A 72089-nucleotide genomic window follows, 5' to 3' on the forward strand; every position below is an offset into this window, starting at 1 on the left:
ATTCTCACAGTTAGAGAAGACAGCTGAACATATTTAAAATGTATAGAGTTAAAAAAAAATCTTGGCATATATTTTAACAGTTAAAGCACACACATTTGATGAAAATCTGAATACTGATAATTAAAGCCTCAGAACGTTAAATTACATTGACCAGCATTTAAAAAACTCTGTAGTAAATTATTTCTATTATTTATTTTGGAGCAAAGCACATGAAGGCTTTCTGCCTGAACTATATCCCAGTAACTGAGGTGAAAGTACTTCTGTGTCTATCTGCTATACGTTTTGTATGCTATCAGAAGCAAAATTAAACTTTAAGGAATTTAGTGACTATGCTGTATTTACTGCTGACCAAACAGGCCTATATTTTACACCGTTACACATTAATAAGTTGGTACACTTTTACAACTCTCACATGGCATCTTTCATTTTGAAGAAAACAAGTTGCCAAGCATCCTCTTTCCTAGGCTCCATCCATTTTTCAAAAGCTGTAATTCTAATTTATTTATTGAGCAATCGAACTAATTTTGTCTAACCTTGACAACACTGTTCTCTTGAGACTTTTATTTTCTTTACTTCATAGGAAATCTCGGATTTCATAAAAGCGAATACATAATAGAACAATTTATTCCTCTCCTTAGGCAGATGGCCTTCATCAGCTTTGCCATATTCAACTAACATTAACAAGAAATTTCTGAAAACCTAAAAAGCAATGACATACTAATAGCCCAAATAAGTATGATACTCACATATTAACATGGTGGTCCATACCAAATTCTTACACAAAATGAGATGGTAACTGATATAAATGCTTTCAAAAGGATACTTTAAATGCAATCAAGCATAACTATTCTTTCCTTTACAAAATATTCAATGTAAGTACACATATACTATAAAAATATCTGAATATAAGAATTTAATAACAGTAACATTGTGACGCTAAAACACTTCTGTAAAAACAGTTAACTGTTAATGCAATGGATTTCCTTAAAAACTTTTACATGGAGCTATTAATATCTTGGAGTATGGCTAGTTAAAAATGCAATAATTTTCATAAAAACTGACCCCCCCAAAGAAAAATGAGTACCTTGCAGAAATATTCATTAAACCTCTTTGAATCATCATTAAATTATACACAACATAACTAGAGATTTAGAGTTATTCAACATTCCAATTTTTTATCATAATCTCAGTAGGCATAAAAAAAGCAATTAGACAACTCGTATATTTTAGTATCACATATTTAGTTTCATACCAGGCAGTGTTCTCTAAAATCACGTACCAAACTTAAAATATATTTCAGAATTTACAAAGAGTTTATAACTGTTAGGATGACTAAATTTCATATAAAAAAGTGACCACCTTGCAATAATTTCATATTTTAAATTTTATTAAAACAATCATGATTGGACAAACATCTGATATTGAACAAGGACACATGTACATATAAAATCACGAGATAGTTAAGTAATCGTCTAAACAAAACATCAGAAAGCAGTTTTCATAACAGGTACATCACATTCACTGAACACTTTCTGTTCATAACCAGACAATCTGAAATTATTTTCTTTTGACATTTATTTTCATAATAAGTTAGATAGCAAACAATGGACAGACTGATATGTTTAAAAACATATTTCAAACAAAATACACTGCAATAATGTATATAGTAAAAAAGTATCCCATTAGTTACACTACAAATGTATTGTCCCTAAAAACAAATCATTAAAAACAAGTTTGCCTGACGTTAGTTCTTTCAATACAGCATACATGCAAGTTTTATTAGATGTAAACAGACGATTTTTTATACACACAAATTATTTCACGTAATACTGAGAATTATTTTTTCACTTGCCTCAGCAAAAGCACTTTTACATATTAAATAAAAAAAAAATTAAACAGTATTTAAATACTACATAACATTCAAGTGTTCAAAATGTATAAGGAAAAGTTGAATTAATATGATCATCCTCTTTTTAGAAATTAAATTTAAAAAAATTGTTTTTTTTCCTTGGCAGATTTCAATACAGTTCCATTTTGCTTTTCAGTCAACATTTTAATATAATAAAAATATACAAACCTGATCACAATTAATTACCACTTAAGAATATGGTTAAGAATTGTTAAATATTGATTATAATGTGCTCATACATGTACATAAAAAATTTATCCGAAGGCCATCAGTTACTACATGGTGAAACCCACTTGTGAACGGCTAACAGATATTAAGCATTCAATAAACAATACAGTGACATGAAAAAGATCATATTATTAATACAGTAACTTATTTTAATCATTATTAAAAGTTATACATAGAAACATTAATGCAGCAAATAAGTTAGTGTGGTCATGAAAGTAATTTTCAGTACCATTAATGAATATGTTCTTAACACGCTGACAGCACGATTTATTAACATTCCATTACTCATACAAAATCTTACCGTTTTTTCTAATTTTAGGTAGGAAAAGACAGTAAAAAAATTAATATTTATGTGCTTCCCGTGTTTATTATTAAATATTTAAAGCCATAAATTATATTTTTAGTCCAAAGGGGCATTAGCGCCGAGACCTAGTCTTGAAAGGGCATAATGTGTCAGTTCATTATAAATGTCTGTTTCACTTCTCAAATTGTTGTCACAAAATATTATTATCTTATATTTAAAGATATTAAATAATGAAGAATCTACACAAATGTATGCAGGTTTCTCAAACTGTGAGGGAAAAAAAAAAAAAAAAAAAAACAGTACCTAGAGCCATCAAATTTTGAACAACATAGTCCTCCACCTAAATATGGGCACCTGGAAGCCCTAATTTGAAATTTGTTTCATATCTTTTAAGATTTTAATGAATTTTTCATTAGCAAATGCAACGATTTCAAAGCGAGAGTAACAGTACAACACAGGGGGGAAAATCATTTTCATCTCCCGACTGTCTATTGGAAATTATAAAGAATTTTTACTGTTTTTTAAATATTTTTAGCCCAAATGCTCTCGAAATGTATGTATGTGTAAATGATAAAACACCCCTGAACATTTCCAGACTTTTTTACTTTTCATTACAATATTAATTTCTTTCTCAAATTTTTTAGCATAATTACTTTTAAATCAGTAACACATGAAACACTAACTTTTACCTTCAACATTACCATTTGAAAAAAATTTTCAGTTATAAAAATACACATTTTGTTCTAGATTCATTATTCAAGAACGAGTTTTCAAAATGGAAATTCTTCATCAAATTTACTTCTGCCATCAAACTAATTTTAAAAACTATATTCTTACCCATCCTATAGAATTTATTTTTTAAATGAGAAGATAATTTGCTTTCTAAGAACAACACCAAATAAACCATAACAGGCAACAAAGATTATCTCTAACCAGATGATTAATTAAAACATCTCATTCAAAAATTTCCTTTCAGTGTTGCTACCCCAAGTAATGAAATCTTAAGTGCCCACACAGAATGAATAATTAATGCAGGGGGGGGGGCTGACTAAATCACAAACATTGTTTGACTTGGCACCTTTCTGAAAATTATGCATTCTTCTGCTGAATAAAACCAGCACCACAGTACTCTCAAACAGAAAATGGCATGAGATGTTAGAACACATGCAGAATCACACTCGATCAAAATACTTAGTTGCCAGATTGCAGTTAGTTAATAAATGCTAAAAATTCATATTTTTTTACAAGTAGAACTCCTAAAAACAAAAAATACTTAAAAACTTCATCAGATATCATTACTGGTTTACAATATTAATCCTAAAATTCAAAAATAATTCTCTATATTTTACAAATCATAAAAACCTCTCAAGTTTCATATTTTCAAAAACAAGACACTGACATATTGAACAATATCTCCAACCCAAGTAGAAAAAATAGTGCATAAAAGGAAAATAATGATACCCAAAACATGAACAGCTATTTACTTACATTATATTTAATCCTATCTTCCCTTTCTACTGGATAACAGAAACTAAATTTTCTGAATGATTAAATGGAAATAACCATGTATCATTTTTCTTATTAAATAAGGACCTTTTTTCCCCTCAACTTTATTTTGGCCTTTCTCATTCCTCCACTTATTTTCTTAACAGTCCAGATAGCCCATTGGTGGTTAAATAGGTAGCAAAAAATCTAACAGTTTTAATTTAGATACATATATATTTTTACAATTTGCCTCTTGCATATCATAAATATCACTTTGTTTCTCCCTCACTCATTCTCAAAGATGTCTTTACCCAGACAAATTATCACTATGGAGTAACAAACAATAACTTATCTATCCACTTTACTGCAGGAGTAGACATAATTCTTTCCACATTGGGCAAACAATATAAAAAAGTTCCTCTTGAACTCTTTACATGCACAGACTTAAAAAACCATACAAATGAACATACAAAATAAATTTCCATTTTGTTCTAAATTACATTTTATTCATGTCAAGGGAATTATTATTTTACTCTAAACCACATTAAATATTTTGCCGGAGAAAAGATATGATGTGGAAGGGATTTGGATATCACTGGCACGTGTTCAATTATCAGTTTACAGAATTAATTCCTACTGCTGGCCTATTTTGACAATACAGAAACATTTAAATAATGTGATTCAACATATAATTTTCCCAAAGTTTTATTTACCAAACTTATCTAAATATTTTCTCTATTTAACCAAATTTATGCACAATAAGCAAAGTTTTACATTACTTACAGCTAAAATTTTTTTTAAAGTATTAGTGTTTTACATTACTTACCGCTAATTTTTTTTTTTTTTTTTTTTAAGTATTGGTAAAAATAGTTTCAATAAAACTTCTTGATTCATTACTACTATTCAACTTGCACGGAACTTCAACAAAAAATACAATTGCGAATTATATAGCTGAAACAATTATGCACCGACAAATTAACTTTCAAGCCGAGTTTATTTCTACTTTATCAATGCAATTACAGTCAAACCTTAATATATCTAGTTAATAAAACACAAACCTTTTGACCCCATCCAACCTAATATGCATTTAGTGTCATTTTATACAGCTATAGCAAAGCTCTAAACATATGAAAACAAAATTTATTTTCAACTGAAACATGCATCTATATTTTTCCTAATGTTTTAGAGAATTTCTGCAAGTTTTACATGAGAAATTACTATCTACAGGCTATAAGAACAGTGAAAAATACCTCTATGGGACTACTGTTTTATCTTCAATTCCAGTGTGTATGCGAGGCAGATGTAATATCAAATTCCTGGAAAATTAACATACAAAATAAACGTATCTTTCCATCACCCAGTTGATTGAGCCAAAGTACTTGAATGGCTTTAGTTTCATCCATACATAACACAACTATCAGGTAGTTTCTCTTGGATGAAGGCATCCCTCCCCTTAGGCAGATAGACCTCAAGTGCATAGCCATATTCCAATAACCATAAATGGTTTCTTAAGATTCCACTAATCAGGAAAAGAGTAAATACAAATAGGGTTATAAAGGTGATTCACCTTTCAGGAGAAAGATTTTTTTTCCGGGGGGGGGGGGTTACCGGTTTGCTTTGTTGCAGTATTTAAAATGCTCTCCAAATTCCATCTTCTGAATAGGGATTTTGTATTTTTCAGACTTTTTGAAAGATTTAAGATATTCGTCATAACAGCTGCAGCACCTCTGCGTTGCAATCATATACATCTTGAGAAAAATTAATGCATTCTCAACAGACACTTGATAGGATAAGTTAGTAAAGAAATTATCTTCCCTTTTTCAACTTTTCCAGATGAGAGAATCCTTGCTAATATTTTTATCTCATTTGAGATCAAATAACTTTGAAAAATTCTCAATTTGATCTCATTTGATTCCGTCTGCATTCGCAAATCTTTTCTCAGTCATAAATTCAACTGTATGAAAAGCTGTAAAGATGAAGCTTCCTGCATTGAAGATAAAGTTAGCACTGTTAAAAAAAACACAGAATGGATGTTGATATTTGTCCAGAACACAATTTATCCATATCTGAAGCTGATACCATGAGGAAAAATAGCCTCCACAGTTTCTGCTCATAGACTAGCATAGTTTGCCACACATAGTCATGGGGAAAATTTGAATATGACAAAATGTTGAGCATGGCAAAGGCATTTGAGGAATAGCTGAAATTGGTATACCAATTCACAGATGCTGCACTCTGTCACTATTTGGAGAGAGAAAGGACAATGAACTTTATGAACACTTGAATTTTGGTTTGGTTTAATAGAATATGCCAAAGGACAATAAGGTTATCTGCCTAAGGGGAGGGGTGCCTAGTAGAAGGCTTTCTAAGGGAAACTGATTCGTATACACATTACACAGGGGGAAAACCATGAAAACGCCCTTGCAGGTACACCATTTGCCTGGAATCGAACACAGGTCAGAACTACTAATGTTCAGAGCTAGCTTACCACTTTGCCACTGTTAGGCCTGAATACTTCAGAAAAACTACCATTGCTCAAATGGCTAATTGGACATTCAAGAATAGGAGCATTTTTTTAAGAAAAAATTGTTAGAGAAACAAGGAATGTTTCAAAACGTGATGCTGTAAATTACACGAAAAAAAGGATGGGATGACTACAACTCCCATTTAAAAAACCCTAAACTTGTGTGGTATAAAAAAATCAAAAATTCCAAATAATTCAGAATATTCATATGAAACATATATGCCAAAGGGCACTAGGGTTATCTGCCTACGGGAAAGGGATGCTTTCTAAAGGAAACTGATTCGTATACACATAACACATAGGGAAAACAAAGAAAATGTGCCTGAAATCGAACCCATAAGAAGTGTGACCTTTCACTGAGCTTTATTCAATCCTTGAACTTTATACAGTCCAAAAATTTTAATTTTTAGAATGTCTGATTGTTTTAAAACTAAATCTGAAAAAGATTATGCATCTACATTTCATAAATCCAGAAATTCGGAGTTGAGAGAGTAAAAAATCCAAAATTCCGGCTACATCTGGACTACGTGCCCCAAACCTAGAAAAGCTAGGCATGCTGGTCTAATGTACTGAAGGGTACTAAAGATACCGAAAATGAGTCTTTGCCAATAAACAAAAGGTTAAAAAACTAAATGGCATATCAATATTTTCGGAATATGATATGGAACTTTTCCAAACACAGGATAATAATGTTGTTCACAGCAAAGTTTCGAGTGGTGAAAATGTCATTTCAGAAGTAAAAATGAAAATTTTTTTCCCCTGATATCAATGAAAATATTGAAGGAACACAACACATGGAAAGTTTTGGTATCCCTGCCACAGTGGATACGAAAACTATGATGTGTGTCATCAGAAAGTTCTTAATGACACATATTTCAGAACTGAAAACAATAGTCTAAAATTTTGGGCAAAAAAGTATAAATTTTTCTAGAAATCTGCTTCATGCGAGCTGAAAGATAAATTACTTTCATACTAAGAGTTACATCCCCCCCACTCATTTTTAGTGTTCTTATTTTTTACTGCTAAAATGATAACTGTAAAACGTGTCTTTTAAAGAGAGATGCATTTTTAGGGAAGGGCCTTGATTTTTATGAAAGTAACTTATCATATAAAACTGAAAAAGGGGAAAAGTATTTATAATTGCACATAACTACAATTAACCCCTGATGTGACTTTTTTAATTAGGGTTATTGCTCACCTATTTTGGTAACAGAACACTTTTTTTTTGGTATATTTTAAGTGAGATAATTATTTACCTCATTGGATTGGATTTACTGAATTGAACTTTTGATCATCTGGAATTCTGGGGTGTTTCGACTATCTTATAAAGCAAGTTCTCAAACAAACAAAATTTATAAAACTAAAGGAAATGAATACAGCAACTTCAAAATCTACTACTCTCTCTCAAAAAAATCATACTAAATTTTTTCCATTGACTAAAGGCTTGAATACCGGCATCTGATAAACAATTTAGTTATGCTTATATTTACTCAAGATAGTGCCAGTAGAAATAATTATCAACAGAGGATCCCCCCTGGATGTAATGATGATTCGTGGAAAGTAACCAACATGCCACAGGGCTCCAAGTTTAATTCCCAGATACAGCATGGATATTTGCAATGCAATGCCTTTGCAAAATGGTAAGCTATTCTTGAAATCCTTTCAAAATGTTGGTAGCAGAAAAAGATGTGCACAAGATTTCAAATTTCATCTTCCTCAACCGAAATTGGGATTGCACTCTAGTACACAGCCTTCGCATGCTTTATCAGAATTAAATAATACACAATTTCACCATTTTGCACTGCTTTATTAAAGCAGATATTCAGCATTTATTTGTGATCATTCACATGCAAAATATATTAGTGTAACAAAATGGGGATATTGCAAAAAAATTATAATATAGGTAAATTGCATAATGGTCCTTAATTGTAGTACATTGTTCGTATATAAATTATTAAAATTTAAGAGCTTAAAGATGACTTTTAATAAATCCTTTTTAACTCCCATGAACTAAAGTTGTACTAAAAGTTAGAAAATTACTTTGCATGCAAGATCTTATAACTAAATGTAAATGCCTATTATGTTCCAATCTCCCGCAGCTGAACGTAAAGATTATGCAGCACCACAAAATTACTAATTACTACATTACCACTTACATATTGCCATCAATGATACAAAACATATACATATATATTTACGATAAACATTTTAAACAAAAAATTTCAGTTGACAATTAAAAAAAAGTACTATTATGCAAAAGTAATTCTTATCCAATTTACACCAGAAGCATGCGAGTTTGAATTATTTGACTTTAATGTTAAGATGCACAAATGTTATCTTGATTTTTATTAAGATGCACAAAGGTTTATGTCATGATTGCTACACAGCAGCAATGCGACTGCTTATAAACATATTAAACACTATTGCTTTGCAATAACTTATGCATAAAAAAATCATTATATTCACATTCATTTAAGAATTTAGAATTATGTGCTGAAAAACATACAATACATATTAAACATTTTCAATTCCCCTCTGTTTCCGCACCATCAAAATAAGACACTTTTTTTTTTGTGATCTTCTGCATTACTTGAAACCTGTTGACCATACTGATGAAAAATAAACAGAATTGTGCAGATAGCAATTTATTGCAATAAAAATCCATTTACTCGATTAACAAATTGTTCAGGAAGAAATGATCAGAATTATACTGCATTTTAAACAAAGGCTCACACATATGTTACGAAATTGTTACAATAATACAGTATGAATTAAAGTTAATTTTACACTGGTTATGATTTATCTTTACTTATAGTTCAACCATTGACATTTGTGCCATGTGAAGTGTATATGTGTTTGCTTGCCTACAAACATTTACTTCTCATAACAGCACCGAGTTCATTTTGTTGTAGTAAATTATTAATTATTATTTACTTATTAAATTATTAAATTTGTAGTGCTCCAATTTAACTAAGAGATTTACTATCCCTAGGAGGATATTTTATCATGAAAATCTACAAAACAAATTAATTTGTACCAGGGCATTGAACAAAAACTATAGTTTAAATTCCTCTCTCCCCAAAGCTTGTTTTCAACACTTTTTACAAGTCCCTGAACTCCTGATAGAAATCATACACTTCAGCATTTGCTAAAAAAAGATGTACAAAATTAATTCTCAATGGCATTTTCTGGCAAGGCAGATTTTTGATTTTAAATAATAAATTTTGTTAATTCTTTTTTTTTTGGGGGGGGGGACAGGAGTTGAAAAGTTCATAAGAAAGTAAATGGCATAAATGCATAACTTTGTTTAAAAAATATTATTCCTTTAAAAACAGTTCGGTAATTTTTTTTACATCATAAAATAACAAAGGAAAGGAATGGCAATGGAACCCTTAGCCATTTGTTCATATTACATTAGTCTTCAGCATTTTAATTAACACTACAACATTAGATAGTTTTCTGACATCTCAGTTCATATTTTATTTACCTCTGAGAAATGTCATATTAATCATTTAAGGTTTCTTTTAATTATGCAAACTTTGGGTAAAATTGGTAAATCAACATTAGGAGTTTCCCTTATCAGTAATGAATACCTTAAAAATATGCATTTAAGAAAGCTATTTTTAAACAATATACATAATCACCAAGCACTAAATCAAATCAGAAAATCCAGATTCTTTGATTTTTTCCCTAAGTAACTTGCCAGAAAATTCTAATTCACTGTCAAGTATACAAATAAAAGAATTAAATCTTGATTCCAAGTACATTTCTTACCATATTACCTCATCATATCATTCAAATTAATACACTGCACTTCCACTAAAGCAACTTCGGGTAAGTTAACAATAAAAAATTAAATAAATATGACAGTACCTTCCCCTAAGAAATTAAATAACAGTACTTACATTTTTGTGTTAATAATAAATTTTTTATATAAAAATGAAAAATACATTAACAAAATTGTTGAATTAATCAAAAATACTTGACAGAATTTATTTGCTGAAAACAACTTTTAAATTCTGCTCTAATTCTTTCACAACAACAACAATCTGAAGGAATTAAAAAACAATTTCAGAAATATATTACCAACAAAATCAGGCGATTACAAAGCTTCAATAATTTTGGATTAAAATTTATACTTATTATAATTTTTTTTCACTCACTCAAAATATAGTAACTGAAAGAACTTCAAAATACAATGGTACCTGCCGCTTATTACATTCAAATTTCCAGAACCCAAACAAATGCATACTAATCAACAGAAAAACTGCTGTTTATTAAACTCATCTCTGCCACTTATAAAACTCAAGCTGACAAAAAACTGATTCTTGAGATGTGGAATAAAGTGCTCTGTAGCTGACAAAAGCTGTTGCTAATTCATTCATCTTTTCAGATATGCAGTGCTTAAATAAAACAGATTTAGTTAGGATCAAGATCCCTGGGAATGGTGGGTAGCCTTTCCTAGTCCATTTCAGACACCAAAACTCCTTGTCTGAATTAGAGCTCAGAGTGACAGCTGTAGTTCTTTGTGACTCTTTTATTAGATGCCTTAATCTTATGATCAGCAAAAGCAGTCCTCTAGAGGTACTGTAAATGTATTCTTTGATTTTAAAACAGTGAGTGTTTCACAGATTAAAGAAAAGTGAGCACTGGTTCCCTTTCTCAAACACCAGCTGTTAGGGGATGGAGGTGAAAATTAAGTCTGCAGGATGCACTCATGAAATGCTTCCTGGCGTTGTCTTACATTATCAGTCTTTGACTGGAACCGGCGAGTGGTCATTATAGACTGAAGAAAAAAGGGGAAAAAAACATTTATTAAAACCTGACACACAATCTTCCTGGTGGCTAGAAATAGGAATTTTAAATTTGAAAAAAATCACTGGAAGAAACATTTATTATTTGCTATATGCGTCACTAGTAACATGTTGAAAATGCCTTGAATGAAATTATTTAAGCCTGAAAGAAAAGGATAAATTGCTGAAGATTATGATTCATTTGACAAATGCAGCCACGCAGAAACAGCATTTAAAATAGGAATTGCCCAAATGGAATGGTGCAATTTACTCTAACAAAGAAATAAAATTATATGCAAATGTCTCAAGGAAGTGCAAAGGGATGGAAAATCAACTGATGCTGAAACGCTTTTCTAGAATGGTTTCATACTATGAGACCAAGAAATGTTCCAACTTCAAAAGTTCTTTTTGACTGCAAAAGCTGTAGAATTTGCTAAAATGGCATGAGAAAATTTTGGGGCAACTGATGGATGGCTTATAAGATGCAAAGAGAGGAAGTACATTTTGTATCTGAAACTACATGCAAGAGCAAATTGACATTCAGCTGAGAACTAGATGAAAGAAATTTTACCTGGGCTTCTAAGAGAATACAAGCCACACACAAAATTTGTAACATATAAAAATGATTTGTAAACTAATTTGTTTTATAGAGCATTACTGTATCAAACATTAATGTTTAAAAGTGAAACAAGTGGTTTTAAGAAATCAAAAGGACAAGTTACTATGCTATTATTATGCAATACAGATGCACCAATTAAGAAGCCTTGGTTACTGGGAAAAAGTAGAAAACCTGAATGCTTAAAAGGAGTGAAGAATTTACCTTTAACTTATCTTAATAAGAACCCATGGATGGCAAGCAGTATCTTTACTGATACCACTTTAAAATGGGACAGAAAGCTGAAAAACAAAACAAAACAACAACAACAACAACAACAAAAAAAAAAAAAAAAAAAAAAAAAAGAGCACTTTATTGCTGGATAACTGTCTGTGCTGCACACCTTTCTGATATTGTTCCAAAAAACACTAAATTAGTATTTCTTCCTGCAAATATGTCTTCTATCATTTAGCCTTTAGACTAAGGTATTATAAAAGCTTTCAAAAAGTCATTAGCAAAAGGTGCAATTCAAAAAGATAAAACAAAATTAAATCTTGTGAAAATACAAGCACTTCGAAGAAGATAAAGTCAATTTCTTTGCATATTATAGTCACAATGCAAGGGAAGCAGTCTCTCAAAACAGTCAGAGATTGCTTTAGATAATGTTATTCAGAAGAAGTCGCAGACAAATCGCATGATATTTCTAATATTTCCAACATCAGCGACAGAAATTATGAAGATTCATTTTTAGAATATGTTGCACTTGATGACATATTGAGACAGCATGTGAAAACACTGACTACGATATTATACAAAGCATTAAAAGGGCTGCAGAATCCCAAACTGACAGTGAAAGTGATACAGCAGAGTGTCCATCTGCCAACCTCAGCTGAATTCACAAAAGCACTGTTAACTCTTGAATTAAAAGGTGAAATCATGAAAGCTACAAACAGTCTCAGAAACTTGAAAATACAATTCAAAGACTGTTGAAAAATACAGACAGAGCAGTTCTCTGTAAAAGTTTAAAATTTCATCAGGCATGTAGTCATAAAATATTTAATAAAAAAATTTGAAACTTTAGAAATAATTTAAGCAAAAATTTCTAATTAATAATTTGGATATTATTAGATTAATTGTTTGTTACTATCTCATTAAATATGTTCTACGCTGATAAAAATTTGCAACATTGTAATCGCCATTTGTTAAACCCAGCCACTTAATAAACTCAAATACGTTTGGAACAGAAGTGATTTCAGAAACCGGTGAGTATTGTTTTACACTGAACTTTTAATTACAATATTTGGTACTTTGATTATCCACACCACAGTTTCAATATATGGTAAAACTGCCACATTTATGGCATATCTTCAAGTATATAAGTGTCAACAGCTAATTCTCGCATGCACATTTTGGGTGCACATGGATTTATACGTTTTGTATTTCTATCATTTTGCTGAACAGTATTTATTCACTGGCTATGATAATATAAATAATATCGGTCATCAAAATTTTGAAATTTCTAGAAAATGATTCTTTTCATTATTTATCAACAAAGTACCTGTACAGTGTAAAGACAAACAAGTATTTTTGGACATTTCATGGGGGTGCAAGTAATCAATCAAGCCATACTTACAATTCAGAGATACTGGCATCAGATTTAAGCAGTTAGTTTCAACAATGTAACTAATAAGAATACAGTGCATTATACTCTAAAATTATCCACTACTTCAAGAAATCTATTAGAACTCTTTAAATTTTCCATCAAAATAGAGAAATATTTTATTTCTGTGAATATAGTTTTGTCAAACCTTTTTTTAAACATTTGTTTCCACACAGCTGCCACGCAAATTCAAATAACACTTCCAAAAAGTCACATATAAAATAAGACATTTTCATGATACTGATCAATTACTAAAGCATATTTCAACAGCACCAACTTAATGTTGACTATAAGTAACTGTAACTGAAATTTTCTTGACCCTCAATAACACTCATTTTTATAAGAAAATTATTACTCACTGAAAATGCAAAACTGGCAGTTCTTTCTGATTTACCACACAGTGTATACATTACTCTCAACAGAAGCAAACAAATTTTGGTGGAAAGAATAAGGTATGCGTGAAGCTTAATCATTATGTATCTGAACAAATTAAGAGTACTAAAGGTAAAGAATTTTTATTGGGACATTTCAGTTTAAATAAAGAACTGAAATAAAAAATAGTTTCGGTAGACAGTCAAGACAAAAATAAAAACTAAAGAGGTATGGACGCAAATATGGCAATTTTCTCGAGGAAAATGTGTCAATCAGAACAGCCCTGTCAATAAGTCAAAACTACTATTGCATAAGATTTGGGGACATGCATACATGCGTCTTATTTTTTTTATAGGAAATTTCCAATTTGAATGTGATTTACGAACAAAAACTTTTTCTTAAATTGTCCCAATTCACAAATAATGGAATGTAATTAGCTATTTTTTCCCTTAAACACTATACAAAATTATGCTTGAATACAATTTTACTGCCTTTTATTCAACAAAACATAATTTATGCATGACCAGTTTCTGAATCTAGTAAATATAATTCTTTCTTCTTGAAAATTAACCATAAGCATTTTGGGAAAAATACAATGAAACATGACTTAAAATTCAGGTTCCACTCAAATTTAGCATATTCACAGAGAAATTTTTTATCAAGAAATCTATTTAAATTTTTTGAGAAAATTGTTCCACCTAAGCCATTCTAGCTTTACTGAACATATAAAAGTGAACTATTAACCAGTTTTGCACAAAAATTACTATATACAAGTAGACCTACAACTTTGCATTTTCTACAATCATATACATTAAAAACACTAAGCTTTCTATTCTAAATACAAAATGCAAAATAAAATTTATAGAAACAGGCCTCCATCTCAGTGCTCAAAGTAGAAAATCTGAAAAATGTTGTAATTATGGTCATATTAGTGTATGATGCATTGATGCACCCAAAAAAAAAAAAAAAAAAAAAAAAAGACAGGCTAAGGATTTCAGATTATATTTTATTTGCTTCACTCAGAGTCAATGAATGATCACCTTCTTTAAAAGGTCTATTGCATAAAAGCAACAACCTTAAAATACAAATTCTTTAAAAATGATTTTAAATGAAATTTCTCAGTAGCTAAAATGAAATATGAGGTTTGAATTAATTCCACCTTTAATGTTTAACAGCTCTAAGGTCTTCATGGCATTGTTACTGCTTAAATGATGCAGATTTAGAGATTTTAAAAATCCTTTGGTAACAAGTTCTCTTATGTAGTACAAACTCTCAAACAAGTATATAAAGAACCACAGCCAAAACTTAACAAATCTAGTTCCATGAGACCATATACAGAAGGACCTCTTAAGTTTGCACAGTTCTAGGAGCAGCAACAAAGAGGGAGAAATTAATATGGCCCCTAAGTAGCTAGCAAATCTCTGTCATCTCAGATAATCAGTAAAACAGCTGCAGTGGAAGACTTCTGCCAGTTGATTCTCAAGCATGTAAAAAAGTAATGACACATTAACAGGGACGTAAACAAATGAAATGGATGAAGGGAAGAAAATAGCTAACAGAACAAAAATAAAATGTTTGATCACATTTCAAAATATGCTTCAAAAAGAAGACTAAGAAAACATGACTTAAAATGTCTCTCATCAGATGCTGAGGTCCCCTGCTGCTCAGTCTTAAGATACTGTTTATTCAAAATAAAACACACTTGGTCTTCTTTTTTCTTTTAACCTATAAAGGGAGGAAATCATAAAATAGTTATATTTGACCAGAACTGACTGCATCAAATTACTTGACTACAATTTTAATATTTTAAGCGTATGAAAAGAATCATTTATTTATAGACCAACCACAATGCGGCAGCTAAATTTTATCAGAAAGTTCACCAATGACAATCAAAAATTCAATATTCAATATTTTTTGGGAATACCTACAGAATATTCCCAGCTAATTATTTTTTACTACAATGTATTGCTAGATAAGCAGATCAGTACACAAATACATTTGAGAAATGTTGACAGTTCTAAGTTGGAAAACCTTTGTAAATGGACATTCAAACTTCGCAACGTTTATTAAAATGTCACAATAAAGCATACTCATAGCATGATTCATTAATGGAAAAGGATTAAGCCAATCCACTAAGCTTTTTCAGTTATTTTGAATACAGCCTGTTTTATCTATTCTTTCACCAAATCTGATACGGGAACAAAGTATTGCTGATGGCCCATCATTACTTGATACACTAAATACAGATTTTCATTTACTTTTTGAATTTTCTAAAGCAAATAAAGAATGTTGGAATGCCATGAAACAACTGGAAAGTTCTAAGTGTTAACCTAGTTGTTGTGAATATGATTTACTATTTTATTCTACAAATAGTAAATGCAATATGCTGGTCTGAGAATAAATTTAATATGCAGAACAACAAGAAAATAGCTCAGGAAAGAATACATAACTGGAAACAACAGGAGAGAGCTTTCCAGCTTTTTATAGATCTTTTCACCACCAAGAAGCAAGATAATGCCTAGAGCTTTCCAGCTTTTTATAGATCTTTTCACCACCAAGAAGCAAGATAATGCCTTGGGAAAGCTTTATGAGCAACATTTGGCAGACTCCGCCAAGGATAGCATTGTATAGTGCAGATTGTATGTACTCTAGTCATCTCACCAGAAAAGGTCTTCACTCAACGAAGACTGTCAGAATTACTTTTGTCAGCTGCTACTAATAAGCAAATACTTGTACACTAGTTTCACGATGGACGTCACAAGTTCATAATCATTTACCTCTTTGGTTACTTAAACATATATGCTGCGTAAGGTTTCATCACTTACTATGGACAAAAATTCCATCTCCTGCTTATGATGATAACAGACATCGTACGGTTTACATGCTTATGTACTTGTTGCACTATGCACCACACAGAAGTTTGTTTTCTTTTAATCATCTGAGTAGCACAGCTTTTTGGAGCGTTTCATAGAGACTATTTAAGCCGATTCTATTTGATAAATTATTATTTAATATCTCTTTTCATCAACTTTACTTTGTTAAAGAAAGTAAGAAAGCAAAACATTTTAAATTGTAATCTAATACATGCCATGTCACAAAAAAATCACATGACCGGATAAATACGGTCGTGCCACTCACTCAGAGGGTATAAGTGCTTTGGTACCTTAAATGATGTATGATGGGAGGCATGGCTCTGATAATCACATTATCATTTCAACAACCTAGCTGATGATGAAATGGCGGTTTTCACAAACTAACTTCTTTAATGTTGTAACATTTTCCACTGTGATTATAACATGTATTTGACTCAGTCTTGGGCAATCCTCCATATGCTCCACTCAGTTATAAAGCTATTCAAGCTTTCTAAGCACATTTCTGAAACATTTCAGAAAGAGGGGTCCCTGCAAATTCATTACAAAAGTGAAAGTCTTCTACTGCTTTTATGCCTTCCTTATGCAGTAATTGAAATACACCTGTTGCACAAGCTTTTGATCTATGATGCAACGCTGCCAGAAAAGCAATCTTCTCTAAGACCAACACGTTGATCCTACCTGTTTTAACTTGTACAGTACTGCCACCTGATATCCATCATATCAAATACTCGAACAAAAAAATATGGTCTACATCAGCGCTGTCCAACTTATCATAGCCCGTGGGCCATATTTTCTTCACCAAACATTTCGGGAGCCAAGAAGGTTGATAAATGAAAAGTCAGTTTTTATGGTAATTGAAAAAATATTTTATTTAAACTAAAAAGAAAACTTAAAAATATTCATAATATATTAATGAACATATTGTGGCCGTAATTGTTTAGCAACAATATCTTTTAAGTCCACATCAGTATTTGTTTGTGGCAAGTTCAATTATATCTTCAAGAGTGGAATCTTTCAAACTGTTCCTATATTTTGACTTTATATATTTCATATCAGATATGCATGCACGCTTGCAGTGTGTACTTCAGAACATTGATACAATTTGAAGTTCAAAATCTCTCAATTTTGGATATTTCTCTTTATCTAAAAATTTGAATATTTCTATTCCAGTTACTCCACAAGATGTAAAAAATGGGTCAGCCCGCAGGTCGCATAATTTTATTTGATATTAAGATAAATGGAGTTGATATCAATATTAATTGCATCACAAAACAATTGACAGTTTAAGATCATCAAATTGAGAAAATCTTTTATTGAAATCTGTAATTAGCATATCCAATTTTGGTAAAAATATTTTAAAATTTGCTTCTATATTACATTCCTTCATTTCTATATAGCTCTCCTTGCAAGATTCAACATGAAATAAGTTACTTTGCTCCAAATTAAACCTTAACAATTTTTATTTGTTTCTAAATCCAGTAACATATTTATAAAGGCAACACACATTTTGATCTTGTCCTTGCAAGGATTTATTCAAAATGTTTAAATAATTTGTAATGTTCGTTAGGAAAGAGAGTAACTAAAACTTTTTATCAACTAAATTTTCAGTCAAATTTTCATCGACTGCAATTTCTGTGAGAAAAAGATTAATTTCTTTTCAAAGTGCACAGAATCTCCTCAAGCACTTTCCAGTACTTAGCCAACAAACATTACTATGCAAAAACTGATCTCCATACTCAGTTTCCAATTCATCCAAAAATGTTTTAAATTTTTGCTGTGTAAGAGAACGATTTCTGCCGCGAATTAAATTAGTAATTTTGCAAACCTTCTCCATTATGTCTTTTAGTTGTAGGGATAAACCACATAATGCCTCCTGATAGATAATACAGTGTAACATACAACATGTTATTCCTTCTTTTTGGAAAAGTTGCATGAGCCCAATATTTTTGCCTGTCATAGCTCTAGCACCGTCGGTTACAATAGCAGTGCACTTGTCAAATCCGCCATACTGCTCTACTGACCATTTTAATTCTTAGTACATATTTTCACCTTTTGTTGTTCCGTGTAATGATTGTAATTTTAAAAGTTCTTCTGAATAATTATAGTTTTCATTTACAGTTTTTATAAAGATAAGCATTTGACTTTTAATAGAAATGTCTGTGCTTTCATCCAATGCTACTGAAAAAATAGCAGCAACTATTGATTAGGTTTTCTAATTTATTAGTGATATGCATGCTAATCTCATTTACACATCAGCTTACAGTCTGATGAGAAAGTGATACTGTTTGAAATTTTCTTACCATTTCGTTGTCCTTAAATGCTTAAGCCATTTTTATGGTACATTTTTTAATGAATTCTCCATCCAAAAATGGTTTCTTTGCCTTTCCTATTTCTAAACAAACTTCAAACGATGCAGCTACAGATGCTTCTTGAAATTTTGGTTCTTGATTAATCGTTTGATGATCCAGCTGCATTTTCGTTTTTCCCACTAGTAGTATTTTCATGTCTCACGTGTACAAATGATACTTTTTTCATGAATGGAAAGATAATGGTGCTTCAAGTTATATTCTTTACACACAGCTATGATTTGTAAATATTCCAAACACTGTGATTTACCATTCTTGCTCAGAATAAAAATATCTATCTCCCAGCGATCTTGAAATTCTCGATTTTCGAGGTCTATTTTTCTTTTATTAGTAGCAATTCAATAATTATTTTAATTAATAAATATGAAATTAAGTTAATATTATAACACAGTCACCCCTCAACAAATTCTAAGCAAGACTGCACTCGCACTATTGCATGAATCAACCAAATAGCGTGGCGCCAACGTTGAGCCAAACACCATCAGACGTTAACGGATTGCTGCTGTATTTACATAGGTTTAGTGAAGTTACGCAAACTAAATAGTACCTACTTCAAATTCAGATTAGACTTAAATTTTAATATTAATAATAATAATTTAGTAACAAATTTATTCATAGTAAAATGTACTCATGGGCTGTAAAAATAATTTGGCAGGCCGCCAGTTGGACGGCCCTGGTCTACATTTCAAATGAGCAAACTTTCTATAATTAAAAGATTTCAGAAGTAATTATCAGCAGAGTCAGCATACGAACGTACAACACCGAAATGCAATTTTCACTCTCCTTTATGATGTATTTGAAAATTATATACAATAAACAGGAAAAATTAATCGAAAGGCAGCTTTTCAATTCCATTGATCTTAAGTCACACCATATTCCATTAAAAGTGCATGTCTGCGAGTGTGGTTTCTGCAGTATGATTACACAGAAATTCACATTACATTTTACATTTCCTGCTTAGCAACTCAGAAAGGCAACCTAAAACATTCTACAGATGTGTTCTCTTCTTAAAGAATCGACAATTAATACTTGACAGCATAAACTTCCTCTTCAGTACTGCTTACAGCAATTATGTACACTGCGCAAAGAACAACAAAGGAACAGTTCTATAATCTCCCGTTTTACTTGGCAGATTCACAAAATTCAAACTGCGTTTTCAATGTCTCGAAAGCACAACTTGGGATATATATTAGATTTATACATAGCACTGAACTAACATAGATATTTTGACACAAAAATCGGACTTTTCTGAAATTACATGCCAATTTTTTCCACATTACGATTTTATGGCTCAAATTATGCCTAAATATTAAATTTTGTAAAGTTTGGTTTGATATTTATGGAGAAATTAAAAAATTTATCTTTGCCCACTTTTTCAGTTGCGCCAAGAATAATTAATTAATTTGGAGAACTTCTTAATTTATAGCAACCTATTTTTCACTGTAAACAAGTGGGAAAGTCGTCGTTCATACTTTCAAATAATTTTAACAATGTGCGTAAACTACATTTGGCGTTATTATTGCTTATAACAAATATGCGAAATTTCAAAATGTGCCAATATGTAAATTCATGTATATCTTGGGAAATTTTGAATGAAAAACTCAATTTTTTGCGGGTATGCTTAAAAATACATTTGCTTTAAGATGATGGTAAAAATTTTATAGGTTATAAAACAAAATTTTTTTGAAAAATTTATAAAAATTATTTAAAAATACAAATTTAAAAAATAAATCATAAAAAATGGGCAAATTTAATTTAGAATGAACTTAAATTTTGAAATGTGAAAGGAAGAATCAAATAAATTTAATAAAAAAAGAGCTATTAATAAATACATAAAAGATTCCATTAACATTGAAGAGCTAAAAATTTGAGAGCTAATTTTTTTAAAAATCTACTTGTGCGATTTTTACTAAACTTTGCATTGTGGCACACTTGTGTTGTGAGTGTAGAATCAAAATATGGAAACAAATTTGCATGTCATTTCAGAAAAAGTCCAATTTTTGTCAAAATACCTATGTTAGAACAATGCTATATATAACCTAAGTCTCGCTTTTGAGACATTGAAAATGCAATTTAGATTTTGTCAATCAACGCAGTAAAATGGAAGATATAGAACTACCCCCACTTTTTTTTTTTTTGTGTGTGTGCAGTGTACATAACATTTTTGAATTTTATGAAATGGTCTTTTATAACAAATGACAAATAGAATCAACATAAGGGCTACTTTTAGCTACATTATAATGCAACATTTTCGAAGTAAGAGAAATCATCTGTAATCATTTGCTTTTGACATACTGATTAATCATCATTCCATCAATCACCAATATGACAGGCAAGAATAATAGTAACAACCCTCATAAAAATTAAAATTTTTGTCCTCATTATTTAATGCCTCTTAAAAAATTCTTTTGCTCATTTTTAACTCGTGGTATTGTAAAATATATTTTTGACTAGCATCTAGTAATTCCAATCATTAATCAAACAAATTTTAAGAACACAAACCTGCAAAGCTGCTTTAGTGGCAGTTTCGAAAACTTCTCGTACACCCTCTTTAGTTTTAGCTGAACATTCTAGATATCCATAAGCATTGATCTTCTCAGCCATTGAGCGCCCTTCTTCTGGTGTCACTGGTTTCTGCTTCATTTTTGCTAATTCACAAATAGTATGTGAATCATTCCTTAGATCCTAAACAGCAAAAAAGATCAACTAGCGACATATAAATTTTGCTTTGGATTCTTTAAAAGAGAACCATTGGCAGTTTCATAAATAAAACAGCATTTTTAAATATTTAAAAAAGAAACTGAAATGACCATGATCTATATTTGTTTCATCATACACGTACAACATAATTCTAACTGTGGTGATATATGTGTACTGAACAACACAAAATATTTTACAATCTTTAATGTATGTTATTTCATATCTATTTCTAGATTATTCTACACATCTCCAATGAAATGCTAATACTAGATTTTTGAGAATGCCATGTTTCAGATTAATTAAATTCAAAAAGCTAAAGATTCTTTAAAGTAAATATACTAATAATGACGTTTTCTATTATATGTAACTTTATGTTTGCATTATTTGAAATTATACATTTCTTCTTTCTTAATTTATATTTTAAACCAAATTGAATAAATTATTTTCCTCAGAATAAAAAGCATTTTATTGCTTCCCTCATTCCAGAATAAGCTATCCACAGTCTTTCAAGTTGCATGTTTTAAAATTTCTTGTGGCCTGTCAGGAACACAGTTCCTTATGGATAAACAAGGTTTTGAAGGTAATTAGCATTTTCCAAAATACATTATGTTAAGCCAAATTCCATATAAAAATTTATTCATACAAGTAAATTATGGCATAACAGTGCATAAAGATCACAACAGATAAAATTTACAATACACTAAAACCTTTATGTCTGGAAAATAAATGTTTAACATCTATCAACAGTTTAAAAACAGGCTTTTCTAGAGAAACTTACAATACTATCACCAAGAATCAAACCCAGGTCCAAATTACCAGGCTGATACAAATATCACAGCACTTCAAAATTAAAAAAGAGCATGTCTTTAAACTCGATACCTCTTCTCACCTGAAAGGTTGTTGTAGGAAAAGCAATTCCCTAGCCAACAAAAGTTTGTGATGAATTATCTATTACCACTTTTACTTACGGCACCACTGTAACAATACCATAAGGTTAAGGAGCACAGAAAGAATCTTGAGATACTGACCATACTCCAGCCAGGAATGGATCCCAGGTCTTAAGATTACTGGACTATGTGCTGCCTACCACAACACAAGCTAGCACAGGGGGAATATCTTTTAATTCCTTATTGGTGTCAGGAAAGTAAACATTACTTAGTTAAATTTAGTGCATTTATTAAATGTCGGGGAAATGCTCAAATTCTGCCCAAAACTAACTATTGCCCCAAAAGTTCTAGCACATGAAAGTGCAAATACATATACTGATTTATGTTCATACAAAACAATGTGATTTGCTTATTCATAAAATATGTGATTTTGCGTTAAAGAATTAGTAGAGATAATTAAAACTAAAAAATTCAGGCAACACACATAAAAATTCGCAGACAGAAAAAAGCTAAATGCACTTCAAACATGATTAATTTTATAGCTCAGTAGATGCACTTTATATTTTCTTAATACAAATCTTGCTAAGCAGCCAGATACAAAAAAACTTCAATTTATGTACTTATTTTCATATTAGTTGCAGCATAATTCTCACAACTGTACATGCACCAAAAAAAAGGAACAGTTCTATATCTCCCATTCTACTGGGCCGACTGATGAAATTCAACTTGCGCTTTTCATATCTTGAAAGCCCGAATTAGGATAATTATATATAGAGAGAGAACATTGTTCCAACAGTTACTTTGGCACAAAATCAGACTTTTTCTAAAATGACATGCTTATTTTTTTCTATATTTCGATTCTACGACTCAAATCATGACTAAATATTAAATTTTGGTGCGAAATTTAGGGAGAAATTCAAAAATTTATCTTGGCTTTTTTTTCAGTTTGTGCCAAGAATAATTCACTTGGCGAACTTCTTAATTTAAAGGAATCTATTTTCCTTTCCTTCATTGCAGACGAGTGAAATAAAAGGTCATTGTTCATACTTTCAAATAATTTTAATAAAATGCGTAAACCACATTTGGCATTACTATCGCTTATAAAAAATATGCCAAATTTCAAAATGCACCAGTATGTAAATTCATGTATATCTTAGGAAACTTTGAATAAAAAACAAATTTTTTGTGCCTAGAAATACATCTGCTTTAAGATGATTTTAAAAACTTATAGGTTACAATTAAAAATTTATAAAAATTATTTAAAAATACAAATTTTAAAAATAAATCATAAAAAATGGGTGAATTTTATTTGGAATGAACCTAAATTTTGAAATATGAAAAAAAGAATCGAATATGTTTATTAAAAAAAGATATTAACAAATATATACCAAATTCAATTAACATTGAGGACCTAAAATTTTGAAAGCTAACTTTTTAAAAAGTACTCGTGCGATTTTTACAAAATTTGGCAGTTTGGCATAATTTGAGTCGTTGAACCAAAATATGGAAAAAAAAATTAGCATGTCATTTCAGGAAAAGCTCGATTTTGTGTCAAAATACCTATTTCTATTAGATTTATATAATAGATCTAATATATAAATAATATATATAAATCTAATATTTATATATATAAATCTAACAGATATCCTAAGTCATGCTTTCGAGACATGAAAAACCCAAATTGAATTTTGTCAATTGGCCCAGTAGAACAGAAGATATAGAACTACCCTCCCTTTTTTTTTTCTTTCGCAGTGTACATCACATATTTTCTTATCACCATCAAATCAAACTCTGTGCTACAAACCTTGAGGCTATACACATTTTATAAAAACTCGATATGTTCTGACATCAAAATTAAAGTGTCATTTCCAGCTAACAACTCTTCTCACAGAGAAATCTCTAAAAATTAAGCACAAATGCTTTTAAGACAACAAATAGTAATACTCCATAAGAGAATGTGCAATTTTTACTAGTGCCAAAGCTAAATAAAACTAAAGTAGTAATTTTAATTATGAAAGAATAAAATAATGCTCACTTATTAAAATGAAATTTTGAATAAGACCAATGAAATTTTGCTCCTTTTTCAAAAGTAAAAGATTATTAATGATTTTGTTTAATGAAATAAAATGACCAGTGAAACTGTTCTCAGAAAAAATATTAAAAACAAAGAAATTAACCTTTTTATTTCCCACAAGAATGATAGGAACATTTGGACAAAAATGCCTAACTTCTGGAGTCCATTTCTCAGGAATATTTTCTAAACTATCAGGACTGTCAATACTAAAACACATAAGGATTACATCGGTATCTGGATATGACAGAGGTCGCAGTCTATCATAATCTTCTTGACCTGCAGTATCCCACAGAGCTAATTCAACCTACAGAAGCAAAATATACAGAAATTAGATTTACCAATCAAATAAACTTCACATTCTTTCAGTCACTTATTCTAAAATTAAAAAACATAAATGTAGAACAACAAAAATCATATGAAATGTTAGAATCCTAATTTCAGGTTTTTTGTCATAACAATGCTTTCTTAATTTATTTTTAATTTTTAAAAGCTCAACAACCTCTTAGTTGAGCTTTAAGTAATAACTTAACATACAGCATGCTCATAACTCTTTATGTGGCCTATATTTTTTCAAATGTTGGTCACAAACATACACTTCAAATTAAAAAAAAGTTTTGACACAAATACTTAGAATTTTAAAAATAAATTTTGTAAAAATTACAAAAACTAACTATTTATGTTGTCTCCGAGTCCCTAGAGTCAGTAACATTTTATATTCATACTAAAAAAAAATCAAGCATAAAAACAGTGACTCCAGTTAGAAAAAAATTGTGAGAGATAAATTATTTCAAATTTCAGGATTTTCAACTTTTCTTTTAAGGGATCAGTTAAAATATAAATTAAGAATAATTCAAAATCTATCTTCTCTCTTTTAATGCCACTAAGTGATACCTTTTTTGGTGGTTTATCAATGTAGCATTGAATTTAAAATTCTGCTACATATGCTCTGCCAAAAGCATTTTCACACAAACAGCTTGTTTTTAAATGTTAAAAATGCATTTATATTCACATGCAGCTTTATTTAGATCATCAGTTTTTCTTTAGTTCGCTCCCTGTTTGTTAAGATCACAATCTAATGGTTATAAAAAATTTCGTTAGACTAGAAATAGTCTTTACTTTCAAATTATGCATTTAGTTCTGAATTGACTTTGTGCCAATAATGAAGCTTGCCAATATTTTCTAGAATACAAATTTAATAAGATTCTATGCATAAATCTTTTTGAAAAAAATTCTATTAAGTCTTTCATGACAGACTGCACAGCAATGCTTGCCTCAATCTATTAACATCAGCAACCTTATTCTACACTGCTATTTATTTTTAATTACATATAAATGCAAATATTTCACTTTTCAATTTGTGCATGACCCCTGAATATTATATCAAACTTATTTTTTAAAATAAGAATATACTTTCATTATTTTTATAAAATTTTTTAATGTAAAAATGCCATACAATGGATATTTTCCTTACTTAAAGCATTTCTGTAATTGGAATGACATGTCTATTACTGACAATTGCGTAAATCCATGATCTCAAACTCAAATTGCATGCGAGTCGAATTTCCTCCAAAAATAAATTTTAAATTTACTTAATATTTATCAAAACATACATAAACACTAATACTAATTACAAATTTATGTTTATTTTCTAGTTGAAATCTAATGGAATATCAAAGAAATTTTTGCTGCTGCACTGCAGTTCAAACACATTGACAGATAAACATTCAAGTTTAAGACCAATATTCATTTCAAATAAAAAATTTGAGAATGAACTACAACAACCTATCTTTTATTTACTAAATTTTCCTTTGACATACACAGAAAAAACACATATCCTAATTATTATGCAACTTTCTTATTTCTTACAACAACTTGATGCTTTATAGCATTTTGATTCTCATAATGTTTGTAACCTTGGCGAACAATTTTACTGCGCAGATTTCATTTCACGCACCTTTTGAAAACACGTCTTTCTTTCAGCTTTTGTTAGTTATGACCTGTACAATTTAATCAATTGATTCCTTTTGTAATTTTATTTACAACTTAAAATTTTACAAAAATTTTTGTACGAGAGCTATATTCAAAAGTTATGCACAATTCTAAATGATATAATGAAGATCTAATGAAAAGTGCAAAGAATCAGGTTTTAAAAGATGTTTATTAGTTCCCTTGTAACGATACAGCAACATGAATTGTGCATCCAGGTAACCAACTAGTAACTGATTAAAGAAAGTATATATAAAAAGTACCACCGATTAAATTAGATACATTTTTTTGCTACATTTCATTTAAACTTATGTCCCCGAATTTTGTCTCAAATTCAGTTTTCACTTTGCAGCAAAGAAAAAATATACCCCCCCAAAAAAACCACAGAATATAATTAAAAACAGTTACAGAATTATTTTCTGCAATTCAAATTAAGAGTTTTCATGCAGAAATGAGCAATTCGGAGCAACAGGCAAAAATTTTCAGTGCACCAAAATTTAGTTAATTTCCAGGCATACTGGGTAGAACACACTGAAGTTGATGCACCAACTGACTTTATTTACGATACTATTAAGAGTTTTCATATGAAAACAAATGCAGCCTCATTAGGCTTAGCTCCACTTACACTTTTAGACTGCTGTTACAAAAGGCATAAACCATAAACAGAGCATAAGAACATAAATCAATCAGTTTTAAAGCAAAAAAAAGCACAATTCCCCAACACATTAAAAAAAAAAAAAAAGCTCACTGAGCATATATGTATACATACACACACATGGTATATATGTCGCATATCTTGGCACATAATATACATCAGTGTATAATGCACACCTTATTAATTTTTAGGTATATTCGCTGTATAACGTGCACCATTTCCATTATGAAGAAACCTGAAAGATACATGTGAGTTACTGTTACCTTCTGAGGTCATTCATTTGAAGATTTTTTAAGAACAGTGATTCCCAACTGGTGGTTTGTGAACCTCTGGGGCGCAGTGTTTGCAGAGGGGGTTTGTGAAAATAATATTGTAATGGCGGAATTTTTAAAATGCCTTTAAAATCAAAAGGAAAAAAAAAAATTAAAGAACACACCCACAGTAAAACAGATTGTTCACTGCCTGTCTGTTAAGAAACCTATAATAAATTTCAATATTTTCATTTCTTTTTTCCTTATTTGTTTTTCAAAATTACTTCATAAATATCAAATTCTATCAACAATTTTATACATTATAATTTATTCCTCTTATTCAAGTAATCAAATACAATTCTCTTTTTATTACAAACATTTATTTATATTTAAAACATTTTATCAATGTGATTAGTATCATGTTCTGCTTTACATTTAAAATCATTGCAGCAGTTTTCGCTTCTATGTAATATTTTAATACAATACAATTGGAAATAAATATCAAATTAAGGCAGTTTACTACAGATTTTAGAATTAGATACTTGTTTACAACCGGGAACTGGGAGAGTAGTGTTGTATTAACTGTCTATTTTGTCTGTCTGTCTGTCAACGTTCATACATAGGCTTAGCACTTGTAAAGCTTGAATGATATACTGTGACTGTCAAGTTCTCGTTAAATGATTTAATAACTATTAATTTAATTATTATTATAGCTTATTTTTATTATGGATCGATGGTTAAAAACGGGTTGTTTAGAAACGAGACATGATAATCGAGATGATAGTACCGAAAGCTGTAGTGAGTTACTGTTTCACCAGACGAAAACAAAGGAAATGATGATAGAAAAGGGAAAAAGCGAAAATATGACAGCAACTATCTACAATTGGGTTTTCATTTTACTTGGGATGAGTCGGAAACTAAACCGCTTTGTGTTATATGTAACGAAGTTCTTGCCAACAGAAGTTTAAAACCATCACTTTTCCATAGACATACTGAAAGAAAACATCCGACACACAAAGATAAACCTCTTGAATATTTCAAAAGAAAATTAGAAGATATAAAAAAGTGTAGCTTTTCTTCTTTCTTGACTTCAAACAAAGATAGTAAAATGGCCCTTGAAGCATCATTTCGAGTAAGTTATAGAATTGCAAGATCTGGACAAGCGCATACAATAGCAGAAAATTTAATTGGACCATGTGGGAAAGAAATCGCCAAATGTATGCTTGGGGAAAAGGCAGTAAAGAAAGTTCCCTTATCAAACACGGTGTCGCGTAGAATTAATGACTTTACTAATTATGTGGAGAACAAACTTCTAAAAAGAATAAAATTGAATTATGTACAATTTGAAAAATCTTTGAAAATCTACACAACTGGAGAAGCGATTTTCAATATGATCAATGGGTATTTTGAAAAGAATGGAATAAGCTGGTCTTATTGGGTGTGTACAGATGGTGCAAATTTAATGACAGGAAAATTTTCTAGTTTTGTGGCACGGGTGAAGAGTATCAACGAGAAAATTTAATGGACTCATTGTTGTATTCATAGACAAGCTTTAGTAAGTAAGCGTATTTCTGCAGAGTTATCTACTACTTTAAGTGATGCTGTGAAAATTGTGAACTTTATAAAATCGTGTGCTACAAATTGCCGTCTATTCCGTACACTTTGTGAGGATTTTGGAAGTTTCCACGTTTCTTTACTACTTCACACAGAAGTTAGATGGCTTTTCCGTGGTAAGGTTTTAACGCGTTTGTTTGAATTGAAGTCTGAAGTTCAAGCATTATTTATTGATTATCCGTTTCATTTGTCTTCTTGTATATCCGATGTTTTTTGGCTGCAAAAGCTTGCGTATTTAGCTGACATTTTTTGTAAACTGAATGAATTAAATATGTCTTTACAAGGCGAGGGTGTCACCATTTTCAGTGTACATGATAGAATTGAGGCTATGTTGAAAAAGACCAATTTTTGGATTCAATGCCTGCAGATGAATGAGTATGGATGTTGATTCTGTCAGCACTTTTTTTATCAGAAAATTCAATTAAACTTGATGTAAACATTAAAAGGAATATATGTGAACATCTGAACTATCTTCGATTAACTTTCGATGACTATTTTCCCAACAGATGCAATATATCCATCTCAAACAACTGGATACGTAATCCATTTCATGGAAATGTAAGTCCAGAAACCTCTCTAAATATACTGGAAAAAGAAAAACTCATAGAGTTATCTTGTGACAGTTCTCTAGAAGCAATTTTTAAAGATTAATCTTTAATTGACTTCTGGCTCAGTATACAAAATGAATATCCTGTTCTGTCAAAAAGTCAAGTTCTATTACCATTTTGCACAACATATCTATGCGAGAAAGGATTTCCAACATATACTTATCTGAAAGATAAATACAGAAACAGGTTAAATGCAGAACCTGATCTAAGTCTGAAATTGTGAGATATTGAGCCTAACTTTGAATTGCTTTGTTCTATCAAACAGCCACAAATATCCCATTAACAATTCTTCCAAATGTGAAACATAAGAACCAGTTTGTTTAATTTATCTTGTTTTCAACTTTTATAGCCATCATTTTAGTCTTATTAATGTTTTATTTAAATGTTTCACGATTAATATAATCAATTATTCTGCAATATGAAAAATATATATTCTATCAAATTTTATTGCTTTTTTTTAACCTGTCATTAACGACTACATAGGGGTTCGTCAAATTTTTTCAGACCTTTCTTTTGGTTCGCGAGGAAAAAAAGGTTGGGAAACACTGCTTTAGAACAATGGTAGACCGAATTGACAAGCGAACATGTATGTGGGGGAAATGCTTGACGAAGTAAATAATTCTGCACAGAAGGTGAGTTGTATTCAATGTATACGTGCACAAGAATGTTATTCTAGGGTTCCAAGAAAAATGGGGGATAATAAGGAATAAGAATATACTTCTGACCCGCATGATTTCGCAGAATTACGAGTCTTAGTGTCTGCTCTTTCTATAGTCATTTAAAGCTCTGATTTTGAAGTGAACATCAACAGCTTTAGTAAATCGCACTTGCTTTTAGCTGAAATACAGCTGATATAGTGCTCCTCTTAACAGTAAATATAGGTCCTACAAAATGAAACAACAAAGTCATTGAATTTATGAAACTGAATGGAATTCATGTGATAGATGATTGGTACTGGTGAAAGTTCCATACATGAGTGGGAGGAAAATATCACAATAATAAATATGGCAAAAAATGAATATGCTTTGTGGAAAGGAGTGACGAAATGTTCCATCCTACAAGAAAGTGTCGTCAAAATGGGTTCAAGAAAATTGACAGAAACAGTATTTAGGTACATATTGAAATAAAAATTTTCTTATTTTTTCCTTTTTAAATCTATCATTTCTATATGCGGTGTATATTTATATCCATTTCAATCCTTGTGCTAAGAATGTATAAATCATAAAATTCTATACCTTTATCATTCTTGGCTTTCTCTATTTACAATTTTGGATTTATATTCTTTTTTAAATCTGCAAAGCCTTCAGAACCAAAAGCAGTTTGAATAAGGTCCAATGCTGTTACTTCTTCAGCAACAAATCTTTATGCTAACCATGATCAGTTTTTTACAACTACAAATTCACAAACTTCTTTCTAAACCTTAGTATTATAATTTGCTTCATGAGAAACTATTTTTTTCTGATGTCTCAAGTGTCTGTAAGTTCCTTGAGTCCATATTATCTTAAAATACTTTATTGAGAACTTTTCCTTGAGACGTGAAAAACTGAGACGTTAACCCTTTGATGGTTAGGAACGAGTTCAGCTCGCAATCGAATTGTGCTTCATAATGCGCGCAAACGAGTTCCACTTGGGAGCAAGATTTTGACCGAAATGGTTAGTAATGAGCACTACTCACGTAGTAAAATTTTTCCCCAATGCGCGCTGATGAGCTGACTTCGTTCGCCATTATTATTCTGCACTGATTGTGTTTCAAACGAATGCTACTCGCGAAATTTAGTTAAGTTTTACTGTCTACAGATGGCAGTAAGAGTTCCATGAATTTCTTTGCATAATGAAGGTGGATTTTTTTTTTTTGACCTTGTTCATTTTATACGTATTTTGGCGCGGTTTTTAGGGTGTTTGTACAGTAAAATGGCTCAAAAGCGAAAGTTAGATAGGTATGATGATGATTATGATTGTGATACAGAAAGCTTATCAAGTTTTGAATCTGATGAAGACTTTGTTCACAGTATTTCAAGCTCAGAAGACGATTTTTCGAGTGTTCGACAGTGGTGTATAATTAATTCAAGTTCTCACGCTCCTAGCCGATTTAGTTTTACTGGTGATGTAGGCATGAAAGCTTGCGTGACAAATATTTCTGAAATTCTCTATTAGAAAGAACCTACTAGACGATGTGTGGTATGCTGCAGCAAAAATGATGCTAATGGAAAAAGAATTCGCCGTGAAACACGTACATATTGCAAAGACTGTAATGCCCCATTATGTGCAATTCCATGTTTTAAAGTATATCACACACAAAAAGATTTTTAGGTAATTACTGTATTTATACTGTGCTTCATAAAGTTTTACGTTAGTTGTATTTATTTAGTCCTTTCAATTTAATATTTGTCTTATATTTATAATTAACTATTATTATTTAGATAATTGGTTATAATCATTTATAATTTACTGTTTAATAATTATTTTAAAGTACGTAAAAACTGTTATTTATGTACTACAAATACTTTAAGAAATTTTTAAAACGCGCGAGGCGAGCTATCTACGGCATTGCCAGAGAAAGGTGACATTTTCGGAAGAACGGCGGGGGAAAACAGCTGCCACTTTCGACTACTGTTTACTCCTAATGCTGTGCGAATTAAGTAAACAGAAACTGCTCATTTCCATAACCGTCAAAGGGTTAACACAAATAAAGCCCAAAGATGAAAAGGATGCAATATGTAGCATTCTTATATTAAAAATTTATCCACAAAATTAACAGACTAAAAATGGATATTAACATGAGGCAGTAAATACTTAGCTACTTCACGTTTTTGCACGTTCTTAGGTTTTGACTGATGGACTGTTAAAGCTACAACAAAAATCCAACAATCAAACACCAATGATATTTGCAAAGAGCGGCAAAACAAAAAGTTACTGACTCCTTTTAAATCGCTCAACTCCTGATCAATGAATACAATAATATCAAAAATCACACTATTTATTCAGTTAACTGTAGCTTAAAGTTAGCAATGCTAACAAAAAAGAGTATAGCACAACATTCTATTAATATTAAAAATTAACAACTGCCATTGCCATTCAACAGGAAAAAGTAAAATAAAAACATAAATTGAAAATCATGGGTGAAGTAGTAGTTAAGTTTAAATACTTATATTAATTATTTTGCAGTCTGTAATGTACTTCCACCTTGCAAAGTGAATTAAACTTTGCAATTCGAATTTCAGAACAAGTAGAATTTTCAAATTTGCGAATGCTAAACTAAAATCCCATACAATTACACAAAATTAAAAAAGTAGTAATAAAAAATTGGCAAGTCTATTTGACAAGGAATTCTTATAGTTCTTTCTGATCTATTTTTGCAAGAACACCTCACTTAAAATGGTAACAGTGTTCTCAACAGATGAGCTGGATATATTTTTAACGGATATGTCACTTTTTGTAGAAGCCTTCAAGATAATAACATCAGTTATCACCAAAACTTCTAATGGATAAAGTCAAATTCAGAGTTCGTAGCCACATTTTAGTTAAAAAAGCTCTTTTTTTTTTTTAAAATAAGCACCTGTCTAATTACATTATACACAACTGCACAACCTTAAAAGAAAAATTAGACTTCTAATTTAATATGAGAAATTCAGTATTTATTAAGAGAGAATGATCATTACTCAACCATGAAAAAAATTACATTCCTTTTCTTTAAAATTTTAAATAACAGTTCAATTTACAGAACTAGTTTACAATGAGAGGGGGAACTATGCGGAACTAAATTATATTACAAGATTTAATGATGAAATTTCAGTTCAAAATAGAAAAAAATAAGTAATAATAAGCCATATTTATTATATTCGCTTGGCACCTAAAAATAAATACAATTTATCTTCCCACTCATATTAATTTTTAGATGATTAAATCAAAATTCTGAACATTTTCTTAATTTTCATTGCATAACAGTTTTCCCTTAACAGATATTGCAAGCAAAGTAATTTAAGTAAAAATAAGTAAAAAAAGGAACTTTTCTGAAATCAGAAGATTGGAAATTGCTTCATGTAGCCATCCTTTAACAGTAAAAGCTTAACTAACCGGCATCCTCAGAAATTGCCGAATATCTGAAAATTCCGGATAGTCGAGCACAACTTCTAAAACAGGAAGGGGGTAGATTGTAGCCGTTGTTAAGATTTTTTTAGCTAAATAATGCTTTTGACATTTTGATCTGTGTATCATATAAAAAATATCCCAATGGAACTGAAAAATAATCTGCTTAGCAAGCATAATAAAACTCTTCTATCTCTGCGAAATATCGCAAATGTTACTGTGCAATACATGCGCCTCAATTCTTCCGTACGTGATGTTACGCAATCAGAATCAACAGCTGCCGGTATTCGGAGAATAAATAACTAAATAAAGAAAAACGCCCCTTTGCTTCGTCCAGTTTTCACAGTCATGTTTATCATTCAGCATGACACGTCGCGCTCTGCTCGATATCCCTGCCATATTCATATTGATTAATAAAGAGATTTACCAATCTGGGGTGTTTTTCATTCTAATTTTGAACAGACTGCATTAAATTTCTGGAACAGAATAATTCTTCGCTTGGGTTGGTAGACCGCAGAACTTTTAGTCCTATTCAATCCAGGTTGGAAAGTGACAAAGAAAAGTCCGTTGCTTGCTTTGCTGCGAACTGTTAACAGTTTCAATATTTGAGATTTTGGGGAGAACCCCCAACTTCCGTACTGTATAATGCAGTGGGGGAAAAAATTATTTTGATTATTCGATTACTTTATTTACACAATTACGAATATAATTCCACAAAAAACTAATCTGTGTTAAAACACACTTACCATTTTTGAAGTTTATCTATACTTCAGCAGTTACTGCAAATATATTACTATAAATATACATATGCTCAGAATATAAGCATAGCAATCATAATAAATGTGACTATCAACTTACCACGTGGAACGAGAATGTAAATTATTAAAATCTTGATAGAAATTCGAATGTGAGTGGTACTAGGTGGGAGCGAAAGACTACGGAATGTACCAGAAATTTTCTTCCACTTTCGCAATTCTTTGACCAATTGAACGATGTGCACCTGTCTGTACTTGTGCGCACCAAAGGTTATGTTAATGAAGAGAAAGGGGCGAAAAGCTATTTCTGGGAGTATGATTCACAATCTGGCGTTCCATATAAGGCAGAAAAGTTTTTTTATTTAGTTTCGGCTTTGGTACAGGGAAAAAATGTGCGTTTATTATAAAAAAAGGAGCACCAAAAGCAAAAAATAAGCACTAAAAACAAAAAATAAGTGCTTTAGAGAAAAAGTAAGCATTTATAAGGGCTTTTATATTTTATTTTCAATTATACAGATTTATAAGCACCGCTACGAACCCTGTAACTGCAAGGACTTGGAAAATCAGAGCTTCTTGTTACCTGAATTCTTCACAGCTAAGTTACCTTTTAACTTGCTTTCATGTAAAATGTCCCAAAAAAAGTAGAATCCATGTTACAACTTTGATATTTCTACTATAGATGGAAAAGTTATCAGTCCAGATTTCTGCTACTAGAAGAAGAATACTTAGCATGTAAGACATAACTGCCTTCTTTTCTCTTTAATCACTTCTTCACTGATATACTGTACTGTATCGCTAACTGGTCATTCGAGAGGTAAAAGATACAACCAGCTGGGACCCTTCCACCATTTTTTGGATTGCATAATTGCAGCACTGCACAACCACTACTTTACAGGTCCACATGATTCAACGATCCAGGCACATGTTCCCATGTTCGGACAGGTGTCAGATTCCTAATCTATGTAACACGGTTCTAAACAAATACATACATTACAAAAGACCTACTCTTTTTAGCCAAGCTAATACTATGGTACAGTTTATCCTGAACAAACATTGCCTGTTCAAAATTCTTTCAGGACCTCAGACGAAAGATGAGTAAAAGTAGTAGCATCAAGAAGTCCCAACTTAGCAATTGTCATTTCCTTTTTACCACAAGAATTATTTTCTAGTTTTACTTTGTACCAGTTGTACACAAGCAGTCCTTTCACTACCAACTACAGCAGACAGATTATCATCGAATAAGCAAGTTTGCTTGCATCATTGAAAAAATTTAATAACATCTGCTTAATATCACACTAGAATCCTCATGATTTCTTTACATGCTGCAAATATTCAAATTCATTTAGCCAGTTTAGATAATCTTGATGTGTTTATATATCAACTTCTTTGGGCCAACCAATTTAGATTTCCACAAATTTTGTAGCCAGAGTTTCAAATGCAGTACAACCGATTAGTTACAGGACCAAAAACTTTGCATGAAGCAGCTAAAATATTTCTTTTTGTGATTACAATATTTGTTGCTTCTTCCAAATCAGATTTTATGGAAAAATATAACAATGTCTATCCCACATCATTCCTAGAATGTTTGTTGGACTTTTAATAGTTTCAAATGGGCGAGTTTACTCTAACCCTTGTAAATCAAATAATCTTTCAGCCATAGTAATTTCACTGGCAACTTCAATAAATTGCTTCAACTCTGATTCAGTTTTCAGTTTTGACGCTAGTCAAGCAATTATCCACACAGCAGCTGAGTATCATTGTTCAGATCTTCAAGATGTTTTTAATTTCCTTGCATGGTTTCATCAATTTCCTTTCTAAACAGTACCAGATGGCTGACCCAAGCAAAAATGGACTACGCGAAACACTTAATACAACTCTCAGATAATGCTTGAGCTTTTCATCTTCACTGTACCATAAAAATCATAGGAAATCTCCATCTTTTTCATACAGACTTCTTGGCAAAAATGCTTTGCATATATCAACTGTTATACCAAACTCATACAAGAGAAACCATGTTATTATGGAAGGCATTAATTATATCAAATTCAATCAATCCCTTTTCAACAGAATCACTGAAATTGGAAATTTCCTTTTGTTCTGAACAGGATTCATAGCCACATTTTAGTTAAAAAAATAAGCACCTTATAAGCACTTTTCAAGCACATTTTAAGAAAAATATAAGCACCTGTCTAATTACATTACATACAACTGCATAACCTTAAAAATCAGACTTGTAATTTAAAATATGAGAAATGCAGTATTTATTAAGAGAGAATAAGCATTACCTCAACCATGGAAAATAATTACTTTTTTTTTTTTAATTTTAAATAACAGTTCAATTTACAGAACTAGTTTACAATGAGAGGGAAAAAAAGCTATACAGAACTATATTACAAGATTTAATGATGAAATTTCAGTTCAAAATAGAGAAAATAAATAATAATAAGGCATATTTATTGTATTCGCTTGAAACCGAATAATAAATACAATTTATTTTTCCACTCATATTGATATTTAAATAATTTAAATCTAAATTCTGAACATTTTCTAAATTTTCATATTATATCAGTTTTCCCTTAACAGATATTGCAAGCAAAGTAATTTAAGTAAAAAAGAGGAACATTTCTGAAATCAGAAGACAGAAATTTGCTTCATGCAGTCATCCTTTAACAGTAAAAGCTTAACTAACCCACATACTTGGAAATTGGCGAATATTCGAACAGTTGAGCATAACCTGAAAAAGAGGAGCGGAGGGGGGTAGACTGTAGCCACTCTTTAGATTTTTCCGCTAAATAAATGCTTTTGACATTTCGATATGTGCATCATATAAAAATAAACCAATGGAACTGAAAAATATTCTGCTTAGCAAGCACAGTAAAACTCTTTTAAGTGTTTATAAACAAATCTCGAACAGAACATCAAAATTAATTATCTCTGCAAAATATCGCAAATGTTATTGCACAATACGTGCACCGTAATTCTTCCCTACGTGATATTACGCAATCGGAATCAACAGCCGCCAGTATTGAGAGAATAAAGAACTAAATAACTGGGGTGTTTTCATTCTAATTTTCAACAGACGGCATTAAATTTCAGGAATAGAATCATTCTTCGCTTGGGTTGGTAGACCGCAGAACTTTTAGTCCTACTCAATCCAGATTGGAAAGTGACAAAAAAAAAAAAAAAAAGTCTGTTGCTTGTTTTGCAGTGAACTGTAACAGTTTCAATATTAGAGATAATGCAGAGAAAGGGGAGAACCTCCCAATCTTCGTACTGCATACTGTATTGGCCAAAAAATTGAAATTATTTTGACTATTCGATTACTTTTTTCTTTAAGCCATTCCAAATATTACTCCTTAGAAAGCTAATCCGTGTTAAAACACAACCATCTTTTAAAGTTTACTATACTTCAGCAGTTACTGCAACTGTGTTATTATAAGCATTCATACATATGCTCATAATATAAGCATAATGATCATAATAAACATGAATATGAACTGACCAAGCGGAACGAGAATGCTAATTATTAAGATCTTGATAGAAATTCAAACGTGTGTAGTGTTTGGGTGGGAGGAAAAGAATGCCGAATGTACCGGAATTTTCTACTGCTTTCGCAAATCTTTGACCAATAGAATGACGGGCACCTGCCTGTACTCTTTGTGCACACCAAAGGTTATGTTAATGCAGAGAAAGGGTAAAAGCTATTTCCGGGAGTATGATTCATCATCTGACATTCCATTATTAGGAAGAAAAGTTGTTTATTTAGTTTCGGCTTTGGTACTGGGAAAAATAGAGCGTACATTAAAAAAAAAAAAAAAAAAGCACTAAAAACGAAAAAATAAGGGCTTTAAAGAAAAAGTAAGCACCTATAAGGGCCTTTATATTTTATTTTCAAATATAAGGACTTATAAGGACCGCTACGAATCCTGTTTGAAGAAGCATTTAACACAAGTCTAATCTTAGTCACACTGTTTTTCACCACATGCTGATGGGGCAAATAGTGAAGAGATGACTTAATTTCTTCTTTGGGAGCCTCTTCTATGGTAAACCCTTTAGTACCAAATTAAAACTGTCTGAGAAGGGTAAATGAATATCAAACCATGGTAGACTAATGAGAAAAATCTCATCATCATTATCTTTGGTACATGAAGCAACACTGTTTATCTCCTAAAGCATTCTGCTTCTCAAATAAACTCATCTTTTCAGACGAAAAAAAAAAGTCTGAGCTCAACTGCTTCCCAGAATAAAAACCAGATGCTTTTATTACATCCTTTGAAGCTGTAGTAAGTAAATTAGCAGTTCCAGGCACTCTCCCTATGGTCAAATGCCCTTCTCTTTTCCTGAAAAGATTGGTAATTTTCACTTGAATCCAAATCAAAACCAGTCACGGCTAAGTTTATTCTTCCCCTTCAGTTTCACCCTTAAAGAGAGACATTAAATTAGTCAACAGTTCTTCAGCATCAGTTAATGTTGCGAAAGAAGCACTTCTCTTCCACGCTTTCAGGAACTGTTCATGAAAACAAGTTTCCAGCATAGGATAAAGTATTGAAACACATTTAACAGAAGTCACTCCCAGTATCTCTACTGCTCTTAGGATACGATTAGAGTTCATCATACAGAGATCTCACAGATTTTTTTTTTTTCATGTTTCTGAACTGAAATTAATAGTTTTAACAACTCTCTAATATAAAGCTCCAACAACAGTTCACCTCTTCCAAACCTACCTTTTAACTGCTTTGGCATAGTTGGCAGGAAGCTTTCTACAACTTCTGGTGCTCTGGATTCACTTATGAATCTTGATGGAACTGACTCCAAAAGGGTAGCCAATTCCTAACGTCGCCACTAAATTGCCTAAACTCTAATTTCTTCAGTGACGTATAAACATATAATAAGTCCTCTTTCTTAAATCCTTTTGCTGACTGAAACACTTTTCCGAATCAGAAATAAAATCCTGTCACGGGTGGCAGAAAAATGTAAATAACAGCTGCAAAACAAAAAGCTACAGATGCCTTTTAAATCACTCAAATGAACTATTTAAATACTGATATCAATTACTTTACAATCTATAAGACCATCAACAACTAACTGGGATGTAAGTAAAAACTAATTCTGACTATAAATATATAGTTTATAATAGAATTTTGTATTTCATTACCATATTTTAAAACTTCAGAGTACAGCATCAATATCAGAACACAGTACTAGTATCAAGAAAACACAAGAAATGTAATTTTGAAGTAGTTTAAAATTTGAATTGTTGAGTAAACTCTATGAATTATAAGAAAACTAAATTGTGAACAAGCATGTGGTAAGGCTCAAGTAACTCAAACATGTTAAACAAACTCAACTAAACTTTCAAACATGCTGTTTTCACATCATGATGCCTACACAATGCAACATAAGGCTGAATTTAAGCAATGAAAAGGGGTATTATTCCTAATGCAGTGCCTCCTTACTAGGATAAGTTTACAGGCCCACAGACACATGGTCCCAGACTTCAGAAGAGTCATGTGACATATAAATATTAATTCTTTGAGGTTGAATTTTCTGCTGAAAAAAATTTCCCCTCTTGAAATTTTTGCTAGGATGAAAATTCAAGCTTAAAACAGATAGATATACATGGATCACAAATCTCAAAAAATCACTTTCTGGTTCAATAGCTATCCTTGCTGCAATTTAATAATAAAGAAAATTAAAATTATCTTTTGCTAATCAGAGTATCTTATAAACACGTTATATATGAACACTGCTTCATTTTACCAACATCATCAGATTTCTAGTTACAAGAAACTGCATTTTTTACTCTTTTAAATGTATTGATAAAAAAATTTTCCTATTTATAGAAAATTGGGTCAGTAATTTAAAAAAAATTGGGTTGACCCAATTTTTAAATTTACAACAGACAAATTTTAGAAGTACAAATGACTTATAATAAACACAAAATGAGTACTTAATAAATGCCTTTACATGGCTATGACAGGCATAGAAACGTGATTTCAATTAGATTCACTCCACGTAATTTCAATACAGACAGATAACAAACATAACATTAATAAAATCAACACTGCATCAAAACATAACTTTAATGCTAAGAAAGTTAAAACTCTAGGAAATCTCTGAATGGTAAATTTGAAATGGAATAGGAAGAAAATGTTATGTAATTTATTCAAAACTCCTCCACTCACTAAATAATCAAAAGCAATTTCATACATTTCACATTACAGATTAGGTTTTACGTTATTTGAATATTAGAAAACACACAAGGGCTATCTAATTAAAGGTTGAGATGCCTAAGTGGAGGATGTTCTAAGGAAAACTGGCTGCTAATCACATTCCACATGGGGACAACTATGAAGGCCAAACATGCAGCCAGCCTGAGATAAAACTCAGTTTGGACTCCCAGCATTCTGCAGCCTTAACAATTCGTTCACTGGTGGAGTCTTAATTTCACATTCATGTCAGTTTTAATAATTACATTCAATAAGTTATACTTTTTAATTTGCATATAAAAATATTAATTTTTTCCTGTAAAAATAAACTTCTAAATAAAATAATAAAATTGTTTGAATTCCTTTTGACTGTTCAGAAACAAATAATACATTCTAAAACACATGATAAAAAAAGTGATTTATCTTTATCAGTATTATTTATTCATGCTTAATATGAATGTCATCTGCCATTCAAAAGTTTAGATTCTCTGAAGATTTAAGTTACACAATCATCTTAAAATACCTCATCTTCATTACAAAAAAAAAAACTGAAAAACATTCTGAAATATATATAAAATGAAAATTATACGAGTGGAAATCTTAAGAACAAATGGTGTTATTTTCAATATTACGGATGCCCTTACTCATAATTCTGAAACTGATTTAAATTTGTGATGTGCAGTATTTTTACGGGTCCACATTTTTAAGATTAAGACCACCAGTTTCTATAAGGATTACAAATTAGTTGTACATATTACCTGTTTTCCATCAACTTCAATATCAGCTACATAATTCTCAAATACAGTGGGGACATAAACTTCTGGAAATTGATCTTTACTGAACACTATAAGAAGACAAGTTTTACCACAAGCCCCATCTCCAACAATGACCAATTTCTTACGAATAGCAGCCATCTAAAGTAGGAAACACATTCGTTAGAAATAAAGAAAGCACACAGTATATTACTAACTGGTTCTCTAGCAAACGCATGTGGAACAAGTAACATACAACACAGCATTTGAAAAAAAAAAAAAAAGAATTTTTAGTGTTTGACCTTTCAGGTACAATTTTTAAATATCATTTGAAAACTACAATGGTCAATCATATACACTCCCCCCCCCAAAAAAAAACCATTTTATTTAAAAATATAATACAAATCGTAGAATTCTCACACACAGATTTTTACTAGGTGTAATCATATTCTATAGCTATATAGTTCTGATCTACTTGACATAACAAATGCTTAAAGAATTTTTTGATGAAAATTATAATATAAAATGTGTATGTACATCATTTTTAAAAATTTTTATACATATTTCAATCTACATAACATTTTAAATATTAATTCATTTGTGAGTGAATACAAATAAAAAAAGTTGAGGAAAGTTTGAACAAAAACGAAAGTCCCATGCAGCATTTTTACTTAAAATGGGAACACATTCAAGTTCTCTACAGTGACGTATAAGAGTTTTGACCTAAATAATATAACAAGCAAGGTAGTTAGTACAATACTGTATGACCAATTTGGTCTAGATAACATTTTGCGCAATATGCTGCAAAATAAGTAAATTAGAAATTGTAGTAAGCTCGCCTAAAAGTTACCAGGAGCTGTGGCTCCAAAAAGTTCAACACATTTTAAAAAACAATGTCATTGAAGGGTGAGAAATATGCTACACGAGAAAAGAAAAAAAGAAACTAGTAATGACAAAAAATACAGTAAAATACCTATGGACGTGCCACTTGAAAAATTAATACGTATGAAAATCAAACCAAATAACAAGTTAAAACATAAAACAAACAAAATCAGATAAAAATAGAAAGCGGAAAATGGTAAATTAGCTGAACTCAACGTCCAAACTGGCTTTTCAAGGGAAATATCTGATTGAACGTCGAATCAACCTAACTCCATTATGCGTTTCGCCGAAACAGACAATTGAAACTTTTTCGCTACTAAAATTTTTTATTTAGACAAAGTGTCTTGGAAAATTTATTAGTCTCAATTCTCTGTTCTAATTTCCCGACGCGTCCGCACAAAATGACACATTAAGGTGTTAAAATATGTAAAAACTATTCCGATTACATCTAAAATCAAGACAAAAATAAAAATAAATAGCGGTCTGCTATTAGTCCCAAATATACAAAAACATACGGGCTGGGCCTGCAAGCTTAAAGATTTATACTTTTATAGATTTTAGAAATTTGTAATTAAATTTAAACGAAAACTAACACAGTGGGTCTTGCTAAGACCAAGAAAAAAGTTGTAACAAAAGAAACAGAAAAAACTGACCTGTGGCGATGCAGAGCTCTCCCTCTTAAAACTAAGTTGAAAAGGGGTTGTAATTCCCTTCTGTGTACTTCAGTCGTGTGACGTAAGTAGGGGGGAGCTATGTCCTTTGGGCTTCAGCCAATATGAAAAGACTGTCCGTTAGCTGTAACTCGTCTCTAATTTTCGAAGGGGGTTGGAAAGCTCGGAAAAACGTGTAAAGATTTCAAAATGGCGTCAGTCATGTTGTTGGAAGAAAAAATCGTTACTGAAAGTGAAAATGGCTAATTCAGCTAAAACTACTAAACTTGGCCACTAAAGCAAGAGTAAAAGGAAAAAACAGTCATTTTGTTAATAAAAAGTCGTAATTCTTCAAGCTAGCGGGCGATCAAGCTACTATGAAAAACGAAAAGGCCCGATTTGTTAATAAAAGTAGTAAAATTGGCCATCAAAGAAATTTAAAACTATTTAAACAATAGTATTAAAAGTATTGTGCCAATATTTTGGAGGAAAGATAATGTATTAACAAGAATTATCTGTACATTTTTTACATTAGATTCTCTGAATCAGCCATCCACCTTATACCGTCCCTTGGGCATTAAGCATAAAATATCACTATCTAATTCAAAAAATCTAAAAATAGGTAAGGCTAATAATGCCAGCTTTTTTTAAGGTATTTTTAATTATTTTATGAGGAATTAGGTTACTTTTCAAAATAGTTACAAAGTATAGTATTTCTTCTTGTAAATGTTTTGCAGTATTGCAGATTCTTTTTATTCTGAGTAGCTGTGAATAAATTGTGTTAAGGATGACTCTTTTGGAAATATTTGAATTCCAGTTAGTTAATTTTAGTGTGGAAAAATTAAATTCTCTTCTTTTGTCGTAAACTTTTATAAAATTGTAATCAATAATATGTAAATCAAGGTAGACTACATTATGCTGTTCTGTATTTGTTTTATTTAGTTTTAAGCATGTAGGGTAGATATTAGCTACTTCTATTTTGTTGTAGTTATTAAATGCAATGACATCATCAATATATCTATAGACGTGTTGGTAAAATATACGTTCTTCTGTACTGAGTGAACGGACAAAGGTCAATTCTTTTGTAAAAAGGAATAATTCACAGACAGAGCTTGAAAAATTACCACCCATTGGGATTCCCTGTACTTGTTTAAAGATGCTATTGTTAAATTGAATAAAATTATTGAAGAGCACGCTGGAGAGGAAAAGTTGCCATTTTTCTTTGCTGATAATTGTAGAAATTTGCGGAAATAAATCTGGAAGAGCAAGTAAACTTGTAAAAATTTCTTCAAGTGGTAGAGAAGTATAGAGGTTTTTCAAAATCGTAGCATTGGATATGGTCTATTTTAAGTGAATTCACAGTTTTAAGAACTAGTTCGTTACTAGAGATCATCCAGTTGTAATGCAGATCCTTAAAATCATAGTTATTAATTAGGTCACGTATCATACGAAGTTTTTGTGCAAAAAGATAATCTATTTCTTTGAGATAACTTTTGGTACTATTAGGAATGAACCTGAATTTTACTGGAGACTTATGAAATTTAGGTAAGGCACAGAGATTGACAAACCTGTTTTATTTCTGGGGATGTATTTTTAGCCTTTTATGTAGTGCGTTAAATTTATTGAGAAGAATCTTAGTACTGGTAGTGATTTTTAGGTAAGCGTAGGTGTTATTTAACACTTTATGCAGAAGGTTGAAGTAAAATTGTTGTCAAATAACACTAAAATTGTTGCTGGCTTTGTCAATCTTCGTGATGATAAAGTTATCTTGCAGTTTTTAAATTAGATCCTCTAGACGTTTTTTATTGTGTAAAGAGTTGAAAAAAGGTGACTTGAACAGCAAACATTGAAATTTTTTAATTAGTGCAGCTTTCCATTCCAGAAAAGTTGTAGTAGGTTATGCACTTTATACTAAATTACAGTAATTATGTTTAAATGAAAAAAAAAAAAACAGAACCACGTTGGATGAAATAGGAATAAATTAAGGTATAAATTAAAATTATGCTATCGATTCGTAGGAGACTTGGTTACATTTTCCTCACACACTTCTTACATTTAGAGTTTGGGTGATTGAAAGTTTAAAACACTATTTTACAGCACTAAGAAATTACACTCTTCTATCTATCATCACTAATGGATCTTTGAAAGATGCTGCCTTTTGAACTACGACTATTTGAAGAGCTGTAATTATTCCTAGAGGAGAAACTGTCGGATATCTTTTAAATCCTTATTTTGATTTAATAATTACAGGGATTATACAGATTTATATTTATTCTCAAATGTTACAGCTACTTATACTTAAATGCATCATTTAGAGAGAACCTTTTATGTACAATATTCAAATTTAGGAACACAATGTTTAAATCTTTGGCCTTAGCTAAGATACTATAAAATTAACAACAGTTACAGCAAACACTCTAACATATATTTATTTTACCTACTAGTACAATTCTTTTAAAAAACAGATTCAACTGACACATCTTGTTCTTTAAAATGTTGCTAACTGCTTTACAGTACAATAATAAATGCTAATTTATACAGGCATAACTAGTATCTGTGTTTGCGATTAAGTATTACAGTGTCTTAATTTCTGAAATTTAACACAACTACTTTTAAAAATGAAAAATATTTACAAATACAAATTTTATATTTAACTTGCTATTTAGCAATACTCAAGCATGAAATTTTTGTAATTCAGTCTTCAGTTATGCCTTACCCCATTTACCTTACTTAAGTTTCAAACATAAAGCTTAAGGGAATGTTCTATAAATAACAGAAATTTTGATTTCTCGAATAAAAGGTCATAAACAACAACAAAAGAAGGGGGCAAATATTATTATGTTTAAAAATGTTTTTTTTTTTAACCACAATTAAAGACATCTCAATTGAACAATAACTGAAATTCAACTTTTTTTTTCATTAGTATCAGTCAATGAGATTAATTGTATACACAATATTTTTGCTTTTGAATAATTAAGGTAAAGCACTTTAACTGGAATTTTTCTTTAAAGGGAAGGCACTTTTGATCTTCCAACAATGAAAATGGTACTAACAAATTTAAAACAACCAGTATTAAATGAAGAAGACTGAAGAAAATGAATTATTCAAAATCAAAAGCTGACAGTTATAGAAGTGCAACTATAAAATTCAGACAGCTCTCAAGGAAGAAGAATAATATATGATTTTGGTTATAACTTCTCCTGTTACCAGTTACATATTTGGTTTATTTTAATTTTCTCCTTTTTTCGATATATTCAGCACATTAAAAATATTAACTGGTGACTAAAATGGATACCCACCGCTGTGGGTATAGCCAGATACCACCGTCTCGAGAGAATTTATAAATATGGAGGCCTGGTCCTCCAGGTTGGGGGCTGGATGTAAAGGTAACAATCCTATCCTGTGAAAATTCTGTTGCTAGGAAATCTCAAGAAGAAAACCCACGGCTAACTTTGAGGACTCAAAGGGATTTCAGAATTGGATCATGGAACATACATTCTTTATATGGAAATAAAGGACTACAAACACTTATTGAGCAGTTTGATAATTATAGAATTGATAGTTTAGCTATACAGGAAGTTAGACGGACAGGAGAGGGAGTAATAGAAAAGAAAAATAATACAATGAGCTACAGCTGTGATAAAAAGAAACATGTTTGGTACTGGTTTCATATTGAGTAAGAGAGTTAGACCATTATTAATTGATTTTGTGTCCAAATCACCTAGGCTTTGTAAAATAAGAATAAAAGGAGCCTTTCTTAATTGCAGTTTGATTAATTTTCATGCCCCAATGGAAGACAAAGACTGGATGGAGAACGAGCTTTTCTATGATGATTTGCATGTATTATGTGCTTCCTGTCCAGGGAATAAAATGAAAATTTTATTGGGCGATGCAAAAAAATCAGTAAAGAAGAGGAATTTAGACGTATAATCGGTAAATACAGTCTCCACGATTTTTCAAACAACTTACTGATTTTGCAGCAGATAATAATATGAACATAACAGGCACTATGTTCTAACATAAAAAGATACATAAAATTGACATGGAGCTCTCCTGCTGGTTGGGTTTATTTGATGATAGCAAAGAATTGAGGGCTACCTGCCTAAAAGAAGGGATGCCTTCGTGGAGGACTATGGGAAACTGGCTCGCATACATGTTACACGTGGGAAAAACCATGAAAACGACCATATAGTCGACCCATTTGTGGAATTCGAACCTTGGACCAAACTACCAGTGTTTAGCAACTTTACTGCTTGGCCACTGGTGGGCACACTCTTCTGATCGAGGCACTTTCAATCAAATATATAGTTTTCTTATTGATTCAAGGCATATATCAGTCATACTAGATGTCAGAACACATCAGGGTGCCAATCTGGATTCTGATCATTTTTGGTCATAGCAAATGTTAGAGCACAAATTTCAAACTTTTACAAAATTTGCGGACAATGTCTGTAGAAACACGATTGTGATCAACTCAATTGCGAGACAATTAAGTTAAAGTTCCTGAAACACAAAATATTAGCTATAAATGGAATAAACTAAGGGAAGTTATCATTGAAACAAGCAACCAAGCTAAGGAAAAGGTTAAGAGAACAGAAAAGAAAGATTGGTTTGATAAAGAATGTTTTTTGGCTTCAAAAAGAAAAAATGAAGCATTTGTAGAATGCTAAGCAAGAGGCATTCAAGGAACCTGTGATTGCATATAAAGATGGTAGGAGAGAAGAGAAAAGTATACAAGATGAAAAAGAGGAATTTTTTCAAAGATCTTTTTTAAAATGTTGAACTTTTGAGGGGCAAAGTAAAGTTTTCTTTTGAGAAATAAACCTTGGACGTAACAAATTCAAACCAAAAACCTCCTCATGTCATAACGAAGGAATTATTTTGAGAGAGAGAACGGAGGGGGCTGAAGAGATGGGGTGAACATTTTGATGGGTTGCTAAATTGTTATAATGCAAAATATTAGGAACCTCACTAATTTATAGCCTTGCTCAACCACCAGAAAGTGGAAGAAGTTGTTGAAGGAATTAACACCCTAAAAGATAATAAAGCACCTGGTCCTGATGCAATTCCGGCTGAGTTACTGAAAAATGGTGGAACAGACGTTACTAAGGAATTATATGGTTTAATACATGCGATATCTTAGGAATGAAAATTGAGTGCAACTTGTGTTATACACAAGAAAGGATACATACTTGAAAGTTCTAATTATAAAGGAATCAGCTTGTTTGTAAAAGTTATAAAGTATTCGCAAACATTCTATTCAAGAGACTCTATGTATGTATGGAAAGAACAACTGTAGATTATCAATGCAGCTTTACAAAGGGAATATCTATCATACAACAAATATAGTCAACACTCAACAGATTATGAAGATGATAAAAGGTTTAGGAATCGATATGCGGCCCCTCCTGCCCATGATAACACTAATAGAAAAGCTTTCATTGCAGCCTTAAGGAAGTTTAAAATACCCAAAAAATTATTAAAGTTAATCACCCTGACACTACGCGAAACTAAAAGCATGGTAAAAATACAGAATGAATATCAAAGACAAATGAAATTAAAAATGGCATTCGATAGGGTGAATTTTAACTATTTTAGTAACACATATTTTTGCAAGAGGGGTTCAAATTTTCCAAGCTTTTGAAGTAATTCAACTTTTTGCAATTTGTTTAGCACCAAACAGAGCTTGCTAACGCCTTTCAACTTCATTGCATAAAATAAATAAATAAATGTGATGGAACACATTATTCGTACATCATTACTACTAATGGCTTATTTTTTACTTGCTTTCACCATCATTAAAATCTTTTCTGGATTTTTAAATAATCCAATAAAATCCAGAAATTTTAATCCATATAATCATTTAACATTTTCCAGTATACCACTCCATATTAACAACTATGGCTACTATCAGCTTCAAACTGCACATTTAAAGAAGCTAATTCTCTTGCAACTGACTGCTGCCATGACTAAATCTAACAAATATAACAAAACGCCTACTTCTTACATTCAGTTTTTCATGCCATATGAGTAACCAGTGTTTCCACATTTTCCATCAAGATAATTTCTAAGGAATCTTTCAAAAACTTGTTCGGCCTTCACTCAGAATGATCATCACATAAAGACTACTTGCATACAGTGACCTCAAAAAGTTCCTTTTTGTTGAGATATACTTAGAAGTTATTTAGCCCTTCTCCTTCCAATAATTATCCCAACAAACTGTTTCCAGTTCTCAAAACAATACCGTTAGGCTTTCTACTGTATCACACGTAGTTCTGCATATGAACTTTCATTAATTCTGGTTGGCTGCATTAAATCTTCATCCTTTCAAAATAGATTTGAAAGCAAGAAAAGTCTCATACAAATAGTTCAGGCAACCATATAGAGAGGAAAAGCTAAGCTGTCTTCATATTAAAACCAGCAGTCATTAATGCGTAGCAATGCATACTCTGAAACACTGTCCCAAAAGCTTACAGAATTCTCAGTACTTCAAGATAATTCTACCAACATGTGTGACACTTTAGTGAAAATTAATATTACACGATTCCTTAATGTCAAAACAGATGATTAAACTGTTTTACTTAATCTATCATTCTTTCTTGTTACTGGGAAATAATACAGTTTCTCAGTACTGAGTTTGAGTAAAATGCATAGCAACCAACATCAAAATATGGAAAACAGGCAAGTTTTCATATAGCAACATATACATACGTTGCAACATATACACAAATTTAATCTCCAATTTTTCATTCAAAAATTTATGCTCTTTAACTAACTGCATTTGATTCTATTATTTCCATATCGATGAAAAAAGGTGGGACTTTTATTTGCCCAAAGTGATTTTAAACACACTGAAAATAATATTAGCAATAAATGCATATATAATTGCATAAATAAACTTAGTAATGCATCATTTATAAATTTAAAGCAAAATTAAAATACTAACCTATTAAACATTAGTTAACGGTCTTCATAAAATGCTCAAGTAGATTAAAACAATTCAAATACAAAAAAAAGTTTACCAAAAAATTACACTGAAAATGACTTTGAAAAAAAAAAAAAAGGGGGGGGGGAATTTAAATTTTGCCATTTCATATAGAAATGACAATATTGTTAGGTTTGCTTTTCCTTTTAAAAAGAAATTTTCATCAAAATTTACTAAGGGAAATTAGTCACCAAAAATTTTTCTAGGACTGTGTTTGAAACATACAATCTAAATTCAGATAAATTAGATGTCAGTAGAAGTAAAGATTTACTAGGAGGCTGGAAGGTAAGATGAAAAATTTAGAGCCTGTCAGTTTTAGTGAAGGGCTGACAGCTTGGTAAATCTAGTTCTGTAAAATTTTATGTATGCACAGGCAGAGGAGGAAATTTTTGTAATTTTAACACAGTGACATACAAATTCATTAAATGCAGTTGTTTTATTTTTGAAACATAACTGCAATTTGAAGCATGGAAAAAAAACTACATCACTGTGAAGTTTTTTAAAAAGCAGTAATTAATATTTTAAAATTACAAAGGAAATATAATAATTTCACAAACAATTCTAAATGTGCTACCTAATTCTAATGGTCTAAATAATAAACAAAACAGAGATAAGCCTATTTCATTCAACTTAATAACTGACTGATATTTTTGTGATGGTACTACCTATAAGAATATCAGAAAAGAAAAATAAATCACAATACTCTACCAAAAATGTACAACAAATATGGCTGAACAATATATGGAATATATAAAGTTGCAATTTCTGTTATGGAAAACAAACTACAGTATTATGTTGAAAATCCGTTGACCTAGTCCATGAATCCACCAAATAAATATTTTGTCAAAATTGCTAAACTTGTACACATAACTCAAAATTAATTCTGTTATGTTTTAAATTGAGCTTGACTGCAGTACAGCATTTTGTAACACTTTTGCTAATAAAACAGCTGCCAAAATATGCACAGTCAGTACTAATAACAATATCAAACACTGTGTTCGTTATGTTTTTGATGAAGCTTCAGATAAAGGATGGAATGTTTTTGCGATTTAGTAACTGCCACATGACGAAGAATAGGCCACTATATATCTGTTCAGGAAAAGAAACAACAATGGTAATTCCTGGTATCCGCACATCTACCGAAAAGTTACAAATTTGTTTGCAACATTAGACAGCATTCATGAATTCGTTGCCAACGAATTTTTTGTGAAGCTACAGCATTAAAAACAGCTATTTTCACTCAAAATTACATAAAAGAGCAATCAAAGTTAAAAGCAAGACTCACTGGTAATAAAATATTTATCTTTTTAGAGAAAGCATTCCTTTTTTTTACTAATGTTTCTCCCTTGTACACAGCAATCTCTCACTTAAAAATCACTACACAATTAATCAAACTCAGCATTGTGTGCCTACCTTAACAAGTGTGCTATTGCATGTATCTGAATTACCATGCAAGGTGACATGCTTCTTTGCACCAAGAATACTTTTTGACGACTTTAATTATTTAAAGTGAAAAATGTTACTCAAACAACATACACAAAAGGATACTTCGACACTGCAGTTAACAAAATGAAGAAAAATCACTTTCATGATTAATTGCAAAAGTGATTTTCACAGACTGAAACTTGATCTCATTTAACATCTTGTGCAGGCAACATAATTATTCCACTCCACATTATTTGTACATTCTTAACAACTTCTTACATCATTTAATAGATAGGAGTTTTATTCAAAAGGATATATGGAAACTACAGAACCAATACCCAAAAGAAAAGTCTCATCCTCCTCTTGTAACTTAAATGTTGCATCTCCAAACACAATTCTTATTGATACATACATTTATGATCATTTCTGCTTATTTCATCAGGTAGTAAAACACATTTTTCTAGAAAGAATACTATTTATAACTCAGCATCATCTCAAAGCAGAATTTATATAGTAGCAGAGAAAAGAAAACAAAAACCCTTTAATGGAAATGGTAGAAGCTATAAACAAGAAATAAATACATATTATTACACTTTTGGTAATTCAAAAAGATTTCCATGTACTTCTTTACGTTTTCCCTCTGCTCAGCAATTTCACTTCAAGAAGTTAATATTTTGCTCAATATATTCTTTCTCATTTGCAAGCACAGATATATCAACAGCTATTTCAATCTACATTAAATACCAACATTTACGATGGGCGACAACTGCTATCCCGTCAACACAGAAGTACTAGAATAATTTACTGTACAACAAGAAATAAAAATAGTAATTTTCGTCGCATAAAATGAATACAAACTGAAAACATTTTTTTCCGAGTAACATGAGGGGGGGAAATTAGAACACCAAAATTTTGAAACAGATCAGGAAATAATGACTATATAATTTAGAAAGTGAAGAAATGCACTAGTTTTTTACATTTTTCAACTCACTGAAACGTCACAAACTTGTTTGCAACTTTGGAGAGAAATGTTTAAGTCTCTTTACATATATTTCAATTATGGACCCATCCCAAGAACAGCTAAAACATCAATGTAATGAAAATAAAATGCAAACTACCCACTGAAATTTGTTACAAGAAAGCAAATATACATAATATATACAGAGATACCAATCAGAAAAATCAAGATCAAATCTCAAAAGTACTATGAAAGTACTACGAGAATAGTTGGATTGCTGCATAAATTACTTTTTGCTGATATAGTGGGTTGCCACATTATTATACGTCTTTTTAATAAGGGTGCGGATAATCAGAAAGTTCGTCAATTTTATTAAATGTCTTTTATCCTTACTTTAAATAAAATGTTTGCTTTTAAGAGTTTCTTTAACGACTCTTCATTCTAAATCAAATGAATTTTTATTTACAATCTGAAATTCGCAGAGCTATGTAGATTTTTTACCTTTTATTAAACACTGGATGACCCAGAGTGTATTACTGATTTAAGACTTGATGTGGCAGGGGGTAAACAAAGTTTCCATATGAAAGCCAAAGTTATGAATATAGCAGCACAATTTCTATCATTTACTTCATACCTGCATAATTACTATGCTTATTTTGAATCTTCAAATCAAGTTTATAACAACTTTTTTTTTTTTTTTAAATGCTCTAACTGTTTTTAATTCAAATATTTAGGAGATATTGCAAGGTACTATGCAAAAAATGCTTCTATACACAATATGCAAATTAATCCTTGTCTTTTACAAATGAACCACAGTAAAGTTTCACATGGTTGCAACAGCTGTCAAATTCTAACTTTTAGCTGATCATCTTAAAGTGAAAGTTCTTAAAGTTATACACAAGTTGGTGATTCAGTTATAAAATGATAGATATATGAAAGAAAAAAAAAAAAAAACAGTGAAATCGTTAATAAATTGAAATCTACAGTGCAACATATTACTGAAAGATACTCTGAGCTTCAAACTTTTGAGAACAGAGATTGATTAGGAAGACCTATGAAGCTAAACTGCTTGCATATCAGGTAAAAGGTTCACTATAAGCCACAAATAATTTCGTCTCATGTCGGAGCCGACTTCAGGTACAAGACTGATTACAAAATTAAAGTGAGACCTGGTACAGCGAGAAACATCATTCAAAAAGCGGGTTACAATGGACATGAGGGGTGCGTTAAAATTCCTTTATAAGTGTTTGTAACAGAAAAAGAAACACGTCAAGTTAGTAAAAAAGGCATGTAAGTAAGCCTATATCGGAACTTACTTATTAACGCACTACAGAATGGGCCTGGCAACCATTCTTCTGGCAACTATAATCATAAAATATCCTTCAGTAAAGCAATGCTGCCATTTTTATATGCGTTTTTTATTGTATTCCAAGTTCAAACGGTTTTTATAAACAAACTATGCTATTTTTTGTTTTCAACTCAGTTTAAAGACTTATTTAATAATTCAGATTTATATTCTAAATTGCTAAAATGTTTTTCCTTATAATATGTTGATAATGCTTACCAATTTATGATAAATATAGATAATTTAGGAATCTTTCTTTAAAAAAAGGCGGCATAAAAACCACCAAATTGCCCATGAAAGTTAACTTTTCATATGTAAAAAATTGCCAGTGTTGATATGCAACTACCTTTTATCTTCTGGGAACAGGTCCTTTTTAGCGATGGATCAAAATATAATGTTCACGGGCAAGATATCTGCAGAAAAACAAATTAACAGATGTTAACACAGTCATGACACAGTGGTGAAGGTGTCATGGTTTGGGAACGTACGAGTGCTGCTGGTATCAGCAATTTAATGTTTTATAGAAGAAAATATGGATTGTTGCACGGATCTTGACATTTCAAAGCAAAGAATCTTAACCAGTGCAGAAAAACTGCCCCTTGGAATTACATTTACTTTCCAGCAGGACAATGATCCTAAATACATCTCCAAGATTTGTCAAGAATGGTGCCTCTATCATGTTAAACAGCTGCTTTACATCCCACCCATCTCCTCTTTTAAACTCCACAGAACGTTTATAAGAAAAATTTAGTCCTAAACAAAAAAAAAAAGTATGAGATTTTAAGGATAAGGTTGAACTAAGTACATTTATGACAGTTTGAGCAATATTTTACATGATACAACAACCACACACATAAAAACCAAGACAGTCGTGCCACAAGTTCGAAAGAAGTAACAAAGGCACAGAAAATATTATAACTTGGTTAACATGGAAAAGCTCTTTCCATAAACTATGCAAATATAATATGGAAACTTTTTTTGTTCCTCATTAGTGCCATTTATTGTTCTTTATTAATTAACAACCTCAATATTTTCCCTCCATAATATTCATAAATAATATATGGAATTGTGTTGAACAAATCTGTTATTTTCATTTTCTTCACTCAGGATTTTGACTAACAAATTAAACCTTTGCCTATGGTCACAGCTGCTTACAAAACCTTTTTTCACAGATTTCATGTTAGTCCACATAATAGTTCTGAATGAAAAACTAAACTTTTTTTTTTTTTTTAATTCAAGTACTCAGATAAGATGAAAGATTAAAATAATTTTCACACCTCAATTACAATTTTTCTGCTGCATTCCATCACAGCAGCTATTTCATTCCAACTGATTTTATTCTTTCCAAAGAACTGCGTGTGTGTTACAAAACAATGAAAAATATCTGGTTTTACTGTAATATAAAGAGACCCTACACTTGTTGCGATTTTAGTTTATTTATATTAAAACTGGCTGAGAATCATATCAGACTGAGAAAATTGAAAATTAGAAGAAATTTTCTGGTTTAGTATCTGAAAAAATTTAATACATCATAGAAAAGTTGAAGATGTGTATTTCTTCGGAATAGAGCAAAAGCAATAAATGCTTTTTTTCCTCCACAAATAACCCCACCAATTTTAAAAATAGGATATTCTTGGAAATTAAATTTCCATTTAGAAAATGTTTCATTACTTTTTAAACAACATAAATACTTAATTTCAGATCTTAAAATACCTAACTACAGATCTTAGTATTTTTTTTTATTTTTTTTTTTTTAATTCTAACATGCAACTCCTATTTACATGAAATCTGATCACCTCTACTACAGTTAAAATGTTTGAACTTTCTAGTAAACTTAACATCTTTTATATTAATATTTTATAGATACATATATTCGAATTATGGCTTGGCAACTTGTATTCATGTAGAAATTAATGAAAACAATTCGGTTACTTTTCGTTATGTGATTAGAAAAATTTACTAACACATTATAACATACAAAATGACTTGGAGAAATATATTAAAATAAAACTACATTAAAAGTGAAAGCTTTATTGTTAAATATATAACAAGTATGCAACAGTAAGCAAATATACCACTACATGTATGAAATAAATGGAAACAGAACTAGTTCATACAATAAGTGTTTTCATGGCACAATGACTAATACAACCCACATGGTAAGTCCTTTTTGAAATGGTGTAACAAATTTACAAATGCTGAAATACTGTAATGTAAGGCATTCTTTCAGAAAAACTCGTACATTGAAATGAAATTTAATTTACAATGATTTGTTAAATGGAGAATATATATAACAACTTGTTTATGAATGAGAATATAATAAATTCAAATTTATCAGCCATAAACTGCATAATTTATGTGACTTAATTTTACATTTCAATAACTAAAGAGTTCAAAATTACCAAAATGTAAGAACTAATTTTATTTACTGGAATGTAATAAATTTATCTTTCAATTAAATACTTCATTAGATATGATACTCTTCATGAATTTTTCAAACTAAAACTTTGGCAAAGTGAAGCAAAAATTTAATAATTAACAAAATTGAAATATCTACAATTATATGATGAACAAATCATTGTTTCACCAACTATATACGGCAATCCAATATTATTCAATCTCTCATTATTTGTTTTAATAAATAAAACTTTTGTTTCCCTTCACATATATGATTTCAAAAGTTAATTTTCAGCGAGACTTTTTTTTATTCAAAAATATAACAGTAAAATAATGCAAAAATCTATTTCCAAAAACTTTCTATCATTAGTTCACTAACCTTTACAATATTCTTACGAAATAGCCTCAGATCTGTTTCTGATATGAAAATAGCCTACATCATAGCATAATTTTTTCTTGTGGAAGGAAGGGATGCAACACTGTACCTTTAAAAAGATTTCATACATTTAGAACGAAAGAGAAACGGAAAACACTGATTTTAATGGGAAAAAAAAAAAGTTTCACTTTATATAGTGTGAAAAATATAAACTTTCATGAAAACATCTAAATATTCCAAAAATTTAAATTCTGAGCGAGACTAGATATAGAAAAACGAGCATGTCTCACATTCTAACGTAGCAAAATTTTACTAGGCATTTAAAATTGTATTATTCCATTCACAAAATTATAAAAATGTATTTTTAAGATATTTTCATGTACAGCTCTACAAAATAATAATTTCTTGCCAAAAAGGTTCATTCATTCTGTTACCTGTTCATAAGAATTCAGACATAAAATTCATAAAAGCATACTTTAAAAGGTAAAATATGAGCTTATTTTAATAAAACTGCATTTCATGTACATAATCACATTAAAATCAAACACCGAAACAACTCACACTGGGACATTCAGTAACTAAACTGAAATCTATATACATTTCATTCACATACATAACAAATAGAAAAACAAAAGTCTTTTAATAAACGAACTATTTAAAACAGAAATGATGAAACCTAGAATCTTACATGTATGTGCATTAATAAAATTCAGTATGATAGTTGTTTTTCAGGACTGTTTACAACAATCTATTTAAAATTTTCAACAACACAGTTGAATACGCGTTGAAAACACATGAACGAAACTTCTCACCATCAATTTTTAACAGCACGAACTCAATAACTGATGAATAATACTATTTATAATATGACGGAATGCAAAAAAAACTATCATTCGCCCCTAGACATAGAGTACATCAAGGTGCCGACAAGCCTCGAAACCTGTTTAAACTGAACATCTAGGGTTATGGAAGGGAAACAAAAGATAAAAGAAATCAAAACCGAGTGTTAACATACCAATACTCAGAGCAATATTAACCTACCCAGGTCCCATTTATATTATTTATTTATACATACTACACACATATAAAGCACATAAATTAAGATTTACCAACTTACAACTACTGTATAACGGCCACACCTCGATGAAGCATTCAGATATGATCGCGCAATCACTTAGGAATGCTCAACATGACGTCATTCAGTGAGAATAAATTCATCTTAAGGGATTTTAGTCTCGAATTTTGTAGAATACTTTTCAAAGCAAAATAAATTAAGGAAACTTAGAGCCATGATACTTTTATATCAAAACGATAAGACGTCTCCGAAATTAATAAATTCCAACTCTTAAGTGGTAAATTTTGAAGTAAAATGATTCCCAGAAGGTGAAAAAGATTCTTATCATTAATTCTTGTCTTCCATATTAAAGGAGAACTGATGTTATTCAGAAAGCATTGTTAAAAAGAGGAATCAATTATTTCAATAGTTCTTACTGATAAAGAACACATTCAACAAAAATTAAAAGTGTAGATTTAGACAATCCCAATTCACAAGGTCCGCATTAATCATAAACAAATATTGAAACAATTTGGGTCTATTTGATAGTTGACATGACCATGAAGTTGTTACGGTGTAAGGTAAAAACACTTTGATCAGATGTCAGTAAGGTTTAATAGCAAATTAACTTGAAAACATGACTTAAATAGGATATATTAATTTTTAACTGGATTTATTTACAAAGCATTTATAGTGGTGTTAATGGAGAACGTAAGCAGAGCAGCAAAAATTCGTAGTAAATTTGAAAAGATAGTATAAGAAAAGCACAGGAAATAGATGTATAGTTTCGTATTTCAAATTCGTTAGTCCGTTTGTTTTGTTGTTTGACTTCTGAATTAGTATCCGTTAGTTTGTTTTCTATGCTGTAATTCCATTTTATTGATAATATCTTACTTCTGACCACCGCATGTCTTATGATATTCATTTAGAAAGCATTGGCGATAATTTTTCTTGCCAAGTATCTCTTCTTGATCAACCAAATGCAGGCCCAAATCTATCTAGAATTAAGGACATGGAGTTAATATTTGAGTGCACTGCTAAAGGAATTAAGTTTACAGTTGGCTCAGCAAAACCACCAAAACGAATACTAACTACCTGGAGCTGACTTACTAATACAATTACTTACAGGGGAATAGAAATTATGAAATCCGGAATTGCAGTAGTCGAAACAAAATTAGGATGGTATTTATTAGAAACATTTAAGAAAAGGGCTGTCATTAATCTAGTGACTATAAGCCTTCAAAATTTCGAAGTGTCTAAATTTTGAGACTTTAGGAATAAGACATCCCGTCGCAAGAAAATCAGATGATATATTGGACGAAGAAATACTACCTCATTTTCAAGAAACCATTCAGATCAATCAAGAACAAACATGTGAAGTAGCACTTCCATGGTTAGTTATGTATTCTGCTCCTGGCAATAACTATGACAGTTGAATCAAGATCTCTGAGTCCAAACACCTAATTCAGAAGTCAAACTACCAAAATCAGCGTTATATTTACAAAATTTTCACAGGACTAGTTTCAATGGTTTTACCGAACCACCATCCTCAGCTGCAAAACCGCAAATCATTTGCGGTTTGCAGCTGAGGATGGTGGTTCGGTAAAACAATCGAAACTAGTCCTGTGAAAATTTTGTAAATATAACGCTGATTTTGGTTGTTTGACTTCTGAATTAGTATTTGTTCAGCGAGTTATTGTGTCTTAATTATTCTAAACACCTAGTAAAGCACGACATTTTAGGAATTAACAATAATGTCATACGCCAATAGAAAACTGAAGGCATGACTAAAACTGCATTAAACTCGATAATAGATGATTGCGGTCGTTATTGGCCTCATCGACCTGTCTTAAAATCTAAACATCATCTAAACATCAAGATTATCCTTTTTAAAGGAATGTTTAAGTAATTTACCTCGCTTGGTCTCAACAAATATCTGGTTATAACGAAAGTTTTACGCCGAAAAAAAGTTCTTGATAAAGTTAAAGAAAATACACGAAAGCTGTACCTTTAGTGCGGGCACCAAATTCTATGATTTTCTGGCAACGTTTTGGTAGTTTTTCAAAGCCTTCGGCCCTGAAACTTGGTGGCCGCGAGTCCATACACAGATCAACCTCATTTCAAATGTTCTGTGCAGGATGGAAGCACCGGCAAGATGTAGCTGGAGGTGGGAAAAAAGACGCAGTGGCTAATCGCACCGACGGTGCGAATAGCTAACAGGCTATTCACACCACCTACTTTCGCGCATGCGCAAAATCAACCCAGGTACTAGCATTTTACGCCGATTTCCGTAAGGCAGGCGGTAGTGAGAGCGAATGTTTTTAATAGTTCACCAGCAAGAGAATAATTTGCAAGTAATAATTATCAGTTACAAAGACGAGGTCAATCTATATACATGATAATGTTCAGGAAATTATTAGATAAAATAAGGATTTAATGATGGTTCTAATTGCAAACGAGGACGAGTAATTAGTTAAAAAATCTTTAGTGTATTGACAAAAAGGCTACAGAAATTACCTAAATTCTTTTATTTAACAGAGGAATTTTTATGCAAACTTAGACCCTATTTTTATAGCATAGGACTGTCAGAATTTATTATTCAATAAGAAAACTTACTGAAAATGATAATATTCTTATATATTCATCACTTTTTCAGTATCCACACAGGTTTATAGGTTCAAATGCCCTATTTCAAAATCAAAGTTATTTATGAAATAAAACCTTATGAAATCTGATAAATCATTTTGTGTGTGCAAATTTTTAAATCTAAATCTCTTACATTAAATTACATCCCGTTATTTATTTCAATTTAATTGATTAATTTGTTTGTACTAATATTTCAAAGTTCTTTGAAGCACTTTTTGTGTCCTGAAAATGCAAGTATTTCCATAAAAAAAATAAGCAGGCATACAGAATAATTCATTTAATAGTTGATATAATCGCTTTTAACTTATTTCATGTCTAAATTTTCTACACAGAAATCCTCTGTCTAATTTTTAGCATCTTTTATCGGACGAAATTTTTCAAAGAGAAATGAATTAAAGTCTTGATTGTGCAAAACACATCTTTAAAGCTAAATGTATTCTAAGAAGTACAAAAAATGTAAAAAAGATTTTGTCTCCCCCAAATCAGACATTTAAACTATTCAAACCGTTCAGGAAAAGGATAAACATTGCGAACATAAAAATCTACCCTTTTTTATACATACATTAATAAAAGGAAATGTGTTCCTTCTTTTTATAAGAAAAGGAACCAATTTTCCTTTCTAAACTTTTGAAAGTCGCCAACGCTTAAAAATTGATAAACTACGCCAAGGTAGAAACCCACCTTTAAAAAAAAAGATTCACTGCAACAGTTCGCGTACGTAGAATCCGTTCCTTTCGATGGGGTTCAATTGACGGATCTGACAACTCAATGCGCATGCGCGGTTGATGTTGGTGCGAATAGCTTAAGCGGCTTATCGCACCGGTGGTGCGAATAGCATCGGTCGAAAAAAGATAGGACTCCAAAGGAGCGATGTCGGGGCTATATGTGGATGTGGCAAAAGATCCAATTCGAGTCTGCACAGAGTCCAGCCGTTGAATGCAGACACACGTGATCTTTCATTATCTTGATGAAACATTACCTTTTCCCCCTGAACTCAGTTCAACGTTTTTCCTTGATAGCAGTGTCAACGCGGACTAGCATCTCGCTGTACAACTTATTATCGAGAGCTTTGCATTTTTCCAGATAATCTTTGTGGATGATACCATGGCAGTACTATCATATACAAAGAATAATATTTTTGTTAGTCAAAGTGCGCTTCGCAAAGCTGCCGACGGGACCAGCGGGCGCAGACCGACCTCTTCTTCGGCCTGTGCTATTAAAATAAATTCACCTTTCATCATAAATGAAGGTGCCGTTCAGAATTTTGTTTTTGCGTTGATATTCGAGCAGATTAGTGCAAGACTTAACACATCTGTCTTTATCTGCTTGAGTCAGTTCATACGGCACCAAGCGATTGAACTTGCACGTCAATTTTATGCGATGTATAGCTCGACTAATGGATATGCCACTTCCATATTGATCCCCTTCCACAAGTTCTGCTATACGGGCCTCATCAACTTGAGTAGGCCGGCCAGAGCGCTTTCTCCTTGAATGTTATAGTCCTTGTTTTTGAACTTTCAGTACTAAACCTTTGCAGTGTCTATGATACAACATTAGTACCTAAAGTTGTGTACATGACTTGGTGACATTCTGTAGCTGACGTTTTGCAACCGAACTGGAAGTAAATGATGGTTCTAATCTGGTAGCGTGATAGTTCCATTTCAGACACCTTGTGCTTAATGATAACTATATTATTTTACAAATTTCACAACACACTGTTCTAAAGCAATTCTCGTTCTTTCAAATGCCAAAAATCGTTTGACAAAATATGATTAAACACGCTAACACAAACTATTTGCGCAGACGATATTTGCGGCGGCGGGAAACTTTGTCAAAACCCGATATTCCCACTTCTTTTGAAATACGGGCAATAGGTGTTACGGCAGATATCAGACAAGTCTTTCTACAACTAAGCGTAAATCCAAAAGATCGAGATGTCTTAAGGTAGGCGGATGAAATGATTACGGTAGGAGAATGAAATACGTGAGCAAATTTAAATTTATTAACACATTTGTGTGATATTCGGAGTCATATCAAGTCCTTTCCTTTTAAATGCAACCATAAGACATGACCTGAACATGGAAAGGTATCAAAATGCTGAGTTTCAGAAAAAAAAAATATTAAAATAAGGTTTCTGCGTAGACAGTTATGTTACGAGTGTAACTAGCATTGAAGAGTTGCACCATTTGACATGCCAAGAGAAGGAAATAATGACTGAAGGGCTGATTATGTTTCGATGTTGGGATTCTAATGGAAGTGAGGAACAAGATCAGATATTACTGGGGTGAAATGAAATAGTCATCGAAATGAATTGTTTTGCTTTGGACCTAAAGAATCTTTTGAGTGTGATGTTGTTACTGAACGCAATTTACTTTTAGTTTTAAATAGCATTTACCATCCCATTGGATTAGCTTTCTTCGTGTTGTTACTGCCCAAGTTACTTTTACAGGAAGCTTAGAGAAATAAAATTGGGTGGGATGTACAGTTATCCGCTGATATACAAAAGCGCTTCAGTACGTGTAACAAAAAATTCCATCTTGTAGAACAATATAGAATTACTCCAAGAATATTGTGGGGACACAATCGATTTGCCACCTTTCATATATTCGCCAACGCTTTTAAAGATGTCTGTGCTTGTTATGCCTTTTTCACGTAGCAAAGATTAAATAGACATTTCAGTACAGTTAACTTGAACTAAATCAAGAGTAGCACCAATGCAAAGGCCGATCATTTGTGGTAGAGAATTGTTGGAAGCTCCTATTGAAGTAAGACTCGTGTCTATCCTTCCAAAAACGCTTCAGATGCCTCTCAAACGTTTCTTCTGGACTAATTCAATGGTTGTAGTTAGCTGGCTCACAAAAAATGAAACTTGGAATACTTTTGCCGTAAATCTGGTAAAAGAAATTAGAACAATAACTGACGTAAACTGATGGCATTTTATGCCAGGTCCTATGAATCCACCCAATTTACCATCACGTTATTGTAACTGAACAAAACGACTAAATTTGAAATGGTGGGAGGATCTTGTTATGGCCTGCCTTGTTAAGTTATTTGCCCAGAACAGTGCTTAAATTGCGTCGGAGCACAGCTCCGGTAATCCTCAGTTTTTAATATAAATTACAGTTCTAGCCGAAGCGCATTGGATCCCTAAATAAGACGAGATTTCATACTTCTTTTTATAAAACTGAACTACAAATTTCCCCAAAACAATTCTTCAGAATTCATAACTTTTATTTAACAATAATAATGATCTTGCACTACTCTATTTCCATAGGATACAAATTCATGAGTACATGAAACGTTCAGGAAAAGTCCCCTCACTTACATGTCGAAGTCTCTTCTTTTAAGAAGAACATTAAATTTACGAGAGCTCGTTTAGGAACGTCATAGCGTTTAGAAATAAGTGTTCAATCGTATCTAGTGTTTTGTTATCTATGGTTACAGTTAGTTATCTTTGCAGGAAGGTAAATTAATGTTCTTATGTATGAAGTAGCAGCTAGCATAATAGAATGAAATATTGAGATAAACTGCTCAAACACTTCCTAAATTATTGTCTTCCCACGGTATCCACTAATGTAACCAAATACGGGGAGCAAAAAGTGTCACCAGTAACTTTACGTTCGTTCTTAGGAGTTAGATTCAGGACTCTTTTCTTTCCACTGACACACATTCCGCTTGATGGCATTAATTATATCAACAGAGTGACGTATTAAAAGAAAACGTTCTCTCTCACCACCGATTCCCTGGCAACTCTTCCTTGTTTCTTATCTGCTTATCTCCGTTCAAAATGTCCCTGACACCCTCAATCTATTTCAACCTGTTTTTACCGCTACCTGTATTTTCATCGGTGATAATTTAAACATATTTAAATTTTGTGCGGGTAAAATAGTGTAGTATATTGCTTTTGAAATAGTGTATCATATTGCTCTTGAAAAAGTGCATTATATTGCTCTTGAAATAGTGTATTATATTGCTCTTGAAATAGTGTATTATATTGCACAGAAAGTGCATGTATTTCTTTTCTCACTCGGTTTTTGGAAGATTAGAGTAATTCATCAAAATCCGTTACTTTCCATACGTACGAAACAATATTGTTACGGATTTGGTATTTAAATAGCTAATGTTAGTTGCATTATAAATTAAATTGTTTTATTCCCCGCTCAATGCAGCGCGTGACGAATATTAAAGGAAAGCTCAACCGAAAAATTTAAAATACAAGAGCGCGTGCATTTAACATTAAATAAATATCTCTTTTTGATTTCGAGAAAGTTCCAGAAAATTCTCGCGCGCGATTTAAAATCTTATAAAAGGAGGAAAACCTCTCAATTCGGTGATTTTAGTTAGTTAGTTACTTTGTTTGTTGTTGTTTTAAGAGTTTGTTTAGAAAACTGCTCTTGTTGATTGTAGCGAATTCGCGGATTAGCTTTTAGCTGTTTTAAATTAAGTTCTTTTGAACCTTTGAGTAGTTAAAAGATAACTGCTGTGATATATTGTAATAATGCAAGAATATTTGAGGAAATTTAAACATTTCTGTTGTGATAATAATAAATTTGTTCATTTTTCATCGGACTTGTGCATTCATTTCGTAACGAACCCGTACGCAGGCAACAATATGTAGTATATTTTGCATCCCTACGGTATGTAACATAGTGAAGCCTAGAGGATACTTCATTCTTGTATAATTTATCAATTAAACTTGATCATATATACAAATATACATATATTGTACGAATATCCTGTGTAATAACTTTTACTATTATCCGCGATTTTACGTATCTGTGATAAACATTGAAACATACTGCACGCGAATACGGAGGAGTTTTGTATAAGTGGCTTCTTTTAAATCAAATGCCAGGTTAAAATGTCATAATTTCAAATAACTTAAGTCATTGTTCAGATATCATATTGTCGCAAAACTATGTCATTTTTTGAAAAATCATTTTATATAACATCACGGTATTATTTGAATTCCTCCCCCCCACAGTAAAAAAAAAATATTTTAAAGATTTGCTACATATACAAATATACTTACATGGAGTTCATGGTTTACTATGTTAAAGAAAATTTAACACTTGAGCCTTTTTCAATATTTTAAATTTTGTTTCTTAAAATTTAACAACAGAAGTTGTATTATTATTTGATTTTACATATCTTATTTTATAGATATCATCTATCTCATTTTATAGATATTTTCTCTTTTTCTTTTGTTAATTTTTACTTTTAATACATCTAGTATACAGAAAATTTGTTTAAGACAAATTAAGATTTCGTGCCCTTCATGGCATTTAAATCTGTCAAACCTGTGCAAATATGTATAGATACTTGAGATAAACAGCGGAAGGTAGAAACAAAGCAAAAACTTTTAAACTTCTGAGGGGCGTTGGAAAGAAGGGAGGTCAACGGCCCCGTGAAGAAAAAAAATCCTCCCAATTAAATACATCTGAATTCGGTGGTGGTAAAAAATTCAGAGTTACCAGAAATGAGTTTTTTTAAACAACGTGCAAGCAATCGTATTAATTGTGATACGGGAGTACAGAGTAGTGTTTTTTGGGAAAAATGTTTTAGACAAAATTTCAGACGCGGTATAGGATATACAACACCGAAAGCACGGCAGTGATTGCAGCCCAAGGGATATGGTGCGCTTGTATTGGAAAACTGCCATTATATGTGCAGGTGAAAGCTGAAGAACTAATGTTACTTTTTTTGTAGCTAAAAATTTGCAAGCTGTTATTTTAGGTATGGACTTCCTCAAGTCAGCGGAAGCAAGAATAAATTTTCAAGAGGATACCATTACGCTGGGCATGGCGAGAAAAAGTCTGCAGAAGTTAAACCTCCAGCTCTGGAGTTCAGTGACCTGGCAAAGGGCGAAAAAGAGAAAATTGAAGAACTGGTAAGAACATTTGTAGATCTTTTTAGTGACCAACCGGGTCTTGCTCATGTTGTAAAACCACGCGGCCGACATAGGAGATGATTTAACATGTAGGGCTAAGATCTACAGGTGTGATAAAGTGAAGGAAGCAATAATAGAAGAGCACGTAAAGGAGATGTTAAAAAATAAAATTATTGTGCTTTCTAGTAGTCCATTCCCAAACTCAGTCGTGTTATGTCGGAAAAAGAATAATCTCTTCCCTATGGAAAGCAAAGCATGGCGGTACGCTATAGATTATGGAAAGCTAAATAATATTACAAAGTATACAGTTTGTAATATTATTTAGCTTATCGATCATAGAGGAAATAATTAGACAAATAAATTCTACGAGATATATAATAACGCTAGATATTACCCCTAGCTATTTTCAAATCAGTATGAAAATGGATTATGTTAATAAAAAATGTTTATCACAAAATCTGGCGTTTACGCATTTTTACGTATACCATTCGGTTTAAGTGGTGCCCCCGCTACTTTTCAACGAGCCATGGATATTATTCTTTATCCAGTATCCGGAAAATCCCCGTTTATCTATTTAGATGATATTATTGTTATCAGTAATACGATAGAGCATATCAAACATTTGACGGATCTTTACACTTTTACAAGATGCTGGTTTAAAAGTAAATCCTAACAAAAGTGAGAATTCGCGGCAAAGGAATTGAAATACTTAGGCTACAAAATTTTCGCTAAAGGTATCGAAACCGACGATTAAAAAAATATCGCCATTAAAAACTACTCTCTTCCAAATACCGCGAAAAAACTTGCGTCATTTCTCAGAATGTGCTCATATTACAGATCCTTCATTAAAAATTTTGCAATATAACTGAGCCTCTCTTAACACTAAAAAGGAAAAAAGCAAAATCTTGTTGGTTGGCGGAAGCCAGTACGACGTTTGAACAGTTAAAAGCAGCTTTAATTTCAGGACCAGTGCTAATAGTTACTAACCCAGAAGGTCAACTTCAAATATCTGCAGATTCATCAGACTTTGCGTATGAGCCATCTTATCTCAAGAAGGGCACTCAATAGCCTTCTTCAGTAAGACGTTGAATCCTACTCAGCGGAATTATACGGCTATGGAACGTGAAACACCAGCTATCTTACTGGTCGTACACAAATTTCGTGCGCACTTCGGGAAGCAACCCGTAACAGTTTACACTTCCGTACCGCTATTTTTAGACTTTATTCAGGTAAAAACTTGTCACCTCGATTGATAAAGTGGGCATTGAAGCTGCAGGAATATAATTTACTATTGAGCATTTACCTGGTAAAGAAAATGTTGTCGCGGATGCTCTTTCTTGCATTAAATTAGATGAACAGGAGAATGAAGTTAAATGGACAATGTTAACATAAGAAAATTTAGGCTCTCGAGATACTTTTATCATTGAACTAAAAACGGATCCGGAAATAAAGAATATTTATACGTGTCTACAGGATCCATATAACTGTGAGCATCCAGATTTAACAGCCATTAGAAATACTAGAATCTCCCATTATGAAATCATCGATAATCTCTTATTTTTCTCAAAAGCTTCCAACGAAAATAATGAGCTAAGGGCCATTATCCCAACGTGTTTGAGACTTAGCGTCTTGCAAGAATTACATGATGCACCGTTTCTGGTCATCTCGGCATTAGGAAAACAGTTAAACGTGTACGGAAGGCGCTATTCTTTCCAAAATTGCAAGAAATTGTTAAAGAGTGTGTCAGGTCCTGCCATATCTACCAAATAGTTAATAATGCTAATTACCAGCTGACCGAATACCTAAACAGCGTTAAGGCTACTTTCCCCAATGAATGGCTCGGGGTCGATCTCTTAGAGCCTTACCCGAAAAGTCATAAGAATAAACACCGTTACATACTTGTTATTGTTGATCATTTTAGCAAACAGGAAGAAATAATTCTTCTGAAAAGGGCTTCCGCCAAAATAGTCGCAGATTCCCTTTTAAATAAATTTATTTTAAAATATGGTGCACCATTAAAAATCATATCAGATAAGGGTCCCCAATTCGTTAGTCAGATATTCCATGATCTACGTGCAGGGCTTAGCAAACGCCACTTGAAAATGATCCATTATCGATCAGAATCTAATATTGCAGAAAGCGTTAATCGCGGTATCGTTAAAATTAGTCGAAGTTACGTGTAAAACTATGACAGACGTTGGGATGATTCGGTTGATCAGCTCGCGTTTGCATTACGCACAATGATACACCATACGACTGGAAAAACCCCTACAGAATTATTTCTAGGAAGGAAAATAATGACACCAGGCTATTTTTCGTGCAAAAGAGTGTGTCCGGAATTTCATATGTCGGATGTAAAAAAATTAGTCGATGTGGTCATAAATCTTCTGACAGTGCGAGAAGAAAGCAAAAATATTATTCCGATAAAAGGCAAAGGGAAGGAAATTTTAACGCAGAGGAAAAAAGTGTTAAAATTGAAACACAGCGTATCCTGTGCTCCCGAAAGAAAAATAGCAAAAATTTCCCATAAATTTGAGGGGCCTTTTATAATCAAAAGAATTCGAGAAACCACAGTAATTCTTAAACATGCTAATGGCGGAGAATCCAAAGCCGATATCGACCAAATTAGGAAATATTACGACCGTTGTGATCTGACACTTCTTAAAGATTTATTGCAGAGTTCCTGTGATGCCGACGGAAATAGAGTTCCGAGCCAAAGCCAGCTGCAGCCTAGACACAGCTATCATATGTGGCTTCTAAGAGGAAAGCCAACGAGATTCCAGCCAAGCAGCATAAGAGGCATAAGACCAACACAAGGAAAAAAAGGAAAAAGTCATGCGACCAGATAAAGGAGGTAGTAAAAAGAAAATGAGAGTAGGACAGTCTTCAAGGCCGTAAGCAAGCAAAAAATGTTACCACCAGAGTCCAGCGAATTGGAAGCAGTTCGTGAATAAACGAATGATTGACTACGCCAATTCGAAAAGATAAGTAACTTCTCATTTCATTTTCAAGTATTCAGTGCTGTTATTTCTAAAAATACAAAAAGTGCTTGTTAAGAGTTATCGAAATTGTTTTGCCTCAAGTGAGGTTTCATTATTCTTGCAGCAAGAAGCTGAAAATTTGAATTTTTATGAAACTTGTTCGCATCAATAATTACGCCTTTGGTCGAGAGCCTGTTTTATGCGAGTTAGCGAGATAAAATGATTTATTTCTAGCAACTTTGTTTAATTTGGATATAAGAAACTAAAAATTTGTATATATATATATATATATATATATATATGTAAAATGTAAAAAACACGATGACTTTGCTCTATGCGAACAAGCAACCTCTAATTAACTTTCCGCAATTTCAGGATCTTCCCCCTAGACCAGTACTTTCGAGAACATTCGAGCCTATTACGTAACCGCTTCTATAAAGAGAGAACTCGCGCCATTTTGCGTGGGAGACCGCTTTTGCCTCTACTGCTGTTAGGATCTATGTTGCTGCTTTCATCTGCCTCTCTTTGTTAGAATACTATGACGCAGTGAATTTAATCTCATTTACAGTCATGTCCATAAATTAAGGATAATGCAAAATCAGGCAAAGGAAGAGTTAGAAGCAAAACCAATTTGACTTATTTGTAAAGCTTATTTATTAAAAAAAGGTAAAGAGCAAAGAAAAGATGCTATATGTTTGATATTATTAAAAACATTAGCGATTTTTTCTCCCTGGAGTAAATTACAAGAAAAAAAAACCTGTTTACAAAAAAACAATATTACTTGGTTGGTATGATTGTTAATACATTGTATATCTCCCAGACGATGCAATACAGTCCGTACAACGCCTAGTCATGCTGAGTATCAAATTATCGATCTGATCTTGGGAAATATTACACCACTCAAAAGCAATGCTCTCCGAAGTTCCGGTAGACATGAAGGAGGAGGTTGACGGGCTGCAACTCGTCGGCCAAGCATGTCCCAAACGTGGTCTACTGGATTCCAGTCCGGTGAGAATGCTCCATACGAGTCCATACGAGTGATGTCCTCCGATTAAAGGCATTCGCTTATGATGTTTGCACGGTGAGGACGGGCGTTGTCATCCATAAACACAAATTGTGCGCCCATAGCGCCCCGAAAGAAACGTACATGTTGTTCCAGAATGACGTCCCGATAGATTTGCCTTGTCATAGTTCCAATTTGAACATGCAGGTCAGTTCTGGAACCCAGAATAATTCCACCCCAAACGAGCACTCCTGCATCACCGTAACAGTGTCGTTCAATGATGTTTTCTTGGGTGTAACGGGTACCTGGAGCTCTCCACATGAAAGTCCGGCGAGAATCAGACTGCAAGCTAAACCTGAACTCGTCGGAAAACATCACACAAACCCACTGTTGCGGTGTCCACAATGCATGCTCTCTACTCCAGGCTAACCGCAGGCGGCAGAGTTTCAGTAAGTGGAACGCATCTGACAGGTCTACGAGTATATAGACCAATCTGCCCTAAGCGTCTGTACACGGTCTGCCTTGAAATTGTCGTACCAGTGGCTGAAGAGAGCTGACGAGACAGGTCTGAGGCTGTGCTCCGCCTGTGTCTTTTGGCAGTAGCTGCCAAATACCGGTCCTCATTCGGTCCTCATTCGGTCTCAACTCTGGGGCGACCTGTGCTGTAACGTCTACTCACATTACCATCATCTTGGAATCGTTGCCAAAGCCTGGAGATGACACTCTGGGCAATTCCAAGTTCGTCTGATACTTCCAGTTGGGTACGCCCACATTCCAGACGGCCGATAATTCTACCACGTAAAAAATCATCCAAATGCGTCCTTTGTGTCATAACTATTCGGTTATTGCACTGAAATGCTTATAAAGCGCCTGCAAACAATTTTAAATCTTTGCCTGTATTCCTTATATATCACTCTCTTACACTCTCGTCATTGTGACGTACCATCGGTGTCATCTGGTTACTTCCTGAAATTTGCATATGATTTTTGAAGATGTGTGTAGTGATTTTACAGGTGATATATTTATTTTAGAGTTCAATTTCCGCGTGACTCCGAATTATCCTTAATTTATGGACATGAGTGTAGTAAAGAATGATAATATGCCTTTTGAATTTAATAAAGATATGGAGCTATAAATTTAAATTCTTCTGTGTCATTTCATACCAAGCTTCATTCATGTGCCAGACTGCCAAAATATTACACACACACACACACACACACACACACACACACACACACACATATATATATATATATATAGTAAACTTGTGAAACTGAGAATAAAGTTCATGAATTGTCTAGTTAAATGCGTGTATTATCTAGTTAAATGCGTGTATTATCTAGAACTTCCACTAACATTAGTTTCCTTCCAGAATCACTGGAAGGACATGAGAGTCAACACAAAAGATGTATTCAAGATGACAACTTGTGTTTCTTGAATTCATCGTTAAAAAAATTTAAAGTGTTTCGTAGCATTATATTGTAAGACTGGCTCTTCAAGTTTAAGTTAGAATTTAAATTTTTTGAGCAGGTCGTTTAAAGACATTATTTTAAATCATTTAAAAACTGGCGGGAAATATTGCAAAGACCTTATTTTATTCTAACCAGTTATTTTTAGTTCAACTTTACTTTCCCTCCTAATTTCTGTTTCCTGCCGGAATGTAAATTTTAATGACGTAGTATGCAAAATCTAAGTGTGTTCAGAAGCAATAATTAAGCTGCGTTAACTAAGTTACTAAGTTAGTTCCGAGATTATACTGGGTGTTTGAAATTAGCTGTTCAGTTGGTGTTAGACACCCTTCGGTTATACTG

The 72089-nt window shown here is 31.8% G+C and overlaps 1 protein-coding gene across 5 annotated transcripts; it reads right to left on the bottom strand.

Moving 5' to 3' along the window:
- Positions 1-14856: 14856 nt before the first annotated feature.
- On the bottom strand, positions 14857-57968 carry LOC118187667 (ras-like GTP-binding protein RHO). 5 transcript variants are annotated; one of them, XM_085809093.1, is made up of 6 exons: positions 57822-57936; positions 56708-56813; positions 41693-41848; positions 24874-25074; positions 21612-21794; positions 14857-15595 (listed from the first exon to the last, which is right to left on the bottom strand). In XM_085809093.1, exons 3-6 carry the CDS (start codon positions 41846-41848, stop codon positions 15557-15559), a joined length of 579 nt encoding a protein of 192 aa, XP_085665219.1. In that variant the 5' UTR covers positions 56708-56813; positions 57822-57936; the 3' UTR covers positions 14857-15556. The 5 variants fall into 5 exon arrangements, with proteins under 5 accessions (XP_085665219.1, XP_085665220.1, XP_085665221.1 ...); XM_085809094.1 differs by lacking the exon at positions 57822-57936 and adding an exon at positions 57720-57738; XM_085809095.1 differs by lacking the exon at positions 57822-57936 and adding an exon at positions 57393-57411.
- Positions 57969-72089: the final 14121 nt, after the last annotated feature.

Source organism: Stegodyphus dumicola, chromosome X2 (assembly GCF_044657685.1).
Source record: "Stegodyphus dumicola isolate Sdum_Otavi_A_Nest chromosome X2, ASM4465768v1".
In the NCBI taxonomy this organism is placed as follows: Eukaryota; Metazoa; Arthropoda; class Arachnida; order Araneae; family Eresidae; genus Stegodyphus; species Stegodyphus dumicola.

Coding starts and splice junctions, on each gene's coding strand:
- LOC118187667 (XM_085809096.1), bottom strand. CDS start 41,848: ATGGCTGCTATTCGTAAGAAATTGGTCATTGTTGGAGATGGGGCTTGT. Junction 25,075..41,692: donor TTGAAGTTGATGGAAAACAG/GTAATATGTACA, acceptor TTGCTTCTGTAG/GTTGAATTAGCTCTGTGGGA. Junction 21,795..24,873: donor TTCTTGTGGGAAATAAAAAG/GTTAATTTCTTT, acceptor TTTGCTGTTTAG/GATCTAAGGAATGATTCACA.